Source organism: Rhinolophus sinicus, linkage group LG06 (genome assembly GCF_036562045.2).
Source record: "Rhinolophus sinicus isolate RSC01 linkage group LG06, ASM3656204v1, whole genome shotgun sequence".
NCBI classification, from domain to species: domain Eukaryota; kingdom Metazoa; phylum Chordata; class Mammalia; order Chiroptera; family Rhinolophidae; genus Rhinolophus; species Rhinolophus sinicus.
Window position 1 is genome coordinate 53,007,907 of NC_133756.1, and position 70,094 is coordinate 53,078,000.

The 70,094-nt window shown below is 40.6% G+C and overlaps 2 long non-coding RNA genes across 2 annotated transcripts in view; both read right to left on the reverse strand.

The window, feature by feature from the left end:
- Positions 1 to 30,588: 30,588 nt before the first annotated feature.
- Positions 30,589 to 58,139, reverse strand: LOC141572129 (uncharacterized). The gene is made up of 3 exons (XR_012497298.1): positions 57,986 to 58,139; positions 40,938 to 40,995; positions 30,589 to 32,421 (listed from the first exon to the last, which is right to left on the reverse strand). It is a non-coding gene; the product is annotated as an uncharacterized LOC141572129 (long non-coding RNA).
- An 11,401-nt stretch (positions 58,140 to 69,540) lies between these two features.
- LOC109459035 (uncharacterized) overlaps positions 69,541 to 70,094 on the reverse strand; it is a 19,184-nt gene continuing 18,630 nt past the window's right edge. The window contains exon 2 of the long non-coding RNA XR_002139324.2: positions 69,541 to 70,094. This exon is cut by the window's right edge and continues 175 nt beyond it. This is a non-coding gene — a long non-coding RNA (uncharacterized LOC109459035).

Below are 70,094 nucleotides of genomic sequence, written 5' to 3' on the forward strand. Positions count from 1 at the left end.
TAAGCTAACCAGCTACTCCAATAGGCCACATCTTAAGCCTGCCTGGTGTTCATCAGATAAATGAGTTCATCAGCTTGCAAATGCCAACTGCATTACTAATATCCCTTCAAATCCATTTGTTAACTTACTTTTGGAGGTATGAGCAATGATTCTGAGCTTTACTCTGCTCATTAGTGTGTCATTTGGTCAGACACAACAGGCGTGCTGTGGAAGAAATCTGTACACGGCACTCCATTCTGGAGGCACAGACCTTTCCTAGTGGGAAATGTAACCCCTCCTTGTAGCTTTTGCACCTGCTGTTCCCTCTTCCTCCAGGCTTCAGGCCTGCGCTCATACATCCCACCTTCAAACTTTCTCAGCCGCTGTACGTAAAATAGCCACCTGCCATCCTTCCCCATTCCTTGCCCCGCTTAATCTCTACTGATATGATAGTACATATTTATGTGCTTATTTTATATCTCCACAGTAGACTTCGAGCTCTATAAAGACTGGGTCATGGTTTGTCTTGTTCATCTCTATATCCCCAGTGCCTGGCATATATTATGCTCAGTAAATATGAGTGAATGAACATCTTGTCCTCGAGCCACTAAGAATGTAACCCGTAGGCTGCCATAAAGACAAGCCACCACACTCTCACCAGAGGCACTCCCAGGTAAAATGTGCCTGTCAGATAACCAGGGTAGTTCAAGAGCAGCTCTAGTATGATTTCATGGCTGTGCTCATCACCCTTCTCAACATCCATGGATCCCTCAAGGCCCCGTCACTCCTGGAAACCTTCTTTACTGCTCCTGTCTTTCATCTCTCTGGCTCATCCCCACCCCATCCTCTTTCTCCAGCCGCTATCTCTCTTTTGACTTTCATCATTTTCTCTCTCATTCTCCTTAATAGTTTCATGTCCCCATATCATTCCCCCAAATCGTTTGTAAGCTCGTTAAAGGCAAGAAATAGGCTCCAGCTCACTTCTCGTAATTCTCGTTGTTTCAATCCCATACAAGGTAAATGATAAGTATATGTAAAATTGGAAATATTTTCAAGTAGAAATTTGCACAGCAAAAACAGCTCACATTTGCCTATAGCCTAACACTGCCAGGCAACGTGTATTCCATTTATGGAATGGAACGATGTCATTTATTTCTCCCGGCCACCACAGAGGTAGTTTCTGTTGTTCAGTTACATCTTACAAATGAGGACACAAGGCCTAGAGGAATGAAGTCCTTGGATGAGGTGCCAGAAAGACTGGACGTACCTGAATTCAAAGCCAGGTCTTTCTGTCCGAGAGCCTGAGCTCATAAGGCATCTGTGACTTAGAGCCTTCTGACTTCTCTGTGAATCCTTTTTTACCGAGGCCCCAAATCTTCCAAGGACAAAATGAAAGTCAAACATATCTGCAAGTATATATTTTAAATTGTCTTGTTTTTATCATGGCCAACAACTCGGTCCGACTAATGAGAAAGCAAGTCGTTTTCAACGCAGCAGCTTATAAATCAACATCTCCTTATGCAACCTCAATCTGCATTGATTTTCTGAAGAGGAGACTTGTACCTCCACACCACCAATCTCCTGCTTCTAAAATATATATATATATATGGAATAATCTTAAAGAAAAATAAGGCAGGGGCTGGGGGATCACCTTCACAAGCTTTCTGATGACCACTGTTGTTCCATTAGCTGTTTGAAATGGAAATCACTTTCCAGGTGGCAGAACAAAGTGGGGGTTATAATTTCCTCCCCCATCATTTATTCCAAGAGTATTTCAGTGAAGAGTTAAATCAGGGAGACTGGACTGGTGCACACATTTTTCTCCCACCCTAAGATCCTTTGGGTGAAAGGGCAACACCGAATTAAGCATTCAGTGTATTCAAAATCTGTGACCCGGAGCTGGTGCCTGAAAGCATCATTGATAATAGGGTTGGAAGCACATTATACTTTCCTGGTATTTATCTCATCTTGCCTCGGACAATCTTCTCCAGGAGTCATAATTATCTCACTAGGAAAACTGTCCCATTGTCTGCTAGTCTTTACTGTCAGGAAGTTTTTCTTGCTCTCTCTGACTGTATCCTTCTTCAGCAGGGCCCATTATTTCTCATTTAATTAGTAGCACTTGATATAAATAGCCCCTTCTCTTTACTTACATTGTTTTCATTTAAGTAATTACACAGTACAATGTTCCCATTCCCTGTAGGCACTTGTTTCGGAGGCTGAGAAAAAGGACTGTAAACCACAAGTTGCACTCTATCTTTCAAGCATGATTCCACCTTTTACAAATGAAAAGGAAAATACCTTTGAGCTGGTGGTGGACCTTTAGGAACATGGAAAATTATTCTGTTTCCTCTAGAAAGAGATAGAGATACTAACTGGCTGACAGATCAAACTACCCAATGATACAGTCGTTGATGCGTCTAATGGAAATCCTACTGTGGTCCAGGCACTGTGCACGTGCTGAGGATATGATGATGGACAAGCCAGATGCAGGCCATGCCCTCATGGGGCTTACAGTCTAGACTCTAGAGGAGAGAGATTTGGGTCGAGGCTCTCAGACAGTGCTTCTCAAACATATGTGCACACAAATTTATGGGGACTTTGTTACGAGACAGATTCTGATTCAGTACATAGATCTGGGTGGGGCCTGAGAGTTTTCATTTCTAACAAACTCCCCCGTGATGCTCATACTGCCAGCACCAGGACCACACTTTGAGTAGCGAGGGGTCTAGAGAATGGGGATCCAGACTCATCTCTACTGCCAAGTGAATGTTTGGCATTTGGACAGGTTCCTTAAAGAAGTGGAGTCTTATCATCTGGAAAACGGGACTCTCATATCCACTCCACCAAGTTATTATGAAATCAAATAAGTGTAAAAGCACCTGATAAAATTTTATATGCTATATACATCTATAGCATTATAAGGAGTAATATTCTTGTACTCAATGTATGTTTGAACATGCAGTGAAATTGACCAAAATCTGATGTGACATTGTTTTGAACAATGATTACTTCCACGTCTCTTAAACTGGGCTCTCAAAGCACACGTCTTTAATTTTACAACCATGAAAGTTGTGCTTTCAAGTTATGATATTATGGGCAAAGCAAGGCCTCTATTCATTAAAACACCAGGACATTTTGACTTCACTGTGAAATGTTATTAGCAGCAGGCACCATCATAAAATGGATTTTGGATGGAACTTGAATTTTTGGATACTTTCCATAAAAAGGAATAGGCCATCTAATTGGGTGGGAAATATTGGTATATTGCGGGTAGTTTTAAATATACTTTCAAGCCTTATCTGCTGTGTTATTAAGTGTGGTTAAAGGCAAGGGTTTTGGTTTGAAGCTTATTAGCTGAATAATCTAGGGCAAGTTACTTAACCTCTCTGAACCTAAGTTTCCTCAGTTGTAAAATGGGCATAAGAACCATACCTGATTAAGAATGCAATGAGAATTAAATAAATTAATCCATTAAAGGCTCCAGGTACCTAGCAAATAATATCATTGTCTACTTCTCCTTACCAGTGTTTGAAAGAACCAAATGTGGCCTTGACGTAGGTCACCTGGGGTTTTAGGCATCTCTGGGTCTTCCTTTAACCAGGGGCTCCGTGCTGGGCCTGTACCACCTTCCTCTATAGGCTCCCATTTAGATTCATGCTGAACTCCATGAGAACCAGGGCTGTTCTAAACCTCAATCTTGAAAAAACTGGTCTGCCTGATAGGGAATATTATTTTCAGTATCTCCATGTGAATAATGGTATGAAAATGGAGAAGGGGAAAAACGAGCTATCAAATCTATTGAGCATTACTACATATTGGGCACTGGACAAGACGCCATACAAATATTACTGATGCCATTAACTCCACTTTCCAGATGAGAAAACTGAGGTTCAATGATATTAAATAACTTGTCCACACACAATAACCAATATGTGAAGTCACCCATTTAACCCCAAGGTTTGTGATTTTAGAAACATTTTCATATACCTTAGCTCATGTCATGCTTACTCAATGTGAGAGCAATATATCCGTACCCTGCTCCTGGCATTATCCTGGGGGTCAAGCTCTGTGCCCAGAACACCCTAAGTGAACATCAAGGTCAGAGAAGCCCAGGAGTATCTGCTGCCACAGTGCCCACCAGATAGCATGGGGACAGGCCAGCTGATCACTGTAGCTTACCTGTCTGTTGTGGGCCAGGGTCCCTGGGAAATAGACTGAAATTTGTGCATAGGAGTCTCATCAGGGAGCATTCTCTAGAGCAACATCTGTGAGGAGGGATGAGGGATGCAGGCCAAAGGCTTCAGTCAACCCCCCAGGGCATCTGATATCAGATGGCCCTCTGAATTATCCCACCTTGGGGTAAAGGGGGACAGACTTTAAAATTCCCCTATGGACCAGTCATTGGATGCAGGATGCTGGGGCGTTGGGGTCCAGGAGTGACCTTGATGACCCAAGGAAAGTGACTCAGCTGAGCAGTCAGCCATCGAGGGCTGGAGGGTTGAGTATGTCAGTCTAAGGGGGTTCTTATCTTAGGACTGTTGCAGTCAATACAACAGTCCTTTGCTTCTTGCGCCCTCCTCTTCCTACCTGGGAATTCTCTTCCATACCAAGATGTTAATGCTAGAGATTGGGAATAGGGGTGTAACCACATCTCCTGGGATGTTGCAAGCTGCATTCGTTCCTTGTCCTACCTGATAAATTATGTGATAGAGACGAGGGCAGGGGAAGAGAAAGGAAATAGTACCCAGACTCTGCCAGTTTGAGGACAGCATCACAGAAGCACATCTAATTCCAAAGCAGGAATTTTATCTGCATCTCTGGGATTTTCAGTTGAAAAAAGAAAAAAGAAAAAACTTTCCCCAATGTAAGAAAAAAAAATTTTTTTAAGAAGCCAGAAAATAGTCTAAAAGCACATTACCAGGAAATTGTTTCTACTGTGTTTATGACTGTTCTTAATGTTTTATGAATATGCTAAAAAAAAAATGCTCAGGCATATTTCCTTGGGCACTCTAGTTAATTACTTATTCCGAGTGCTTCTACTCCATTCCTTGCAAAATGTGTTGTGCATTAATTCTGATTATGTACAAAAACCCACCTGCAAGGAAAAACTCTGAATCAGTAATGCTGATAAAATGAGCAGCCCTCCTGGGGCTCCACCGAGAAAGAGGATACTGGACAGAATTAGAATCTTGTAGCTAAGGCTATTCATAATGTCATTAACATAAAGGCAATTAAATGAGTTTTTAACCTACAACCCTTTATTGTTATTAATGAACATTAGAAAAACACAGGAGATAAAATTGGTAATTATCTCTGCACCAAGCTATGCAATAATGTGTTTAAATATAAAAACAAAACAAATGATTATTGTTAGTATTTTCAGTAGCAGAAACCCCAGGAGCAGCTCCGTCATATTTAATCACATGGGCCTACACCAAGAGGGTTAATTAAAAGAGGGCTCTCCCTTCTATGTGCCTGGATATTCAGTTTAATATGGAATCAACAAATGTAAATTTGCAAAATATCCTGAGCAGCTGTTTCTGCCTGTGGGTTAACCACCTTTACAGAAACACTGACTGATTACTTTTCCTTCAGGACAATGGTCTATGGCTCCATAACCAAGTTTTTCCTTTTTGAAAAAATTACCACATGATGCTTTCAAAGCCCATTCCAAGAACAACTATATAAATCCAGGCTCATAGCCTAAGCTTACAGTTCAGTAAAAATAATTTAAGCATTTGAAAAAGACATGTAGATTTAAACAATAATGGCGAATGAGATTTTCAGCACTATGCTATATTCAAAGAGCCTCCAGTTCAATTTTTTCTTTCTTTACGCGAGCTGTAAAAGCCTATAAATAAGCCATCCAAGACAGGGCTTGTTTATGAGGATATAGTTAATGTTTGGTGAAATACCCTGCATCTAATAATAGTTTTCCACTAATTAATTCAGTTTATATATCTCACAATTTAAAATGTTAGTCTCACATTTCCTTATAATTTGTTCCAAACTGGTTTTGCTTCTGATACCCATTCTTAAGAGGATGCATACCTCTAATTTGCCTTTACAGTGGATTTCAGGGCAAGCAATACCTCACAAGTGTGACCCTTAGAAAAAGATTTTGAACAACTAGCATGCGGCAAAGCTAGCGCTTTTTGTGCTCTGATTTTTCTCATACAACCGATTCTACAAGAGAGATCACTTTTGCATGTTAAAAAAAAAGAGAGGCATTTTCTAAAATAAAATAACCATAGCAACAACTGCTTACATTTGTATATTACTTTACAGTTTACAAAACACTTTTGATAACTTTGGGAGATACCAAGATCAAAATGATGACAGTCTGCATTTGCTTTCATACACCTACTCCGTCTTATACATTTTATTATACACAGAGCTTCCCTGCATACATGCAAACCCCTTAGAGGTCCAGGAAATTTAGCTATGCGCCAGGAGCAGAATTTAGACATGGGAAATAAGGGGAAGCAAGTTTCTTTTCTTAAATATCAATTATGCCACCCAAAAGTACTGGGGTTGAGATTTCAAGACCAAGAATGAATCTGACAAGATCATGTACCTGACAGAGATGGAGGTTTAATCAAGTTATCCAGGAAGAGGCGCATGGAATGCCCCTTGATTCTCTCACTAGCTGCATTTTGGAAGGAAAGAGGTACCTGTGTGAGGCGGAGCCACAGGCAATCCTGGAATGTGTCCCTGCCTTCCACCCCAGCTTCATACCCTGTTCTAGCTGGATGGGAGAACAACGCTACAAACTAGCCCCAGGAGCACACACAGCTGTCCAGTTCTCTTATACACAGGCCCAATGCCAGTGCCAGGTAAGATCATGGTTGGGCCTTCACCTTCTAAGTACCAGATAATCATTCTCATAAAAGCTCTTTGTCTCTAGTCTCCTTTAGCTATTTCCCCGAGCTGGGATCAAGTCACAGCACATGGCACATGGTGCTTCCCTATGATCCAGGAAAGGCAAACGTGTAAGGTTCAGACAATAGACACAGGCCCCAGCGGATGGGTCTCCACTACACTTTTAGACTTAGAGAAAGTAGTGACTTTCCCCTATGAGCTGAGAAACGTTTCTTCTTCTACAAGGAATTATGGGGTAGGTGGTGGGAAGGGAGAAGTATTCATTAAAATCATTTGCATTTTCAAGTTCCATTATTCCTGAGCCCTCAGAACATGCTGCCCGGCTGGTGCCTCTGCCATGTGGCAGACGCAAGCTCAAGGTCAACCTCCGGCTGTTAGCCAAACAATTGGGAACCACAGCACACTAAACTTCTCCGTTTCTTGTCACCCTCCCTGGCTATTAACCACCCCTAGGGCACCCTCAGGGGCCGCAAATTTTCCTCCGGTGCCTCCTCTGACTTGTGAAAACTTCTGGAGGCCTGTGAGGTGAATGATGAGCAAGCACAAGGCCATATGCAGGGCCTTTGATGGTCTGACATCAGACAGCTGAGAGAGGAGGGCCCGTGGCTGGACGGCTGCTGGCTGCTATAGTGTCGACCCTTTGATTTGACTCATTCTGGCTGCCCTGCGTGGCTGCTGCCAGTGGGCCAGCCAGAGAGAAGGTGGCTGAACAGCAGAACAATGGCGCAGCCTTTCACAGCTGGAAAATCATTTTTTAAAGACCTCCAGGAGGCACCAGTTGGTCCTGGCAGCTGACATTTGATCTGGGGAGTGTGGAGCAGCTGATGCCAAAGTAAGACTCTCCAAACCACTCCAACTGCAGGCCGGCTAAGGAACTGCTTGTTTGTTCACTTTCCTGTCCACACCTTGGAAAAAAGGCCTGGGGGAGAGCTCCTTGCTAAATTTTCTGTATGCAGAGTGAGTCACCTGGACTTCTGCAGCCCCCACTCATTTTTCACTAGGTTCTCGGAGGGATTGATGGTAGTGCTATTTATAAAACAGATTCCTGTAGGAAAGAAGGTGTCAATTTCACATTCTAGATACTCAGGGAAATTGGAAAATTCTTTGCAAAGGGTCCCGTTTGGACAGTGTTGATGTGCTATTTATCTAGGCCCACAAGAGTGACACACAGTCACTTAAAAGTGACAGTTACTTTTCAAAAAATACTAATTGAATACAGTTTGGAGTCTGTACAATTTGGTCTAAGTTTAAATGACTACAATGAAAAGTGGTGAGTGTTATGTTTAGAGTGACCATAGGGTTTGTTATCCAAACTATGACCATTTTGAGAGTGAAAAGATTAATAATTAACCCCCCAAACTGGCATAAACTGGCAGTATGCTAGGTAAACTGGGATTTCCAAGCCTCCCTATTGTTTTTCCATCATCCTCGCAATATTCTTCTCTGAGAAAAGAGTGTAAAAGCTAGAGAGGTCAAATCTTCTTTGTAAAAGTCAGGGTATTAGTCTGATCTCCTCATTCTTAAAAAGGAGAAGCACTTGTAAGTCTTTAGCCACATCTCTAATCACCACAAAGCAAAATGAGGATAAACATAAAAATCACATTGCTGGGTTTTGGAAAGAGCACTGGACTAGGAGTCAGGGTATGTGTTTTAAGTCCTGGTTTAGCTACTACTACTACCATTACTACTACTACTATTGATGTTACTATTTCTACTAAGAGTTAGCATTTATCGAACATTTGCTGTGCAGCAGGTATTGTGTTAATTAAGAACCTGGGCAGAATCTGTGTAGAGCCCAATAATAGTCTTGTTGAGGCTGAGCAGGAGTTTACTATATGCCAGCACTAAACAAAGCAACTTACAGACACAATAATCAATGAGGCATTATCACCCCCATTTTACAGAGGAGGAAACTGAGGCTGTCAAAGTTAAGGAGGTCTGACACCAAGTTCATGCTCTTACCCACTACAGCGCACTGCAGTAAGAAGCTTGCCAGGAGCTGACAGAAAGATACCTCCTCTTCCTGCTCCCCAGTGGCATTCTCTCAGTTTTCATTTTAGCTCTTAAATGTATATATATATATGTATATATAATTTTATTTTGTGGTTTCACAGGTTCTCAAAAATGTAGGAGGCATGGCCAATGACAGATAGTAGTACAAGGTGATGCAGGGCAAAGTAATTGGGATGAGGATTGACCACAATTCCATATAAACTGGAATCATCAAAATATAAGAATTTGAGGGCCAAAGAAACCACAAATGCAGAGGAGCTTCTGGCAATGGTAGACCTCAGCGGACATCTGTTGAGTGGTTTGCCCCTCTGATGCCCAAAACCCACGTCAACATCCCTGTGCAGCTTCTGCTTGAGCATTTCCAGGAACAGGTTGCTCGCTGCTCACTAAGGGAGGCCATTTCCTTTTACAGCAGAATGGCTACTATAAAATATTTTCTTATGTTGAACCAAAATTCCAACTCCCTGTCATTGCCACTTTTTGCTCTTGGTTTGTTTGGCTCTTTAAGCCCCTACATGATGTTTTCTGCTGTACATAATAGAGAAGCTCCTCTATTTACCAAGTAAGGACCATCTGTCCTTAAGTCCATTGGTTTCTAAGTCCACAGTAATTAAGAAGGGCTGATGCGTGCCGTCCCTGGAGACATCTTCCCAAAATAGAAGTATAAGGTGCTGCTTCAAACTTTGCAACCAGGCAGACTCTTTCCTTTGATGCTATAGTTTTGTGGGGCTTCCTTTCCCATTTATAATCTAGCTTTAATTACACTGATCATCTGTTGAGTCACAGAAGCCTCCTTTCCTGTTGACCTCTGTCAGGGTCATGGAAACCCGTTAGCAGAAGTACCGTAGCTTTATTTAATGAGTAATATGTCTGGGCTCCTTGCAAATCAATTGATGCTGTAGAGATTCAAGTGCCCTCCAACCTAGGAACTCTCTGTGGCCTGTGACAAACCTTCAATGCCCATGTGTGTTCATCAAACTGAGATTCCAAGTTCTCAAACTAAATCTTTGGCTCCTACATCACAGCCTGTGGAACCCATCTTCTTTTTCTTTTGAAAACTAGAATTATATTTGCTCATCTCCAATTTTCCTAGGACAGAGTAGTTTCCTTAAAAATACTCAATATTAGGTAATATTCTCCTTTCCCTTCTCTTACCGAGACTTCAACGAACACCTGAGGGTAAAGCTTTTCTTGATCTTCCAAAAAATGAAAAAGAAGCAGAGAGGAATGAGATCCAGCATAAAAGAAACCACAGGTAATGACTTAAAAATCAGTGACTCCCTGGAGTAACATATTTCTGACTCTGCTAGATCTCCATTGTGTAAGCTATATACTTGTATATAAATGTTCTGGATTATCTCTGGATTGGGTCCTGTACATGATCTATTTTCCTATGACCTTATGAGGTACAAAAGCATAGGAATGACTGTTCTCATTTTATGGATGGGAAAAACTGGACCAAGGGACTCTTGCCCCACAACTCACAAGCTTGTGTATCAGGGCTCACACGTGGCTTGTTCATCTAGTGATTTGATAAACAGGTTGAGACAAATGACCAGTGGACATAGAATTCAGATTTTCATAGATTACTCTCCAAGTATTCTTCTTATGTGTTTGCAAGAATACACGCTTCCTGGTGCCTCAGCATTCCCAGCTCTCAGCTGGTGAGCGGATTCAATGGTGACTTCTCAGGCCTGGTCACTCTCTGGGAAAAACACGGGCAGCGTGGGCAACCTAGGCTGTACTTTGGATGACATGGCATTCCACGTGCAATCGTGGAATGTGTTACTTCAGCTGGATGGTCTCCTTTGTCTGGAAGATGTACTGTGGTGCACTGGCAATCTACTTTCGGGATTTGAATGCTTATGTCTACATAGGTGTTTTTCAGTTTGGTCCTTTGAATCTTAATTTAGATTCTTATCATAGGAACACCATGCAAGTGTCTGGGAGGGGTAATCTTACATAGCAATGGTGAGGAAATTTCTGTCATCCTTTGTCAAATGTATGTGTGCGTGTGTGTGCCTTGTGTATACACATATGAACACTTACATATATACACTTGAAAGATAATTTTTGAGCACTTACTATGTGTCAGACCCAGTGCTGACTGCTGTCAATTCAAATTAATATAAAAATACTTTAAAACTCACAATGCGGCAGGAGAAGTAGACAAATAAACAAGTACTATACAAAAAAATAGGAACAGCCTCTCTGAGAGGCAGGTATGCATAAGAGAGGGTGCCGGGGAAGGCTTTGTCTGAGCTGTGTCTTTTAATAAACTGGTGACGAAGAAGAGAGGGTAGTCTAGCCAGAGAAGAATCCATACAAAGATGTAAAAGGGTATGACATTTCAGGGAACCGTGGGGAGTTTCATGTAGTGTAGCATAACACCCAGCGATAAGTGAAGGGAGATAAAGCTGGTGAGAGCAGGAACAAATGTGGAAGTGTCCTGAACATCGTGTCAGAATCTGAACTTTATTCTGTAGCTATATTAGAGGCTGCCTCAAATTGGCCGTGATTTGTGGTCGCAAAAGGCTGTGTAAGTGATACCCTATTGAGTTACTCAGGAAAGGTGTATAAAGAAAGTATTACATATATTACTAAAGCTACGCTGTGTACTTCAGCGTTTCTCAGCCTCGGCACTATTCACATTTTGGGCCAGGCAATTCTTTGTCATGTGCACCGAACAGTGTTTAGCCACGTCCTTGGCGTCTGCCTTCTACATGCTAGTAGCACCCGCCCCGCCAGATGTGACAACCAAAAATGCCTCTACATGTTGCCAAATGTCTCCTAGAGGACAAAACTGCTCCAAACTGAGAAGCACTAGTGTACCCATTGTGGCAGGTACTATACCAGGAAATTCTTCCAGAGACAAAGTAAAAATATAGAGTTGGAGAGAAGGACAGAAAAGAAAAAAAAAAGATTTCTAGCATAATCTGCAACAGCTGGGTCAGTCTACTTTCCCAGATCACTTTGAAGAACTCAAACACTGTTTTCTGTCGAGTAGCCTACACCTCCCAGGTAGACTCAGGCTTTTGACTTTATAATTAGGCCACCTTATTCCTGGCTGTCAGTCTGAGGCCCCATGAGACCAGGGTATCTACTCTGAAGAGCTTCCTTTAGACAACTGCATTAGGTAAGTAAGATCTGGTATGATGTGGCACCCAGCTGAGGAAAATTGGTTGTCATAGGTGATTTTACAGAGATAATGACAAGACCAAATACTTTTGCAGAAAAATAACTCTAGTGATGTGTGGCATACGTACCGGAAGAGAAGAGATGAAGGGTGAGGACGAGAGAGCCCAGTAAGGAGGCTACTCCTACACTCCCGATAAAAAGTGATGGCGGCTTGACTGGGGTAGTGACAGTACTAATGGTTAGATGTAAAGTGAAGTAAGTAATCAGGGTCACTCCATGTTTCTGGCCTTGGACACTGGGGGCACTCATGTTATTGACCATCAGGAACAGAAAGAGATCAGATTCAGTTTGATCCCTTTTGTTTTATTGATCTGTGATAAAATGATTTTCCAAACCATTTTAAGAGTAGCCACTACAGTTAAAAGTCATTTATAAATTCAAAGCCATTATAACCACTATTAATTATTGCTGACTTCAGAGTACCGCCTATTATTTCCTTTGGGGAAAAGGAATGAAAATATTTGTGTCTTGCCCTACAGAACTTCTGATTAAATTGAGGGGAAAAGACACATCTATAAAAAAATCAAATTATAATACAAAGCAAGACTATCAAAGATGTCAAGTGTGTTTCTGGCAATGAGCTCTGTGAGCTCAAAAAAGGGCAAGAGCAGAAACACACATCTAGAGCCTAGTCAGATGGAGGTGGACCTTTAAGGATACATACGAAGGTCTGACAATTAAGTTTGTGAATTTGTTGCAACTATGTTTCTAACCTTTTTTTGATATCAGAGGGATTATTCATTATGAATTTGTACCAACTGGACAGTTAACCAAGTTTACTATTTGGAAGTGCTGAAAAGGCTGCATGAAAAAGACAACTTTTCGCCAACAATTCATGGTTCTTGCATCATGACAATGCACCAGCTCACACAGCACTGTCTGTGAGGCAGTTTTTAGCCAGTAAACAAATAACTGTATTGGAACACCCTCCCTACTCACCTGACCTGGCCCCGAATGACTTCTTTCTTTACCTGAAGATAAAGGAAATATTGAAAGGAAGACATTTTGATGACATTCAGGACATCAAGGGTGATACGATGACAGCTCTGATGGCCATTCCAGAAAAAGAGTCCCAAAATTGCTTTGAAGGCTGGACGAGGCGCTGGCGCTGGTACATAGCTTCCCAAAGGGAGTACTTTGAAGGTGACCATAGTGATATTCAGCAATGAGCTATGTAGCACTTTTTCTAGGATGAGTTCGTGAACTTAATTGTCTGACCTCGCACAAGTTGGCATTAAAAGAGTGCGTGGTTTGCATTCTATCTTTTCAATAATATCAAGACTTAATTTACACTTTTCTCTCTCACACGTTTTCAGAATTTTTTAGAGGTTACATGATAAGTGCTGGTGTCATTACTCTGACAGCTAATGGAATGTGTCGTTGTATATTACTGAGTTTAAAATTTTTCTCTGTTTTAACTTCTAACATGGTATACAATCAATCTATATATAACCCACACAAACAAAAGCTCTTTGGAGCATCAAAATTTTTAAAAATGCAAATGGGTCTCGGGACCAAAAAGTTTGAGAACCGCTGCCCTGGATAGTCTACTAAAAGTCATGTGTGCCTCTGACTGACCTAAGCTGCAACATGTCATCTTAGTAACCCACAATGCCTTGCTCTAGGCCTTTTCATACTGTTGGCTCATAAATCTGCTCTGTCACTGGTAATTCAGCTTCACGGTAGATCTGAAGTCACTGTTCTGTCTCTTCCTTTTACTGTTTGTTGCTGATGGAAAATGACTCTGCTCCATGTTTCCTCAATTTTATGTCTCCGTAATGTGAGCTGGTCTCACAGGCTTGAAGACCTCAGTCAGAAACAAAGCCTGTATTTTCAAAAATTCTACATATGTATTTATATTTTTAAAGTATCTAAATTAAATTAGATCCTTTATCTAATCATAGGATCTAATTATTCCAAACAAGACAAAAACTTTAGAACAATGCAACTTTCCTCAAAACTACCCACTTTCCACCTCAACTAATGCTCCTGTTACCGTCTAGAATCTTAGTTCCCACTTGTTTTAAGGACCAAAAGTAGTAGTACAGTTATATTACTGCACTACAGATTGGCATTTGCAGAGAGAATCTGATGCTCGTTTCCAGAGTGCTTGTCTGTCTGAAAGTATTATTTCACCCTTACTCTCGAATAATAATCTGGTTGGGTACAGCAAATAGTACATACCTGGTTGCACCCCTGGGTAATGGGCAAAGTGATTTTCGTCCCTGTTCACAAGCCAGCAAACAGGTTTTGGCTTCCTGCTTCATGTGGGGAGCCCTGTCCCAGCCTCCTGCCACATGCAGGGGGTGTTGGGTCCCACCCAGTTCCCAACTGGTGTTAAGACCTTAGCCCTGGTGGCCTATCCACTCTTAGCTCCCTGTGGGCTGTGCATCTTTTAGTTCTTGACAACCACTGGGTTTTCCTTTCTATTTCTAATTCGCCAACATTTTCCTTTTTTGTTTTCGATTATGGTTATATATATTTTTATATTAAACATACATTTACTACTTAATATGTTTGCATAATTTTTATGCATTTGGAGAATAGTGATGTGTCTGCATGTGCTTCATCCACCATCTTGACCTAGAGGTCTGAGCCCATATTCTCATAATGGAGCTGAGGGATACATGTGCCAAGGTCCAGAAAAACTAAATCTTTTTGACATACCAAAGCAGGTGTAAAATGCAAAGCGCCAATTCAGATTTTGTTAAAGATCCTAAATTAGAGCTAAGTGATGCTATATTTGGATTGCTTACTGCAAATTAAACAGAACTATTTCATTCAAGTTTATGGTCATGTAGGTTAATGAAAAATTTCTCTTCAGAAATGCAGACCCCAAGACTCTATGTAATTTAAATAGATTCTAGATTCATGCAGAGTGAGAATGGCAGTTTCAATATTTAATTCTTATTTCATAAACTTTGAAGGCTAAAAACACACCCTCCCCAAGTTGTGAATACTCCTTCTGTTGGAAACAACTCGCTCAAGGACACTTGGAGTTGCTAGGTAACTTGCTGCCTGTAAAAGGCTTCTGATAAAATGTACTTAAATCAGACTTCCTGGAGCAGATGGGCAAACTGAAGTGGAAAATAAATTCAAATGACCTGATACTGGCTTTTCCTACTAAGACTACAATCTCCTTGCAGCTAAACCTCACACAGATGTTTTTACTTGGGCAGAGTTAAGGTGGTCTTGCTATGGAAAGCATCATATTTCATTCCCTGGAACATGAAGCCATCTGAGCTTCATGAGCTGAATTCTTTGCAGACACTGGGGAAGATCCCTGAAGAATGCACATTACGTGGAAAAGGGTCTTTGAATAGGTCTGTTTTCCTCACCTCTTCACTAGGTATACTTCTTTACTATAATATTAAAGGACCTAGTTGGGGTGATCTTCTCTTTAGTTATTCTAGATCTTAAGAAAATTAAATGGTCAAAGTGCGGCTGAGCTGCTGGGTAGTGGATGAGCTAAATTAGAATCCCCTAGTCTGAAATGGTTAGAAATCAGAAGAAACTATGAATTTATGCAGGGAAAATGTATATACTACAATGTAGCTATGAGTGTCACTCAAGAATTGAATTGTCACTACTTGAGGTTACATAGGTCAAGAATGAAATTTCTCAATATTTTTATATATTAGAGTTATTTGGGGGCAAACAATGGAAACAGTGAGGGTTATACGTAATCCTCTATGAGGAATACTTCGGAAATCTTTTTCTGAAAAAGAAACTTCAGTCACCATATAAGCCATAAGAGTCGCATCATTACTCAATTCTCTATAACCTTTTTTTTTAGTTAAAGTCTATTGGGGTGACAGTTGTTAGTAACGTTACATAGATTTCAGGTGTACAATTCTGTAATACATCATCTATATCTCACATTGTGCGTTCACCACCAAATGTCAGTTCGCTTTCCATCACCATGTATTAGACCCCATTTACCCTCTTCTAGAGCCCCCCTCCCCTCTTTCCCTCTTCGAACCCCTAAACTATTGTCTGTGTCTATGAGTTTTTGTTCCTTCATTTGTTTGTCTTCTTGTTTTGTTGTTTTCAGTTTTATATACCACATATCAGTGAAATTACATGGTTCTCTACTTTTTCTGTCTGACTTATTTTGCTTAGCATTACAAGCTCAAGATCCATCCATGTTGTCACAAATGGTACTTTTTCATCTTTTCTTACTGCTGAATAGTATTCCATTGTGTATATATACCACAGCTTCTTTATTCATTCATCTATTGAAGGACATTTTGGTTGTTTCCATGTCTTGGCTGCCCTAACTAAAGCTGCAATGAACATTGGAGCACACATATCTTTATGGATAAATGTTTTCAGATTTTTTGGGTGGAGACCCAGGAGAGGGATTGTTGGGTCATATGGTAATTCTATTCTTAATTTTTTGAGGAACCTCCACACTGCCGTCCTTAGCAGCTGCACTAATCTGCATTCCCATCAGCAGTGTATGAGGGTTCCTTTTTCTCCACAGCCTCTCCAACACTTGTTATTATTTGTCTGGTTGATGATAGCCATTCTAACTGGGGTGAGGTGATATCTCATTGTGTTTGTCATTTGCATTTCTCTTATAATTAGTCTTATAGTTTTCAGCATGTAGGTCTTTCACATCCATGGTTAAGCTTATTCCTAGGTATTTATTATTTTTGTTGCATTTGCAAAAGGAATTGTTGCTGTTTTTATTATTATTATTTCTTTTTATGAGATTTCATTGTTAGTATGTAGGAATGCAATGGACTTTTGTACGTTGATTTTGTAGCCAGCAACTTGACTGTATTCGTTTATTGTTTCTAATAGCTTTTTGGTGGAGTCTGTAGGGTTTTCTATATATAGCATCATGTCATCTGCAAAGAGTGACAATTTAACTTCTTCATTCCCAATTTGGATGGCTTTTATTTCTTTCTGTTGCCTGGTTGCTCTGGCAAGCACTTCCAACACTATGTTGAAAAGCAGAGGTGACAGGGGACAGCCCTATCATGTTGCTGAACGTAGAGCAAAGGGCTTCAGTTTTTCACCGTTAATTATATTAGCTGAGGGTTTGTCATATGTGGCCTTTATTATGTTAAGGTATTTTCCTTCTATACATATTTTATTAAGTGTTTTAATCATAAATGGTTGTTGTATCTTGTCAAACGCTTTTTCTGCAAAATTGATATAATCATATGATTTTTGTCCTTTATTTTATGTGATGTATCACATTGATGGATTTGCATATGTTGAACCATTCATGTGCCCCCAGGATGAACCCCACTTGGTTGTGAGAATAATCTTTTTAATGCATTGTTGCATTCAATTTGCTAGAATTTTGTTTAGGATTTTTGCATTTGTGTTCATCAGAGATATTGGTCTGTAGTTTTCTTTATTTGTGTTATCCTTTCCAGGTTTTGGCATGAGGGTAATGTAGGCCTCATAAAATGTGTTAAGGTGTACTGTCTCTTCTTTAATTTTTGGAAGAGTTTGAGTAGGACAGGTATTACATCCTCTTTGAAGGTTTGGTAGAATTCACTAGTGAAGCCATCTGGTCCCAGTTTTTTGCTTTTGGGAAGGTTTCGGATGACTGATTCAATTTCCTTACTGGTGATCAGTCTTTTTTGATTTTCCAGTTCTTCATGATTCAGCCTAGGAAGCCTATATGTTTCTAAGAACTTGTCCATTTCTTCTAGGTTATTGAATTTGGTGGCATATAGTCCTTCATAGTATTCTTGGATGATCCTTTGTATTTCTGTGGCATCTGTGATAACTTCCCTTCTTTCATTTCTGATTTTGTTTATTAATGTCTTTTCTCTTTTTATCTTAGTGAATCTAGCCAAGGGTTTGTCAATTTTATTAATCTTGTCAAAGAACCAGCTCTTTGTCACATTAATTTTTTTCTGTTGTCTTTTTGTTCTCTATTTCATTTAGTTCTGCTCTGATTTTTATTATTCCACTCCCTCCTGGCTTCTGCTGACCTTGAGTTTCATTTGTTCTTCTTCTTCTAGTTCTTTAAGGTGTAATGTGAGGTTGTTTATCTGGGATTTTTCTTGTTTCTTGAGATAGGCCTGTAATTATACAAATTTCCCTCTTAAAACTGCTTTAGCTGCATCCCAAAAATTTTGGTAGGATGTATTTTCATTCTCATTTGTTTCATTTGATCTCTCCTCTTATTTTTTCTTTGACCCGGTCATTCCTTAAAAGTACATTGTTTAATCTCCACGTATTTGTGGTTTTTCCTGCTTTCTTTTTGCAATTGATATCCAATTTCAAAGCCTTGTGATCAGAGAATATGCTTGGTATGATTTGAATCTTCTTAAATTTGCTGAGGCTAGTTTTATGTCTCATTATATGGTCTATCCTTGAGAATATTCCATGTACACTAGAAAAAAATGCATAGTCTGATGTTCTAGGATGAAATGCTCTATAAATGTCACTTATGTCCATTTCATCTAATGTGTCATTTAGGGCTGTTATTTCTTTATTTATTTTCTGTTTGGATGATCTATCCATAACTGTCAGTGACGTATTTAAATCCCCTACTATAACTGTGTTTTGGTCAACTTCTCCCTTTAGTTTTGTTAGTAGTTGCTTGGTATGTTTTGGTGCTCCCTGATTAGGGGCCTAAATATTGATGACTGTTATGTCTTCTTGTTGTATAGTCCCCTTTACCATTATGAAGTACCCATCTTTGTCTCTTGTTACCTTTTTCATCCTGAAGTCTGTTTCATCTGACACCAGTATGGCTACACCTGATTTCCTCTGGATACTATTTGCTTAGAGTGTCAATTTCTACCCTTTCACTTTGAGTTTGTTTGTCCTCATAGCTGAGATGTGTCTCTTGGAGGCAGCATATGGTTGGGTTTAGCTTTTTGATCCAATCTGCTACTCTGTGCCTTTTTATTGGTGAGTTCAGTCTATTTACATTTAGGCTGATTATTAATATGTGAGGATTTCCTATCATTCCATCTTTAGTTTTCTGGTAAGACTGTGTCTCCGTTGTTTTTTTTGCTTTTGTGTTGTCTATTATTTCTGTGTGGTGGTAGTCTATGATTTTTCCCTGTGTTTCTTCTTTTTTTACGTTATATATTTCAGTTCTGGATTTTTTTGAGTGGTTATTATTAAATTTATGTAAAAGGCAGTTTCATATATTGAGTGTTCCTTTTTCTTCAGCATGCTTACTTTCTCCATTTCCATTTTCCAGTTCAGACCTTTACTCTTCCTCCTCTTACGTTCTGGTTGCCACAAATTCTCCCTATTTATGCTGGTCGAATAGCCTCCTTCAATATTTCTTATAGTGCAGGTCATGTGTTAGAAAATTCCCTCAGTTTCTGTATGTCTGGAAAGGTCTTTATTCCGCCTTCATATCTAAAGGATATCATTGCTGGATATATTATTCTTGGCTTATAATTTCTCTTTCAATAGTTTGAATATTTGATTCCACTCCCTCCTGGTTTGTAGAGTTTCTGCTGAAAATCTGATGATAATCTAATGGGCTTTCCTTGGTAGGTTACTGTCTTCTTTTCCCTGGCTGCCTTGAGGATTCTTTCTTTGTCGTTGATTTTAGACAGCTTCAATACAATGTGCCTTGGAGAAGGCCTGTTGGGATTGAGGTAACTAGGTGTTCTATTTGCTTCTTGGATTCAAGGATCCAGTTCTGTCCACAAGTTTGGGAAGTTCTCATCAACTGTCTGTTTGAATATACTCTCTGTTCCCTTCTCTCTTTCTTCTCCTTCTGGTATGCCCATTATTCTTATATTGCTATTTCTGATGGAGTGAGAAAGTTCTTGTAGAGTTCTTTCATTTCTTTTAAGTCTCAACTCTCTTTCTTCTTCCATCCATGTCATTTCCAGATTTCTACCTTCGATGTCACTGATTCTTTCCTCCATCTGGTCGATTCTAATACCTAAGCTGGCTATTTCATTCTTCATTTCTTTTATTGAGTTCTTAATCTACAGAAATTCTATTTGGTTCTTTTTTAAATTTCAATCTCTTCAGTAAAATGTTCATTTTGTTCTTTGATTATGTTTCTGAGTTCATTAAACTGCCTGTCTGTATTTTCTTGCATCTCGTTGAGTTTTTAAAGAACTGCAATCTTAAATTCTCTGTCATTTAAGTCACATATTTCCATGTCTTTAAGTTCATTTTCTGGAGACTTTTTATTTTCTTCCTGAACTGTCTTGTTACCTTGGTGATTCATGCCAATTAATGGTTTATTATTTCTCTTCCTAGACATCTACAGGAGTGGGTTCTGCAACAGGTTGATAGAAAGAGGTCTTTCTTTTGTTTTCCAGTAGGTGTTGGTTGAATGTTTTATTTTCTCTGACTGCAGCCTTTTATTCTCTCTCACACGTAGTGTTATATTTTCTCTGCACTATTCCAGCTTCTCACACAATGGGGGAATACCCTGGAAAGTGGGCTTCTCCTCTGTAAACAGTTCGCCTGGGCCATACAGTGCCACCTCTGTGTGGAGATGCGGAGAGCTTCTGAAGTTCCAAAGCTCTTCCTGCTCCAGATTTAGAGCCCGTATGTTTCAGCAGTTTTGTTTACTCCTGCAGGGATCCACCCAGATAGGTAGGGACAGGGACAGGGTGGGTTGTAAGAGGTGGCCCAGAGCAATGGTGGTAACCACCACCACAGCCAGTCCTGCTTCTCCAGCTCCCTTCCCTTTGCCGGAACTAGTTGGGCTGCGAGACTGTGTCTGCGAACCACAGTTCTCAGAACTGCAAATATTCTGTTCTTTTGATCTGACACTGCCACTGTTCCGCTTCTAGCACCAGGCAGGTGGGGGCAGAGCGAGCTCTGGGAGGGTGAGGAGGGGGCGGCTAGTCTCAGTGCCTAAGGCTTCTGTTCTCTGTGGCAGTGAGGGCTTAAACCACCGTTTTCAGCCTTCTTCCTTCAGTCCTTGCTCCGAGGTCTCTGCCGTGAGCATTGGGTTCAGTCGTGTTATATGCTGCCCCCTCAGCCCTGTGGGCCATAAACAGACCCCTAGCAGTCCAAGTTCTTCCCTCTCCTGCAGCTGCGGTAGTTCCGGGATGCAGCGAGCTCGGAGCACTGAGCTAGGTCTGTGTCCTGCGCCTATGCGGCTTCGTCTCCGCACTTCTCCCTTCCCTCCTCCCCTGCTCGCACATTTTGCCCACCTTTAGATCATTTCAGTAGTGAGCCTCCCAGTCTTGCCTGTCTGCTGTGCAGAGAGTACTTTGTGGAGTTATAGTTGTTCAATTTGTTGTAAATTCTAGGGGAGATTTCAAGAGGCTCACTTCACATGGCCATTTTTATGACATCATTTCTATAACCTTTTTGAGTTGCTAAATTTGCATCCAAAAAAATGATTCAAAAACAATCTGATAATTAACTTATCAGTTCTGGAACCAAGTCACTAAGGATACCCACATTCCTGGAAATGATGCCCCAGAGAAGTGCCATCACCTTTCTGATGGCTTGCATGGAAAGCACAAATGAAATAAGAAAAGCAAAGTGATTTTCAAACCCCAGCATGTGTGTCTCTTGTTACTCCACTGTGAGAATTTTCAACATGAGAATAAGAAAAGGGCCCTCCAGGGAGAGGAGACAGCAGTGGGAATGGCATGTTACAGAACAGCAGTTTTGAGAAATGGCTGGTGCTGAGTGGCTACTGCCTGGCAGGTAGTGTACTAGGTTTGTCATTTGCATTATTTAAATTAATTATCACAGCAAACCTACTCAGAAGACAATATTTTTTCCAATTTTATAGGTGATAAAACGGAGGCCCAGAGGGGCTTAGTGACTTAAAAAGAGGTCACACAGCTAATGAATGGCAGAGCCAGGTTCAGAAGAAAGCTTGCCTAATTTCAAAGCCAAGGCTACCTCCTCAGGAGAGTCAGGGCCCTTGGGAGAGAGGGGGGTAACAGGCACTCTCATATACTGCTAATGAGAGTGTGCATTGCTTCAACTTTTTAAAGAGAAATTTAGCAATGTCTATCAAAATGTTCAGTGCACACACAGGGAGATTCAGCAAAATCATCTGGGAATTTATCCTAGAGATACACTTTCACAAATACACAATGATATATATATATATATAACGGTGTTCATACCAGCATGGTTTGTAATAGAGAAATACTGGAGACATCTTAAGTATCCATTAATAGAGGATTGATTGGTTAGATAATTTCTGGTAAAACCACACAATAGAATACTCTGCACTCATTAAAAAAGAATGAAGTAAATCTATGCAGACATATGAAAAGATATTCTCAATATTGTTCAATTAAAAAAGTAAGTTGCACAAGAGCACATATTTGTGTGTCTGATGGGAGCACAATATTCCCTCTTTGGAAAAGGGAGAAAGTCTAGAAACAGACACTGTTTGCTGCTTGCTGTCAGTGGTGAGCGTGGAGGGAGTGGGGTGAGGGTGGTTCTTCGTAGAGCAGGAAGGGCAACTTTTACTTTTCACTTGTACCATCCTAAACATTTTTTTTCTAATAAGTATTACTTTCATAATAAAAGAAAAATTTTAAAGAAGGCCCTTTTTGAACTTAGAAAATAATGGAAGGTTTTTATAACACAAAAATGAAGTGGGTCAGGATCTGTTGGAGAATAAAGGGAAAGCAGATGATGATTAAGGAGCTAATGATTGCCAAAGGTCATTTATGTCTTCACGCTAATTGCCAAGGCAGATCCACATAGAACGTTAGCATTGGAGAGAGTGCACCTTGCAAGTAGAAGACCAAAAACGAAACTCTTCATGATATTTTGGATAACTTGTCAAACCAACCTCTAAACGCTTTGATATTCTCTCAAAAGGAAATTTGAACACCTTTTTCTGTTCATACAAAGCATGAACAGTATAAAAGAAGCTCAGTAGGCAGCTCAGGTAGAAAGAGAAGTCTTTCCCCCCACCCCTCAAACTTGGCTGCAGCAAACCATTCATTTCCCAGGAAGCATGAGGGGTCGTCATTGACAGCTGTAGCCCTTTCTGTATGGAAATATTCTTCCTCTGATGTGGAGGCAGATTGCATGTGCCTGGCTAATCCAGCCATACACTGGAGAAATGAGAAAAGGCCCAAGCTACCCATATGCGCTATAGATTCCAAAAGGAGATGAGCCTTTTTGCCACTGCTTTTTCTGATAATGTCAACATGGCCATTATTGTTTCATTAGTTTTCTTTGCTCTAAGGCTAAAAGGAATTTCTGCTGAGTGAATATCTCTGAGATGCTTCAGACATCTCAGTGCACTTTTTGCAGAAGACATGACTGAATACTTTTTTCTGAACTTTATTGCATGGAAATACGGTTTATCTGTTTTCTCCTAACCCCCAATGCTTCCTACTCCTATTATTTTGTTCTAGTTGGGTTCCTTTGGATGTTAAAGCCATTGTTTGTATTTTCCATAATAAAAATGATAGCTTATATTTATGAGGGCTTATTATGAGGGAGGCACTGTTTTAAATGTTTTACATAAATTAATTTAATCCTTATAAGTCTATGAAGTCTTCGAAGTAGACTTCATTTGACAGATGAGAAAACTGAAGATTGAGGAGGTTAAGGGACTTAGCCAAGCAGTAGAACTAGCTTTCAGAGCTGATCTACCTCACTCCAAAGGATGTTTATCTAACCACATGCTTTACTGCTTCACAACAAAGGTGACAGTCTATCAGGTAGGAGGCAGCAAGACAGAAAATTTATCTAAACCAAGAGAATCCCTATACTCTCAGCAATCTGGGTATCTCTTTCCTGTTCTTGACTCCCACTCCTCTCCAGGGAATTCTCAATTCAGCTTCCTTGGAGGGACATTTACCCAGAATCCTCAGCTTCCCCATCAGCCATGCCTCAAGGCTCTAGTTCCTTTCCTACCAACTTGAGCCCACACTGATGTCTTCTTTCTTCCTCTACTGACAACTTTTGCCTCTGTTGGTAGCACCGCACAGTTAGCACATATTTAAAAATATCCTATCATCTATTTATCTGAAATACACAATTTAACACATTCTTACAATCATGCTTGTCTCCCCAGGTTTTAAGGGTATATGAGATACCTTTTAGGCTTTGCCTCATATTCTTTCAGCCCATCTTTTATTCCAACTTTTGCTGCAGCAACCAGATGTATCCAGGAATAACCAGACAGGGATTCTCTCTCTGCTGGACTATGAATCTTTCATGCTTTCTAGCATGAGCTTATCACATGACCTGTCTGGATATCTGCAGGAATCTGCTTAGTACTCACACATATACAAACCTAGACATTCAGAGGGATTCGTGTCCTTTGGCACAACCCTTGACTAATAAGGATAGAAACTGGTAAGTAGAGCTGCTTCTCTCCTGCCCCTTGGGCAGCCAATTCTGAGACACACTCTAAACGGGCCACAGTGATGACCAGCTTGATAATGTCCGTTTTTGCAGGCTTTCTCTGCAAGGAAGTTTGGGGAAGAGGCAGATGGAGGGACTTACGAGGAAAGGCATAAAGGGTGAAAATTATTCATTCTCATGCTAATGCCCATGAGCATCCTTCACAGTGAATCAATAGAGTGTCAACAATCAGGTAGAAATGATGACCTGTCTTCTGGATGTCAGTGAGCCTCTCTCCATGGCCACACCAGTACATGTGCAATGGGTTCATGAATGGCCTGGCCATGGTGACAGGGGTGGAGATGAGGTGTGGACACAACAGTATCAACTCGCTTTCACTGAGGCTGAATATCCATCCTGCCAGCAGTGCAGACTGGCACACAGAAGTCACCATCCTTAAGGAGAATAGCGAGTCAATTGGTGACAAGTTGATTACATCAGATCCAATTCCATTACTGGAACTGACACCCATTTCAGGTGTGGCTTTGCCTTCCTTGACCTCAATGCTGTTACCAACATCTGAGGACTTAGAGAATGCATTACTGATATTGGATTCCACACAATATTGCCTGAGACTAAGGGACCCACGTGATGATAAGGAAGGGTGTGACAATGGGCACTTGACCATGGGATTGATTGGTATTACAATGTACTTCATCACCCAGGGGTAGCTAGCCTATTAGGATATTGCAATGGCCCATTAAATCTCAGTCAAGGTGCTAGTTTGGGCATAATATCCTATGCAGTTGGATTGCATCCTTCAGCATGCAGTATGTGCACAGAACCAACAATGCTGATTCTCTAGTAGCAAGAATATGTGGGTCCAGGAATCAATGGGTAGAAGTAGGACTGGTGGCTTTCACCATCATTCTCAGTGACTCACTTGTGAAATTTTTATTAACGGCAGTTTACTCTGATTACTAGGAGGCACTAGGGTTGTACTACATAGAGGAGGTAATAGGGAAGACGGGAATATTTCTAGGATCCACAGATTCAATGGGGCATCTCTTGGTGATAACTTCATGCCTGATTATAACTGTAAATGGGAACTGTAGCAACCTTAGTCCAAAGGGGCAAAAGCAACTCAGACCCTTTGGGATGCAGGTCTGAACCATCCTACTCATAAAGCAACCTAGACCAGCTGAGATGTTGGCAAAGAGTGAGGGAAATCTTGAATGAATGGCAGAAGATGAAGATGATAAATATCAATTACGGCTTTGGGACCAGTTGTAGGGGTGGGGAACAGAGCCCATTACATTAACCTTCCTATAGTCTCTCAAAGGCTCTGTAAAGACAAAGTAGAGTCAGGGGATAAAAAATAGCAAGGTGGGATGACTATTTAAAAAGAATTATCAGGGAACCTTTCTCTGATTATGTGACATTTGGGCAGAAACCTAAATGAAGTAAAGGAACAAGCCATGTGGGTTCATAAGGAAGAACATTGCAGACAGAGAAAGTAGCAAGTCCAAGAATCTGCTTGTTGTGTTTGAGGAGGCTAGTATGGCTGGAGGGGAGTGAGCAAAGGAGAGTGGAAATAGATGTAATCAGGAGCCCAGACCATGAAGGCCTTTGGAGTGAGGACCTTGGATTTCATTCTGTGAGTCAGACAGCCATCAGCATATTTTGAGAAGATGACCTGCTCTGTGAGTTGGCTGTAGGGGCTCAAGAATGGATGCAGGGAGACTGGTTAAAGACTACTGCAACAGAGTGTTTGAACCTCATTGAAGATGGGTTTTCTGGGTACATAGAACAAAGGCGTGGGGTTGCTGAACATTGGAACTTGGATTAAGAGTGTTGTTACCATTCTTCAGGGCTGACTTTAAGCTACTTCTCAGCAAAAAAAACCAACTCTTCTACTTCCTACATTTTTTTAAAAATAACATATAATACAGTCCAATGGGTCTAGTGGTGAAGGAGGAGAAGAGGCCTATGATTTTGTGATTAAAACATCTATTTAGTCCTTGTTAAAAATTCATGGAATTCATGTCTTGCCATTGGAAAACGTGAGCGATATGTAGTTCCAAAAATCAAACCTATCATTTTAATATATATATATATATATATCCCCTGACCACATGCCAGAAAGTATGCTCCTTGCTACTTACCTATCTTCTCTTTTAATTCTCATAACAACCCTGGAAGATGAGGTTACTCTGTGCAGGTTTGGAGATGAAGAAACAGAGACTTGGGGTGGAGGTGGGGGATTGAGTAAGGTGCAAAGGTCATTAATGAGTAAGGAACAGAGCTCTGAATTTGAATCAAGGGCTGATTCTAGAGCCCATACTCAGCAATGACAACTCTGAAGTACTCACCGTAGAGAACTCTGGGGAATGCCCATATTCTTTGGTGGCCTAATCTTATTTTTATGATCTTTCAATTCTTCTGATTATGAAAAATAACTAACATTGCCAGGAAGATCTTAAAATTTTTCTTTGCCTGGAAGAACATAATTAAGGTAGTAATTCTGTTTGTTTATTAGGGTCCCCTAAGTTAGAATGATCCTTTTGCTCCTGGAAAACCATTTGGTCCAAAGACAAGAAGGGTGGGCATTTCATTCTGAGCTCTATTTATAATGTCTGTTGCAGTTATGTTGCTCTGTGACATTTCCCCCCCCAAAAAGGCATTGTACTGCCTTTTTCTTACTTTAAAAAATCATTAGCATAGTTGCATCACAGAAGAAGGAAAAAAAGAAGATTCAAGATGGCGGAGTATATAAACACTGTGCTTGCCTCATCCCATGAACACATCAAAATACAGCTAAATTATAGAACAGTCAACCTGGAGAACCATCAGAAGTCTAGCTGAACAGAAGTTTATAACTGAGGCTATAAAGAAGAAACTACGTTGAGACTGATAGAAGGGGCAGAGACGTGAAATGGGCTGGCTCCAAATCTCTGTGTGGCAGATGAAAATTGGGAGGGATATCTCAGCCACAGAGGTTCCCCTCAGAGGAGCAAGGGACCGCAGCCCCACACCAGCCTCCTCAGCCTAGAGTACTGGTGCTGGGAAGAGGAGCCCCTATGACAACTGGGTGTGAAAAACAGTGGGGATTCCGACCATCTTCGTGGGATGGAAGGCTGCAGGAAACCCAGACATCCTCTTAAAGGGCCTGTACAAGCACTCACCCTGGGTTCCAGTGGAGGGACGATGACTCCAGGGGGCGTCAGAGACATATGGGGAGAGACTGAGTTGTATAACTTCAGGGTGAGGACCGGAGGAACAGTCACCATCTTCCCTGTGTGGGGCCTTGCTCCCAAGCAGCCAGCAGACAGGCGCCATCTTTCCTGTGTTGAGCCCGCCCCCACAGGCCAAATCTGAATCTGATTGGCTTGGTGAGTTCTGAGGCTCCACCCTACTGACTCAGCTGGTACCCAACTTGCTTATTGAGGCTTCATCAATGGCTGAACCTTACCGGAGCCAGCAGGTGGCAGCAAGCCTTGGAGTATCTCCCCTTTTTGCAGAGCTAACCCAGACCCAGTACTGGTGGTAATTGTTTTTGGTTCACAGAGTGGCTTCTCCCACACACCTCCAGATACAGTAGAGCAGCAACCATGGATGGATTGCTTTGTAGCTCCTACCAGGTACTCCCACGCCAGTAACAGGCAGTGGCTGACCTGGGCCTGCACCAGAGCCCCTCCCAAGAGGCCCCAGAACCAACATACTTAGAGGTTGGCTTCAGGCCACAGCAGAACACCACCCAATTAGCCCCATAAGCAGCAGACACAAAGGGTGGTTTTAACAGGCACCAAAGCCCACTGGGGTGAATCGCAGCCCATAAGCTGTGGACCTGGCCAAACCCCACAGCCAATCAGCCTGAGGTCAATCCCACCGACTGACATGCCAAGGGCAATCCCATCTCAACTATAACAAAATGACACACACAATTCACACAAGGGACAGTCTTGGAGCACCTGAAGCAGGTGACCAGGGAGAATGTTCCAGGGGGCTCCACAGGACACCTACTACATAGAGCCACCTGGCCAAGACTTGAGGGCATAGAAACAAACAGACAGGCAGACAAAATGAGGAAACAAAAAAATACATCCCAAATGAAAGAACAGGAGAAAACTCCAGAAAAAGAACTAAACAAAATAGAGGCAAGCAACCTACCAGAGACAGAGTTCAAGACAATGGTTATAAGGATGCTCAAGGAACTTAGTGAGAACTTCAACAGAGAGATAGCAAGCATATAAAAGGACATAGAAACCACAAAGAAGAACCAGTCAGAAGTAAAGAATAGAATAACTGAAATGAAGAATGCACTAGAAGGAATCACCAGCAGACTAGATGAAGCAGAGGATCAAATTAGTGATTTTGAAGACAAGGTAGCAGAAAACACCCAATCAGAACAGCAAAAAGAAAAAAGAAACAAAACAAAAAAAAAAGGAGGATAGTTTAAGAGACCTTTGGGACAACATCAAGCATAACAACATTCACATGATAGGGGTACAGAAGAAGAAAGGAGATATCAAGGGATTGAGAATCTATTTGAAGAAATGATTACTGAAAACTTTCCTAACCTGGTGACGGAAATACACATATAAGCCCAGGAAGTGCAGAGACTCCCAAACAAGAGGAACCCAAACAGGCCCACACCAAGACACATTGTAATTAGAATGGCAAAGTTTAAAGACAAAGAGAGAATCCTAAAAGCAGCAAGAGAAAAGCAGTTAGTTACATACTATCAGCTGATTTCTCAACAGAAACTTTGCAGGCCAGAAGGAATTGGCACAAAATGTTCAATGTGATGAAAAGCAAGGACTTACAACCAAGATTACTCTATCCAACGAGGCTGTCATTTAGAATCAAAGGACAGATAAAGAGCTTCCCAGACAAGAAAAACTAAAGGAGTTCATCACCACCAAACCACAATTACAGGGAATGTTAAAGGGACTTCTTTAAGATGGGGGGGGGGGAGATAAAAAATATGAATAATAGAATGGCAATAATTACTTGTCTATCAACATTTGCTTTCAATGTAAGTAGATTAAATGCTCCAATCAAAAGATATAGGGTGGCTGAATGGATAAGAAAACAAAACCCGTACATGTGTTGCCTGTAAGAGACTCACTTCAGATTGAAAGACACACAGAGACTGAAAGTAAAGGGATGGAAAAAGATATTTCATGAAAATGGAAACAGAAAAAATCTGGAATAGCAACACTTATACCAGACAAAATAGACTTTAAAACAAAGGCTATAACAAGAGACAAAGAAGGACCCAGTAATCCCACTTCCTAGTATTTATCCGAAGAAACACAAAACGTTACTTCCAGGGGACATGTGCATCTGTATGTTCATTGCAGCATTGTTTACAGTGGCCAAGATGTGGAGGCAGCCTGGGTGTCCTTTGATGGAAGAATGGATAAAGAGAAGGTGGTACATATGTACAATGGAATATTGCTCGGCCATGGAAGGGAATGTGTTCTTGCCATGTGTGGCAGCATAGATAGACCTGGAGGGTATTGTGCTGAACGGAGTATATCAGATAGTGACAGACATATGCAATGTGATTTCACTTATATGTGGAATCTAAAGAACAAAATAAACAAACAAAACAGAAACAGAATCATAGATAGATACAGAGAACATTTTGTCGGTTGCAGATAGGAGGGGAGTTGGGAGTGGGTGAAAAAGGGGAAGGGATTGAGAAGTGCAAATTGGTTGTTACACAGTAGTCATGGGGATGTAGGGTATAACATAAGGATTATAGTTAATAATATTGTAATAACTACTTATGGTTTCAGATGGGTACTAGATTTATTGGGGTGATAAATGGGTGGGGGTTGGAGGGCAGGGTGAAAAAGGTGAAGAGATTAAGAAGTACAAATTAGTATGGTAGTTACAAAATAGTCATGGGGATGTAAATTAAAGCACAGGGAGTATAGTCAATAATATGGTAATAACTGTATAGTGCCAGGTGGGTACTAGACTAGTCAGGGGGATCATTTGTTAAATTACATAAATGTCTAACCACTATGCTGTACACCTGAAATTAAAACAAAATAATATTGAATGTTAACTGTAACTGAAAAATTAAAAAGGGTGGGGGGAAGGTGAAGGACAATAAGAGGTCCAAATTTCCAGGTATTAAACAAATATGTCATGGGGATGTAATGTACAGCATTGGGAATATAGTCAATAATATTGTGATAGTGTGGTATGGTGTCAGATGGTTGCTGGACTTATCATGGTGATCACGTCTTTTTTTTTTTTTTAATTTCTTTTATTGGGGAATGTTAAGGAACAGCGTGTTTCTCCAGGGTCCATCAGCTCCAAGTCGCTGTCCTTCAATCTAGTTGTAGAGGGCGCAGCTCACCTCCAAGTCCAGTTGCCGTTTTCAATCTTTATCTGCAGGGGACACAGCCCACCATCCCATGTGGGAATTGAACTGGCAACCTTGTTGAGAGTTTGCGCTCTAACCGACAGCCATCCAGCTGCCCCAGTGGTCACTTCTTTAGGTATACAAATGTTGAACGACTATTGTGTACACCTGAAACTAATACAATATTGTATGCTAACTATATTTTTAATAAAAATCTTTTTTAAAAAGAGATGTGTGATCTGCCCATGAAATAGAGTAGTTGCCCCATCGGAGCTCAGCCTTTTTCCTGTGCTGGCTGTGAGCCTGTCCTCATGCTGGGGTAGAGAGGCTCATTACTGCTCATAGTAACTAAGAAACAGGGCTGGGCCTAGGGGAGAGGGAGACAAAAGGCCCCGAGTGCTCCCACCAGATTGGATGTTGGAAAGTCTGACACTAGGGCATGTAGTCGAGTTGCCCAGCAGCCACTGGCTTTTTCCCGTGAAACTGCAGGGATAACGGAGGGCAGTCTGGTGGCCTGGAGCATCTCCCAGGCTTTGCCAACGGACAGAAGAGTCATGGGGGAGGTGGCCACAGAATGCCATGCGTGCAAAAGTCACAGACCCTCGTTTGCCTAGCCTCTGAATACCTAGTTTTGATGTTTTGTTAAATCTGGAGCTCTCTTAGAAGCACAATGAGAAAAACCTTTCAAGGCTTAGGCACTGCCCCTCCCTTTCATTCCTGCTTTCCACTTCTCTCTTCTTGGCCACCCTCACTGTTTGCGCTGATGAACTTCTGCCACTGGAGTTGGTGTGCCCTGCCTAAGTGGCATTTCAGCACAGATGTCCCCAGGTGCCTACCATCCTTGCCTAGATCAACATATCGGTGGCATATGGCACAAATAGCCTGTCATTTGTGCTTTAAAAATGTCTGCCAGGCTGCTGACTTCTTTGGCGTAATGCCGTGTGGCCCTGGTGCTTGAGGGAGGAGAGTAACAGTGTCTGAAAATTATTTAGAGTGACTTTTCTTGTATAAGAGCCAGAATCTGACGTCCTGCCTTTCCCCATTTCTCGCTCACTCTTTTTCCCCTAGTATGTGAGTTAGAGAAACAAGCACACATTCTGAGGCTCAGTGCCCAGCTGTTGGAGAACAGTTTTCGTTGTACTGGTTCCTGTTTTGGCCCCCCACCTTGCTCTTCTTCAATCAAGACAAGTACCTAGCTTGTGCTTTCCTAACCCTGTTGCATTTGATCCCTTTAAAAGCCTATGAGTAGGCATTAGCTCCATTTTGCAAACAAGAAAACAGAGGCTCAGAGGCTTTAAAATGTTGCCAGGGCATACTACAGAGAAATGACAGAATAACAATTCCAACCCAAGTCTATGTGGCCTCCACAGTCCAAATTCTTTTCGCTCTGTTAAGTCCATGCTTAGGCCGTGGTCTGAACTGTAGCCACATCTAAGCATCGCTGTGGAGGGGGAGAGTTTTTACTGCAGTTCAATGGGCAGAGCTCACAGTGGTCATGTCTCCATAGGCTCTGTCAGCAAGAGCTCCCGGATTCTTCTTGTACAAACTCCTCATCGCGCTCTTCTCTCGGTGTGTTTAATGGTGGGTCATTGTTTCTGTTTAGTTGCCCGATGAGTTTCTCGCTCCTAAATCCAAGTGATGAAGCAGATCCTGCTGTCCTTGGGATTATCCCTTGTTGATGAGCGGTGACCTCAGGACCGGAGACAGCTGACCTGCAGGCAGAGAGAGGGGCATGTTAAAGCTTCCTCCACTCAATTTGGATTGATGAACCGGAATAACTCTGGCAGCAGGGCTCATGGAATTAGCCTCAACCAGCAGTCTTTGTCAATTTTTGTGTTTGAGGTGGAGTGTTTTGGCAAAAGGTCACTTATACCGTCTCTTTGCTACTGTACATACTTGAAAAGCACTCTCTCTGTTACCTGGGATAGCTCTCGCCACAACACCAAACAGTTAGCATTGAACAGACTGGACTGCATTCCCTGGCCCCTCTTTCCTGCCTTTATGCTCAACTTTGCAAGGATCTTTCACTTAAAATGCCTCCCAGTTCTTTGTTCTGTCACCAAAATTCTGTACTTGCTCCAAGACCCTGCTCAATTTAATCAATTTATCTCCTCCAAGAAAACTCTAAATCCTTCTACCCCACTGATAGCTTCTTTATCCCAAATTCCTCACAATTAGAATAATAACAGCATTTCTTTAAAAGTATCTAATTGTTTACTTGAGTAAGTAATGTCATATAGCCCAACAATTAAATATATACAGAGTGTACAAATAATCGAAATATATATATAACTCTTCTTGTTCCAGCTCCCCGGTTCCTGAACCTTCCAGAGATATCTTAACATACATATGTGCTTTAAAAAAAAAAATCCATCAACAATATATGAGCATACTTGTTAACATGTATTAGTGATATAAGAGAGACTATGCTAAACATTTTATATGAATTACTTCATTGAATCCTCTCAACAACTTTACGAGATACGTACTTATTCATATTTTACAAATGAGGAAATGAAGGCTCGGAAAAGTTAAGTAACTTGCCCAGGATCACACACTCATAACGTGGTAGAACTGGGATTTGACCTCAGGCTGTCTGATGAGATTAAGGGTACTTAGAAAGAAAAGCAGCCCCCTGGTATGGCTGGGAATTAAATTCTGGCTAGGGAACTTGCTAGCTATGTGACTATTGGTAAAGCTTCCTAAACAATCTGAACCTCTGTTTCCTTATCTGTAAAATGGGAAGAGGCTCACTTCAGAGAGAGGTGGAGGTGTTGTGAGGATTAGGGGAAATAAAGAATGTACAGCACCTGGCACATAAGAGCATTCAGAAGTGACAGGTATTCTCAAGAACCACGTCTTTTTTTTTTTTTTTTTATGCTGATGATTTTATTTCTTTTTTGTATTGTGGTAAATACTTTTTTAAAATTTTGATTAGAGTTGACATACAATATTACATTACTTTCAGGTGTACAATATGGTGATTAGATAATTATATAATTTATCTTAAGAAGTAATCACCCTGTCTGACACCATACATAGTCTTTTTAATACACATTTTTTGGCTTCAACTGTCTTGTGCATAGAAGGAAGGATATACCCATGCTATGCTTGGCATAATACAGAGCTAGCCTTTTGGATGGCAGGAAAATACCACCCAGAGGCCCCTGAAAGTAAATGCAAGGCAACAGGTCAAAGGGAAGAGCTGGTCACTTGTTGGCTGTTCAAAGAAACTTATGGAATAGTATGGGGGCTGCATTATAACCTTCAGTGTGGTCAACAAGCAGCAATAAAGTGTGGAAGAAAAGAAAGCCTGAGGAAACGCCCTTAGGGACTTTGCCTGGACCATTCTTCCCAGACATCCTCATGGAAACCCCTTATTCCAGTCACCTCCTCAGGGGTTTCTCCTGACTTGCAACCTGCCTCCACCCCCACTTTATTTAAAAATTTTCCCATAACACTTTTCACCATCTATCATATGATATAATGATCCTGCTTATTGCATTTGTTTCCATTGTCTGACTCCTCCAGAATGCAAGCTCCCTGAGGGCAGGGTTCTTTGTTTTTTTACTGATGCAGCCTAAGCATTTACAAAAGTGCTTGTTACATAGTAAGCACTCAATAAATATTTGTTGGTGGAATACATTTTTCAGATAAGGAAACTGAGGTGAAGTGACTTAGATTAGGTAACTTTGCTGGTTTACAGCAGAGTCAAGACTAGAACTCAGTTTTTCTGCCTCCCAAACTAGTTGTCTTTCCACTAAATTAATTTTCAGGATAGAGGAGCATCTATCTAGGATTAAGGAATGATTTGACTATTGACGGATCCAGACAAAACTGGAAACGAGTGCATATAGACAAAATAATTGAACCATAAAAATGACAGCAAGAAAAAATCCATAGATGTGGGTGGTTGTGTTGATTTTTTTCAAAATTTTAAGTACCTGAGACTCTGCTGTCAGTTTATCTAGTGAAATAAGATTCATGATCAATGTGTGGAGACGGAAATTTCAGACCTCATTATACACAAACTGAAGATGATGTCTTTGCTGTCACTGCGGCATTTGACACGCCAGTGAAAACAAAAGGAAATCTGTCTCAGACGCCCCTTTTAGCTTTGACAGATGTAGAAATGCATGAGTTTGGGGCATTAATTTTTGGTTAAATATTAAATGTGAGCATGACCGGAGATGCAGCTGGAGAAGCTACCCCCTAGCTCACAGTTCAGGGCTGAAGCCCCAGGGGTACACTGAATTTCAGCCCAGGACACCCTGCTCCTTCCCTACTTCCTTCTTTCCTCTCCAATGCAAAGGAGGCCCTCTGCCTTTTCCCAGGCTAATCTTCCACCTGGACTTTTGGTGACATTCACTCGGCCATCACCTATTCTCTCTTTACTGAATGTTAAATCTATCTTTTCCCTACAATGTACAGATATGCTCACATCTCCTCCATGCCAAAGCAAGATAAAGAAAACCTTCCAATAATCTCTTGAATCAGTTAACTAATTATTGTATCTACTAAGCTTTGGGGTAATTGGGTCCACAGACTTAATTCCTGGAACATACCTACTGTCATAAGTTTTAGTTTCAATTTCAAGATAAGGTGCCAATCCCCTCACCCCCACCCCGTTTTTTAAACCGCTATTGAAGTTGGGAAACCCAGGTTTGAGCAGATTTACTTTCAGTAAAATTTTTCTAGCATCAAGTTTCCTGCAATATTTTGCAGGGAAGCCTGTCTCTGGTGCCTGTCGCTCTGTGCCCCAGGGTAGATCCTTGGCCCCAATGCTAGGAAGCCTGGGAAGGCGGGGGAGCAGAGGTGGGCCTCGGTTATCTGCAGCAGGCCTAGAACTCAGCCTTGCATGGGTCCACACTGGTGTTGTTGAAAGAGGACAGCATTTGGTGCTAGATGGTCCTAGGTTCTAAATCCATGCAATAGCTGCATGATATTGGGCAAATTGCTCAGGTTTTCTGACCCTCAGTTTCCTCACCTGTATTATGGGGCTACTCATCTTACAGTACTGGCCTATCATTATAAGGCTTACAGAAGATAATCTATGTAAAGTAGCTACCAGTGTTAGTTTCCAACTGAGGATGTCACGCCAACCATGAGGTCCACTTTCTATTAACGTAAAAAGAATTACAAATTTTTTTAAAAAATCATTAAAAAATGAGAAGAAGCAATGCTCAGGTTTCACAGTTTCCCTCTTTAGTTTCTTCTTCAGATCCTTTACCTTCTCGTTTTACTCCTCTACATGTGCCATTCCTTTTTTTATATACCTTTGCTTGACATGATAAATAGGTTTCATTTTCAGTATCATTTCCAGTGAACTGCTTGGAACCTTAAGAAGAAATCTGATACTGAATCCAGGCTCATCACAAAATGGTGCCATGATCAACTGGTAATGTCTGCTTGGGAAAGGTGGGTGGCATCATTATTGCCCATTTTTTATCAACTGCTATGTTTTTTTCCTAAACACACTCATTGTATTCTCACTTTCCACTTCCTAAAATTGTCACCTTTCTAGAAACACAGAGACTGAGTACAATCCAGGGTTCATATATCCCCAATGATTTGTTTTCAGCTCTTTCTATGTTAAATACGGTGCTGGGTAGTTGAAGTTCAGAGAGGTTAAGCTATTTGGCCTCAGTCACACAGCTAGTATGTATGAGAACCAAGGCTGAAAATCAGATCTCTCTGACCTAGAGCTCTTTCCTTAACAGGCTCTCTCCTCTTCAAGGGCAACAATTTCTCAAAGGAAGTCTGGATCATAGCAACCCAGGGCTAATTCCAGGGGTAGGGATGGAGCACCCTTTCCTACCACCTACAGGACACTAACAACTCATACCGGGAGGGGCTCAAGCACGGAGCTTCATCAGCCCAGAAGGTATAGAGCACAGCAGTCAAGGAGCAGAGCTTTGTATATAGACAGACCAGGTCAGAATCCACTTACAAACTGGATAATCTGAAGCAAGTGATTCAATCTTCCTCTTAGTCAATTTCCCTGTAAATTAGGAATAAAATGAACACGACCAACTTCACAGGGTTGTGTGGGGATCCGGGGGAGATAAGGTTTATAAAGAGCTCAGTACAAGGTACAGAACATAAGTCCTCAATACACACCAGTCCTAATTCATCCTAAAGAGAGAGCTGGAAGCTCGGCTCTTCACCTGCACATGGGGAATGTCTGCTAGAATACATAACCGAGGAAAAACACATCTGGAAGACATACAGGCCGATGCAGTAAAACAAGCAAATGAAACATTTGCATATGCTTATTCTTTTCACTTGACCAGGGAAATTCAGGCAATTAATATTTAGGAAGGAATCTGAAGCAAATAGGATGGAGTTTAGCTTTCACTCATATTAATGCCATGTGACCCCACAGCCTCCAGAGCCATTTTAGTTGTGCTAAGACCATGCCCAGAGTGCCTCATTAAAACTTTCTTAACAAGAACGCTATCACCCATGAAATCTGTTTTCTTCTTCCTTCCTGTGACATCACCGCAGTTGCTTCCCAAACACCACTGAAGTATAATTAAGAATGTTCCTTCCTCAGTTTCCTACATTGTTGTATACCTTCATGATATTCCACCATGCTGAGAATTCACTGGATGGGAACACCCGCCCCTTGCCCCAGGCTTTATTTGTGTATTCCATTTCCTCCTTCCTCAGAGGCAGCCACAGAAACTTTCTAGAAAGTAGAATTAGTTTGAAAGCCATCAAGCTTCCCTCCAGCACTCTGACCTCCCTAATGTCATTTTAATGTGGATTGTTTTAGCGTGGGTGCCTCTGTCCAAGAAACCAGAAGAGAAATATTTCTTTTTGAAGAGAATTGGAATCAATTGACCTAAAAGCCTTAGTCTTAGAAGAACTGAGAGATAGTGATATGGGGACTACACAGCCACGCAGTGACTTAGTAATTCAAGAGGATTTTTTCTCTTCTAACTGGCATATCAGTTGTCACAGGCTTTCTGCATTGTGACATCTTGTTTTCTTAGTAAAATAAACATTTTTTTCATTTGGAATTCTCATTTCCCTGTTATTGGTGACAGTGCTATCAGAGCCTCCTTCACAATCATACCCCTATATCTGTATTGATTTTTAGTGCATTGTCCTGACTGCAAGCCACCAAGAAAGTCGGAATCTGCGCCAAGTCTGTCTCCAGGGTACTTGTGAAAATACACTTAGCCTGCCCTACTTCTTCGCTACCTGTCTCTGATATGGGTCTCTCTTCTAGCAAGCTTTGTGTAAGGCAAAGATTCTTTCTGGGGGGTATTCTCTGCATTAAAAAAGAAAGAAAAAGTGTATTATCAGTGAGTATCAATTATAATGAGGCATTCTTAGTGGGGCTTGATAATGTCAGAACCAGGGAACTGTGGCCTCTGTGCTGAGATCCTGGCAGTTGCATTTTATTAACCGGAGTCAGGGTGCTAAGCTGATTTTCAGACTTGATTGACAGAATCCTTTCAGCGTAAACCCTGGAAAACTATAAGGAGGAAAGAATCTCATGCCTATAATAGTTTTAATGTAGAAATGCATTTGATCAGCAGCGTGCTGAGCTCATATTATTTTCAGAGTGAGTGGCAATGTGGTTCCAGTGTCATTTACCACAACCAATTATGGTACATCCTGACAACATTTAACACAGAATTGGATTAATAAAAATGCACTCTCAAAATTGTGTTCTGGGAGGTAAAATACCAGAATTTTCAGTGGATTTCATTTCACCTCTCTTTTATTATAAGGAGGAAAAGGAGGAAGGGGGAAAGGAGAGGAGACAAACACTTTTAGGGTCAACAGGTTGAAAGAAATCATTAAAAGCAGGATATAACTGCAGTTCGATAACGCATCCTTTTTTTTTTTTTTCAGTATGCTTTTCCATTGCTGCAAATCTTTTCCTATATAGAACAGTGGGACAGTCTTCCTTTAAGCACCAGATTCACTTCCCCAAATCAGAGAATGCGTTTCTCAGCCCTCCTCACCATTCTTAACCTCCACAGAAGGCACTAGTTCTAATGACTAAAAATTCCTATGCTATGGACACCAGCCATAAAGGCATTGTTGTGTTCAGAAGGTTCTACTCTAGTGCCAATATTGAATGATCTGTGGACCAACAGAGAGATGTCTTATAGATAATTCACATCTTAAACGGATCAAAGAGCCATTGCTATCTTCTGAATTAACCAGCCACAAATTTCACTGAGATGGTACACTTGAAATACCTGTCCAGGAAATCAAATACTTTTCCTTTTCTGTATTTAAATAGCTTTACTCATTTATTAGAATAGTAAAGTAATACATGTTCATTGCAAAAAAAAATCAGGAACTCTAAAGGAAAGTAATGAAAAATAAGGATATCATCCAGGATAAACATTGTTGATATTCTGGCATCACCCACACACATATTTAGAAACAAAAATTTTATCAGATAATATACACTGTAGTGTAATCTGCTTTTTGTCATTCAGCAATATGGTGTGAACATTTTCCATGTCAATAAATATAGATCAATACCACATCTTCAAAGCGGCAGAATATTACTGTATCATCATTACTTTAATTAATCCTCTTCTGGTAAACATTTAGCCTCCCCTCCTTTCACTCCTCTTTTAAATAATATTGCAACAATATCCCTGTACATCGATGATCCTCAAACTTGAATGTGACCAAGAATCATCTGGGTTATTTTAAATATATAGATGCATAGGCCCCACATCTAGAGATTCTGCTTCAGTAAGAAAGGCATAAAATCCAGCCATGTGCCCTTTACCAAGCACTACAGGTGATATCGAGGCTGGTAGTTCTCGAACCACACTTTGAGAAATATACCTCTTTGCAACCTTGTCTGTTGATTTCCTTAGGATAAAGCTCTAGAAGTGAGGCTGTTATTTTGGCAAAGGCTACGTCATGCAGTGTTTCAACAATCTACCTCATTTGTAGTTATCTTATTGATTAAAAAAAAAAAGGGCAATGAAGGTAAGTGTATGCTCTAAGGTAGGAAGTATGTCTGAGGTCCCGGTGAATAGAATGTCTGTCCAAGAGGCCTGAGAATCAGCCCTTCAGCTGCCTGTGAGATGTGTAACTCCTCCTCAAGCAACCCCTTGGTTCTTCCACGGGAACCTGGCAGTGAGGATTGTTGAGGAGGAATGGGGAGAAGACACAAGGTAAGAGTGAGTTCAACATCTTGGCTGGAGAAGTTGGTTCCTGAAAGGGGAAGGTGACCGCCACTGCTATTTGCACAGGACACTGTGCAACAAGGGGTTACCAAACATGATAGCTCCACCTCCAAACTCCACTTACATACAATCCACATTCGACTAGTGTTCTGTTTCCACCCCAGGTTTTCCAGGAGTTGGAGAGATGAGAATCAGGAAGAATACAGGTATTTCTCCATTTTCAGGATATGAATGTACTTAAGGGTACACACTCACATGACAAAGGCAGATACATATTCCCCTGCTCATAATCTCCAAACTCCAGAAGGAGAAGATTTCCAACTACAAGCTTCACATAAAGAACAATTTTGCGCTAGGCCACAAACTATGGAAATTGAAAAGTAGGTATCCAATTTGAATCATGTAAGGAAAAATATGCTATTTTCTATTTTTGGGGGGTAAATGTTACTGCACTATGATATACATACAGGAAAGTGTTCAAATACAAGTTTACGAACTCGACACATTTTCACAAAATGAACACACTGGTAAAAGCAGCTAACAAATCAAGGAACAGAGGGATACCTGAAACCCAGACATTCCAGGGTACCTGCCTGCAGTCATTATGTACCCCAAAGGTAAGCCACCATCCTGATTTCTAACAGTTTTAATTGGTTTTCCCTGTTGTTGAGCATTACACAAATACAATCAGATAATATATGTACTCTTTCAGACTATTTTTGACTAAATTGTATAGCTCATTAGTTTAACTTTTCATGTCACGTGCAGACATGTCTCAATAGTGAAGCACAGATATCCTCCAAAAAGAAATTTTGAAGTATATACTTTAAATAAATCAGTGTCCATTTGTGCCATTGAAATTGGATGTCTTCATCTAAGCTGAGCCCAGCTGAATCTCTGGGGCCCTTGTATCTGTCCAAAGTAATAAGGATCCTAACAGGCTACTCCCAGTGTGCACAACAGACAACTTGAGAGGCAATATAATGCTATGGGGAAAAGATTAGTTTTGGAACCACACAGAACTGAGTTCAAATACAGTCATCTCCACTTACCGGCCATGTTATCCTCATGAAGTCACATGATCTCTCTGGTGCTCAGTTACCTCTACACCTGTAAAATGGGAGAAATATCTCATTGGGTAGTTGAGAAAATTAAATAAAATCACAAATGTAAAGCACTTGGCATATAACTGGTGCTCTATAAATGTTCATTCTCTTTCTCTCTTCAGAGACCAAATCTTGATTATCCATCAAATACACACAACCTAAATATATTTTTTTCTTTTTTTAAATAAATATATTTTCAATGACAACTAATTGAGCTACTAACTAGCAAGCACAAAATTATTTGGAAACCAGGTTTGCCATCCAAGGGAATTTAAAATTGTTGAAGTAGTCTTTTTTCAGAACTGAGAAATGTCACTGTTCATTCTTTAGAAATCCATATGGCTTCATGTTCCTCACATTTCCCACTATGCTGGCCTAGCTATTTATTTATTAATGATTTCCATCCTGAAACCATTGTTATCTCAGCTTCCTGTGATGGCCTAAGAGCACACAAAATCATCATTTTCCAGCAAAACTACAAAGCATCAAGTGCCCGTGCTTTCTATGACATTATCATTTTATGAATGGCCATTATGCCAACCCATCTATGATGGCCTTTTCAGTTAGACATGTGCACGACTGTGTAACAATCGGATGGTTTCTGCATTTTCACCAGGATACATATTAAAATCCCTGACAGATTGCTAATGAGCTGGTGTTGGAATTACAGAGTAGTCTGTTATCGTTTGTCCATTCACAGTTTCCTCACCAGCCCATCTGTGCTCAGAACAGAGCCACCATGGAGCATGCAGGCTGGGACAGTTTCTCCATTTACACCTTTTGCCTTCAGAGGCCTCTGGGAAAGCGTGTCCCTAATTAAAGATTTTAACAAACATATTGCCAGTTTTCTAACACTGTTATTAAACTGTTCTCTTTTCTTAGAAAAGGTGCTGTTTGTCAGCAGTTTGTAGATTTAGATATTTAGTATGTGTTTCTGTAGCCCTGCAAAATATTTGTGGTTTTAGAATAATTCAATTAGTATGTTATGCATGTATGTACTTGCAAGCACCATAAACACACATGGCACCCATGTTAACAAAATCCTGTATAATTGTTCAGACTCACAAGGACAAAGAAACACGGTGTATTTTTGTGGACACACAGACATCTCTACAGAACAGGGTGGAACTGAATACTCTCTATGGTGGGGACTGTTAAAACAAAGTGATCAGATTGAGATCATGGCTCAGATAATTTGGGGCAAGGACACAGCACCTTTTACCTGATGTGTTTGTATAATTAAGGTACATTGAAAAAGAATCTGATTTCCCTGGTAGAATATCCCTAGCTGGGAGGACAATTATTCTAAAGGTTTTACTTTAGAGCAGTGGTTCTCCATCAGGGTGGCTGAGGTTGGGGCTGGGTAGGGAAGGTGAGGCATGGAGTCAACTGGGAAGCTTCGGCAAAATACCCTCTCGCAACACCACCATCAAATGTGGACACTGCCGCTTGCACCCAGCTGAGAATCGCTGCTCTAGAGCTCTGAGGGAACAAGAGAGATGCCAGAAGGGCTGAGAGCTTGCGGCCCCAGGAAAAGGCTCTCAGATCATTAGTCTTGGAAATGGGTCCATTTTCACTCTGCTCTGAAATTTTGATGTAGATTTGGATACTTTGATTTAATCCTTGAATTACATACAAGTGAGTTTGAGGAAGATGCCACAAAGCATAAGGCAAGGTCCACGTCCTGAAAGAATCTGCGCACTAGAGAGCTAATATATATACTGGAGGTGCCAAAAAAATGTATACACATGACTTGTATTCATCTTTTGTTATCAGTATATATTGAGTACTACAATTTTAATACAGTTTTCTCCTTTCTTAAAATGTGTATACATATTTTTTGCACCCCCAGTATATATACCATACGCGCTACCTAACACCACAAGGTAGCCAATGCTCAGAAACAGACGATTGGCACAGATGCAGGGGCATTCAGAGACCAGAGACATCCCCCCTGGAAAGAATGAATTAGGGAGGTGTAGGACCCAGTGCTTGAGAGAGGGGAGAAGACACTGCGAGCTGGGGAGAGAGTGGGAAAGCGCAGTCATATTTGGGGAATCTTGAACAGACTGCTTGGCTAGAGCAGAATTTTGCAGTGGGACACTGAGAAAGCAAGGTTTCAAGGATAAAGGGCTACTCTGTCAAGGCTAAGACCTGTACTTTATTTATTTATTTATTTTCTAGTTAGGTATTTAGTTATTTTCCCCTTTTAAATGGACTTTATCTTTAGAGCAGTTTTAAGTTCACAGCAAATTTGAGCAGGAAGTACAGAGAGTGCGCGTATACTCCTTGTCCCCCGACACACACAGCCCCCACCCCACCCCACCCACGCCACTATCCACTTCTCTCACCTGAGTGGTACGTTTGTTACAGTTGATGAACCTACCACATTATAATGTCAATGGATGAACCTACACTGACACGTCATTATCGCCCCAAGTCCATAGTTTACATTAAGGTTCATCCTTAGTATTGTATATTTTATGGGTTTCGACAAATGCGTAACGACATGGATCCACCATTATAGCAATACGCGGAGTAGTTTCACTGCCCCAAAAATCCTCTGTGCTTCACTTATTCATCCCTCCCTCCCATCCAACACCTGGCAACCACTGATCTTTTTATCACTGTCTTCAAAGTTTTGTCTTTTCCAGAATGCCATATAGTTGGAATCATATAGCATAAAAGCCTTTTCAGTTTGGCTTACTTCATTTAGTAATATTAGGTTAGTGATATTTTAGGTTATTTAAGATTACTCTATGTCTCTTCACTGCTTGATAACTCATTTATTTTTAATGCTGAATGATATTCCATTGTCTGGACATACCATGGTTTATTTATCCATTAACCAATGAAGGACATTTTGGTTACTCCCAAGTTTTGGCAATTACGAATAAAGCTGCTATAAATACCCATGAGCAGATTTTCGTGTGGACATAAGTTTTCAATTCCTTAGGATAAATACCAACAAGGGTGTTTGTTGGATTGTATGATATGAGTATCCTTGGTTTTATAAAAAAATTGCCAAACTATCTTCCAAACTAGCTGCACCATTTTGCATTCCCACGAGCAATGAATGAGAGCTCCTTTGCGCCACATCGTCTCCAGCACAGGGTGTTATCAGTGTTCTGGATTTCGGCCATTCTAATCGGTGTGTAGTGGTATCACATTGTTGTTTTAATTTGCATTTCCCTAATGATATGTGATGTGGAGAATCTTTTCATGTAGTTATTTTCTATCTTTGTCTTCTTTGGTGAGGTATTGTTCAAGTCTTTTGTCCATTTTTAAATTGGGTTGTTTGAAAAAAATTAAGTTGTATGTTTTCTTATTGTTGAATTTTATGAATTCTTTACATATTTTGGATAACAATCCTTTATCAATTATGTCTATTGCAAATATTTTCTCCCAGTGTGAGGCTTGTCTTTCATTCTCTTGAAATTGTGTTTCATAGAGCAAAAGTTTTAGATTTTTTTTTTAATTTCAATGAAATCCAGCTTATCAATTATTTTTTTCATGTATCATGCCTTTGGTGTCGTATCAAAAGAGTCATTACCAAATCCCAGATCACCTAGATTGTCTCCTACGTTATCTTCTGGGAGTTTTATAGTTTTGAGTTTTACATTTAGATCTATGATCGAATTTGAATGTGTGTGTGTGTGTGTGTGTGTGTGTGTGTGTGTGTGAGAGAGAGAGAGAGAGAGAGAGAGAGAGAGAGGGGTAATGTCTGTATCTAGATTATTATTACCTTTTTTTGCATGTGAATATACAGTTGTCCAGCACTATTTGTTGAAAAAACGATTTCTCTATTGTATCGCCTTAAATCCTTTGCTAAAGATCTGTTGACTATATATGGTTTGCATCTATTTCTGAGCTCTCTATGTTGTTCCATTGATTTATTTGTCTATTTTTCACCAGTACCACCCTGTCTTGATTACTGTAGCTTTACCATAAGTCTTGAAGTCTGTCAGTCCTCCAACTTCATTCTTCTCCTTTAATATTGTGATAGCTACCTTGTATCCTTTGCCTCTCCATATCAACTTTAGAATCAGTTTATCAATACCCACAAGATAACTTGCTAGGATTTTTACTGGGATTGTGTTGAGTCTACAGATCAAGTTGAAAAGAACTGACATCTTGACAATACTGAATCTTCCTATCCATGAACATGGAATATTTGTCCATTTATTGAGTTCTTCTTTGATATCTTTCTTCACAGTTTTGTAGTTTTCCTCATATAGATCTTGTACATATTTTGATAGATTTATACTAAGTATTTCATTTCATTTTTGGAGGTGCTATTAATGTAAATAATATTGTATTTTTAATTTCAAATTCCATTTGTTCATTGCTGCTATCTAGAAAAGTGATTAACTTTTATATATTAACCTTATATCCTGCAACCTTGCTATAAGCACTTAGTAGTTCCAGGAGGTTTTCTGTCAATTCTTTCAGAATTTCTATATAGATGATCACGTTTTCTGCAAACAAAGAGTTTTATTTCTTCCTTCCCAAACTGTATAATTTTTATTTCCTTCTCTTGTCTTGTTGCATCAGCTAGGACTTTCAGTACCATGTTGAGAAGGAGTGATGAGAGGAAACATCCTTGCCTTGTTCCTCATCTTCACAGGAAAGCTTCAAGTTTCTCATTGTTAAGTATGATGTTAGCTGTATGTTTTTTGTAAATGTTCTTTATCCAGTTGAGGAAACTCCCTTTATTCTTATTTTCTGAAAGTTTTTAATCATGATAGAATGTTGGATTTTATCACATACTTTTGCTGCATCTATTCATACGATCATGTAATTTTTCTTATTTAGTCTACTGATGTGATGGATTAGTTGATGTTTGAATGTTGAGACAGCCTTATATACCTGCGATAAATCCCACTGGGTCATGCCGTATAATTCTTTTTATACATTGTTGAATTTGATTTGCTAATATTTTGCTGAGGATTTTTTTCATCTGTGTTCATGAGTGATGTTGGCCTGTAGTTTTCTTATTATGTTTTTGTCTGGTTTTGGTATTAGGGTAACACTGGCCTCCTAGAGTGAGTTTGGAAGTATTCCCTCTACTTCTACCTTGTGAGAGAGATTGTAGAGAATTGGTATAATTTCTTTAAATGTTTGATAGAATTCACCACTGAACCCATCTGGGCCTAGTTCCTTCTGTTTTGGAAGGTTATTCGTTGTTGATACAATTTCTCTAACCAATATATGCCAATTCAAATGGTCTATTTCTTCTTGTGTGAGTTTTGGCAGATTGTGTCTTTTAAGACATTAGTCCATTTCATCTAGGTTATTAAATTTATGGGCAAAGAGCTGTTCATAGTGTTTCTTTATTACCCTTTTTATGTCCATGGGATATGTAGTGATGTCCCCTCTTTCATTTCTAATATTAGTAATTTGTGTCTTTTCTCTTTTTTTTCTTAGTCAATCTGCTAGAGGTTTGTTGATGGTTTTGATCATTTCAGAGAACCAGCTTTTGGTTTTGTTGATTTTCTGTTTCAATTTCATTGATTTCTGATCTAATTTTTCTATTTCTTTTCTTCTGCCTACTTTGGATTTAATTTGCTCTTCTTCTAGTGTCTTAAGTTGGAAGTTTAGGTTATTGTTTTTAAATCATTCTTCTTTTCTAACCTGTGCACTCAATGCCATATATTTCCCTCTTAGCATTGCTTTCGCTGCATCTCACAAATTTTGATAAGTTGTATTTCCATTTTCACTTAGTTCAAAATATTTTTAAATTTCTCTTGGGATTTCTTCTTTAACTCGTGTGTTATTTTAAAGTGTCCTACGTAATCTCCAAGTATTTTGTGATTTTTCCAGCTACCTGTTATTGATTTTTAGTTTAGTTGCATTATAGTCTGAGAGGATACAAGGTTGGACAATTAAGTTTGTGAACTTGTTGCAATGATGTTGTTAACCTTTTTTGATATCAGAGGGATTATTCATTATGAATTTGTACCAACTGGACAAACAGTTAACCAAGTTTACTATTTGGAAGTGCTGAAAAGGCTGTGTAAAAATGTTAGACGAGGGGCTGGCCCAGTGGTTCAGGCAGTTAGAGCTCCACGCTCCTAACTCCGAAGGCTGCCAGTTTGATTCCCACATGGGCCAGTGGGCTCTCAACCACAAGGTTGCCAGTTCAACTCCTCGAGTCCCGCAAGGGATGGTGGGCTCCGCCCCCTGCAACTAAGTTTGAACACGGCACCTTGAGCTGAGCTGCATCCCTGATGGCTCAGTTGGTTGGAGCACAGGCTCTCAACCACAAGGTTGCGAGTTCGATTCCTCGAGTCCCACAAGGGATGGTGGACTGCACCCCCTGCAACTAAGATTGAACACAGCACCTTGAGCTGAGCTGCCACTAAGCTCCCAGATGGCTCAGTTGGTTGGAGCACGTCCTCTCAACCACAAGGTTGCCGGTTCAACTCCAGCAAGGGATGGTGGGCTGTGCCCCCTGCAACTAGCAATGGCAACTGGATCTGGAGCTGAGCTGCGCCCTCCACAATTAAGACTGAAAGGACAACTTGAAGCTGAACAGCATCCTCCACAACTAAGATTGAAAGGACAACAACTTGACTTGGGAAAAAAAAAAGTCCTGGAAGTACACACTGTTCCCTAATAAAGTCCTGCTCCCCTTCCCCAATAAAATCTTTAAAAAAAAAAAAAAAAGTTAGATGACTTGAACTGTTAGCCAGCAATTCATGGCTCTTGCATCACGACAATGCACCAGCTCACACGGCACTGTCTGAGAGAGAGTTTTTAGCCAGTGAACAAATAACTATATTGGAACACCCTCCCTACTCACCTGATCTGGCCCCCAATGACTTCTTTCTTTACCTGAAAATAAAGGAAATATTGAAAGGAAGACATTTTGATGACATTCAGGACATCAAGGGTAATACGACGACAGCTCTGGTGGCCATTCCAGAAAAAGAGTTCCAAAATTGCTTTGAAAGGTGGACTAGGTGCTGGCATCAGTGCATAGCTTCCCAAGGGGAGTACTTCGAAGGTGACCATAATGATATTCAGCAATGAGGTACGCAGCCCGTTTTCTAGGATGAGTTTGGAACTTCATTGTCTGACCTCGTACATTGTATGATTTCTAGTCTTTTTAATTTTTAAGGTGTGTTTTATTTTGCAGAATGGAAGCTGATCTTGGTGTATGTTCTATTTGAACTTGGAAAGAATGTGTATTCTGTTGTTGTTGGATGAACTATTCTATAGATGTCAATCATATTCAGTTGATTGATCGTATTGTTGAGTTCAACTATGTCCTTACTGAATTTATGCCTGCTGGGTCTGTCCACTTCTGACAGAGGAATGTTAAAGTCTCACCTACAATAGTGGATTGATTGATTTTACCTTGTAATTCTATCAGTTTTTGCTTTACACATTTTGATGCTCTGTTGCTAGGCATATACAAATTAAGGGTTGCATGTCTTGTTAGAGTATTGACTCCTTTATCATTATGTAATGCCCATCTTTATCACTATAATTTTCCTTGCTCTGAAGTTTGCTCTGTGTGAAGTTAATATAGCCACTCCTTTTTTTAAAATTTAATGTTAACATGATATATCTTTTTCCATATCTTTACTTCAAATTTATTTATATTTAAAGTGGGTTTCTTGTAGATGGCATATATTGGGACTTGTTTCTTGAATCACTCTGACAATCTCTGCTTTTAATAAGTGTATTTAGACTACTGATGCTTAAAGTGATTACTGGTATAGTTGAATTAATCTCTACCATATTTGTTACTGTTTTCTATCGTTGCCCTTGTTCTTTGCTCTTATATTTGTCTTCCACTCTTTTACTGCTTTTGTGATTTTAGTTGAAATTTTTATGATTCCGTTGTATCTCCTTTCTTAACATATCAGTTATACTTCTTTTTAAAAACTTTTTAAGTGGTTGGCTGGAATTGGCAATATATATTTACAACTAATCCAGATCCACTTTTAAATAACACTATACATTTTCATAAACTATATACTTAGTTTCTCTCTCCCATCTCTCATATCATTGCTGTCATTCATTATATATATATATATATATATATATATATATATATACACACATATATATATATTCAAATACATTGTTGCTGTTCTTATTTTGAACAAACTGTTGTCAGTTAGATTAATTAAGAATAAGAAAAATAAACTTTTTATTTACCTTCACTTATTTCTTCTCTAATACTCTTCATTTCTTTAGATTCAAGGTATTGACCTAGTATGTGAATTTCCTTCCCTCTAAATAACTTCTTTTAACATTTCTAGCAAGACAGGTCTACTGGCAACAAATTCCTTCAGTGTTTGTCTGAGATGGTCGTTACTCTTGCTTCCCTTTTGAAGGATAATTTCACAAGCACTAGATTGGTGGGGTTTTCTCTCTCTCTCAACATTCCAGTCTCTTCTTGCTTGCTTGGTTTTCGAGAAGTCAGATGTAATTTTTTACTGCTCCTCTATAGGTAAGATGTTTTTCCCCCTTTGCCTTCTTTCAAGATTTTTATTTATCTTTAATTTTCTGCAGTTTGAATATACTATGCCTAAGTGTAGTTTTTCTTTTACACTTATTCTCTTTAGTGTTCGCTGAGCTTCCTGATGGTATAGTTTGATGTCTAACATTAATTTGAGGAAATTCTCAGTCATTATTGCTTGAAACAATTCTTCTGTTCCTTCCTTACTCGTTTTCTTTTCCTTTTAGTATTCTTATTATGCCTTTTGTAGTTTTCCCACAGTTCTTGGATATTCTGTTCCATTTTTTTTCTGTCTTTTTTCTTTTGCTTTTAGTTTTGAGTTTCATTTGACATACCCCCAAACTCAGAGATTATTTCTTCAGTCATGTCCAGTCTCTAATGAGCCCATCAAAGACATTCTTCACTTCTGATACAGTGTTTTTGAACTCTAACATTTCTCTTTTTATTCTTAGCATTTTCATGTCTTTTCTCACATTATCCATCTGTTCTTGCATGTTGTCTACGTTTTTCATTAGAGTCCTCAGTATATTAGTCATAGGTGTTTTAAATTCACAGTCTTATCATTCCAACATCCCAGCCATATCTGAGTCTCATTCTAATGCCTGCCCTGTCTCTTCAAACTGTTTTTGTTTTTCATTTATAGTGCCTTGTAAATTTTTGGTGAAATCTGAACTGATGTGCTGAGCAAGAGAAACTGTAGTAGATAGGCCTTTAGCTATGTTGTGCTAAGGTGCAGAGGAGGGGAAGCATCCTGTAGTCCTATGATTAGGTCTCAGTCTTTTAGGGAGCTTGTGTCCCTAAGCTGTGAGCTTCACAAACACCTCTCAGTCCCCCCCCCCCCATCTGTGGTGGGATAGGACAGCTGGAAAAGCTGGAGTTGGGTATTGCCCTCCCCTCAGGTTGGTTAGGCTCTGTCAAAACCCCAGTAGGTTAGGCTCTGGGAAACAGTTTCTCTTATGGGCAGGCCTTGTTAAGGAGAACAGAATGCTCTGTGTATTTCAATATGGCCACTTTCCCCCCTCCCCCTGTCAGAAGCACAAGGGAAATTTTAATTTTTCTACAGTTTTCTCTGTGACAACCTGACAGAGCTCCAGCAGGTAAAACTCCCAAAAGTATAAGCTTTCAGCAATTTGTCAATTACAGTTCAAATTTTCCTATTCCAGCACTGGTTTCCACTCATAAGCTTCTGCTCAGGTAAATTGTGATTCTCTGTATCTGCTCATCTGTTTCTCTAATTTTGGAGACTGTGGTTTGCCCTGTGACCTCATTTCTCTGATGGATCTAAGAAGAATTATTGATTTCTTAGCTTTTTTGTTGTTGCTCAGCTTTTCACTTGTTGTTTGGACAAAGTCGGGACTTCCGTGCTCCTTACATGCTGGACTGGAATCCAAACGTCTATACTTTATCTTTTAGGTGGCATGGAGTTATTGAAAAAGAATGGGTATGTTGATTAACTGGTTGGTAGGTTGGTTTTTAACAAGATCATCAAAAGTTATTGTGTAATGCATTTTGGAGGCTCGGCAGCTGGGCAGCTTTGCTATCTTCACTGGCTGTAATCTGATTGAAGGTGACCAAGGCTGGGACAACTGGGGTGACCTGGACCTGCTCAATGGGTTTTTAATTCTCCAGAAGGCTGACCTGGATGTTTTTCATCATGGCCATGGCAGAAAACAAGAGTGCAAACAAAAATGTGCAACCATTTCTTTAAGATTCGGCTTGTATCACATCTGCTGTCATCCCATTCACCAAAGCAAGTCCCATCGTTGAGCTCAGCCTCAAGGAATGGGGGAATGGATTCCGCCTCTTGATAAAAAGAACTGCAAAGTCACATGGTAAAGGACGAGGACACAGGAAGCGGTGAAGAATTTCGGCCATAAATGCAATCAGTTTACAACACCTGGATTCAAATCCCAGCTCTCCACGTGACCATGAGTAAAGCACCTGACAACTGGCATAAAGAGTACTTACCTCCTGGCATGGTTGTTTGCATTGAATCAAATGACCCATGTAAAACACTTAGAATGTCCATCCCATGTAAGTAAAAAAATAAGAAGGCACTGTACTGCCTGCATTCTGGTGGCAGAGAGATGAGTTGGGATACATATGGTCATTGGGGGTTGTGGGTCCGTACTAGGGTGATATTGAATGAAGTGAAAAGGCCCAGTCATATTTGGGAGGGACAATAAAGGATGAATCTTTAGGAACAGGTGTCCATAGGGCAGTGTCAATGCCATTGACAGAATCAGGAAGGTTGCTGTCTTGGGCACAGACGGCTCCTCTCCACCTGTATCTCTAGCCTAGTCTCTGGGAGTTTCAGGAAAGGGATGTGGAGACAGTATTCAGTGGCTTTGCTCAGCATGGCACAAAAATCGGTATTTAACAATCAACTAAACAGTAGTTTTCATTTGGAAAACCTGCTATTATTTTCCATTAAGAAATGGAGACGTCCTATTAGGGATGATCACTCTGAAAAACACTTGGAAAGAAGACTCCCCATTCGTCTGATTTCCAAGAGAGACAGACATTCATTCAGGACTGTGTGTCACACTTGACCACAGCCCAAGGGGAGTGGGATTGTCCTTACATTCACAATAGAACCTGCGTTTCCAGATGCCAGAGGTCACGGCAACAGAGGATTTTTTTTTTTTACCCAATATCATGGCTTTAGTTTCTATAATAACTTTTAGTCTAACGAGTGTTCACTGCACTAGAATAATTCCAAGTGCTAACTCCAAGGAAGACTCTCATAGCCTATTAGCTTAAGCAATTGCCAGCCAAACAAAATATTTCCCATGTAAAATGATTTAGTGCAGCATGACTGGGATAAATAATGAAGGCATTTGTTTATGCTTACTTACAACATTCCTCGTAGGCAAAAAAGGGGACGAAAACATCATTCTAAGCCTAAGAAGGCAGCCGGTGCAGGCTCATCAAAAATATGCATTTTCTTTTGTAGTCAAAGAGTGTGAGCTTGCTCTACTTCACCTTCTGGCTTGGGCTCCTCTGATATCCATGTAATTTAAATGAGAAAGTCATTCTAGGGAGTCGTCACATTTCAAAGAAGTGACCCTTTTTGGATGTTGAAAGGATCCCCAGTGTTTGGGTTCCCTCCCAGGTGAGGTGGTGTCACAGAGTTCTTGCAATGTCACCCGGAGAAACAGACCTTGGAAAGCCTAAATAGAAGTTGTTTACCTTGTCTTTTATGCTTGTTGTGCAAATGGGCTTCAGCTTTGGAGAGGAAAGAAGCACATTTCAAGCTCAGTCTAAGTCAAAATTCACCACTGCTGTCAGTCAAACCCAGGCAAAAAAGGAGTTTTCATTAATTCTTGCCGTTGCCTGACTTCCACCGTGAACTTTGTGGCTAAGACTTCGGTAGCATCCTCCAAACTGACCCCCAGCTAGGTGGGCTTAGCTTCGAAGGGTGACCCCGTCGAGGCACTTTACTCCTTGTTCTCTCTCCTGAGGAACAGGTTCCTCTGAGTTCCCCCATTTACACCTGCTCCCACCTCCCCCAGGAAGGAATCCCTCGTCCTCCTGGGAACAGAATCACTCAGGCAGCCATGCTGGTCACAGCATCGTATTTCAGGCCGCATCCAGACATGGATTTGCATCCTGTCCTGAACTCCATACTCTTTACCCTGTCCCAGAGCCATTACTTTCCTAACATCCCGTCTGGCCCACACTGGATGAGATGTGTCGGGAAAAGTCCCACCAAAGTCACTCTCCAGACAACCCAATTAAAGAAGCCCCCTTCTCCATTTAGGGGTCTTCCTGTGATAACTGGCTTCTGTCTGTGACACAGAACTTCCTGTACTTTCTCCACTGCTCCACTGGAAATGCTCTCTCTCCCTTTTACCTGCCAAATTAGGTTTAAAGAGAAAGTGTCTGGGTCCTGGATCCTAGGAAGGTGTTAAATATCTCTGCTGCCAGGAATCCAGCTAGAGATATTAACACCTACCTCCTGGCTCAAGAGTGGGTGTTAATGTTCTCGCTGCCAGAACTCTTTCATCCGGGGCTTCTCCTCTAGCCAGCGCTCAGCCTGTGCCAGGGCTGAGGAAAGCAAGTCAAACCAGACTGGCCTCTTGACAGTGAGAAGGAGCCTCTTTTGGTGAGCACTAAAACCACAATTCCACCTTTTTAATCACTGCTAAAGCACCTTGAAGTGGAAGACGGTTTCAAAAACTGGGAATATAAAGGACATGGAAAACATTACTTTAATAATAACGTTTGCATAGTATTCTAATTTACCAAAGCAATTTCACATAGAAACAACACAAACCTTTTCCTCAAGGTTTACTTAACATAGTGATTCTTAGCACAACCCTGAGAGGCAGGTATTGTTATTGTCACGTACAGATGACTTCACAGGCTCAGAGAAGGCAAATGGTGGGGACTCTGCAGGTGGATCCCTGTCTGGCTGCCAAATCCTTGCGTTAATCCCAGCTCCCTATTGGATTGCTGATCCTGACAATGACCTTGTGAGAGCACAGGGCAGGTGGTGTTATAGACCAGAAACGGAGTGCATTTTGACCAAGAACAAAATGTAGAAGACTTCTGATATCAGTCCAAGTCCAACTGAGTCCAGACTAATGTACTTTCTTTCTACCAGACCACAGTCAGTGGTCACCCCAATGAACAGCTCTTTACTCAACCTGTCACCATTCATTCACTTACTCAGATAACATATATTTGCTGCTATTAAAGAATTGTAAAAAATTTTAGGTGTCACAATAGTATTGTGATTATGTTTCTTTTTTAATTGTCCTTATTTTTTAAAGCTACGTATTGAAAAAAAACTATAGATTGACTTGCCCAGGTATTTATGGGCTCTGAGCCCTTGGACATCATACATATCTAAACATCCTGCCAACACCTGGTCATTTAGAATGATCTATCCATAGTCACTAAAAAAATCTCAATAAACCAAGCAAAACTTTAAACTTGTTTTTCTGCCATGCCTTAGATTTAAAAATATGGGGGAGGGAGAAGAGTTGGGGTGAAGTTACATCTTTCTTAGAACATTTTTATAGTTGTATGCAACCTTTCAAATTGTAATTGCATATGTGTAATTTCCAGTAAGCTAATAAAATAACTATTTTCTGAAAAGCAAATAAAACAAAAACAGTCATATATTGTGTGCTTCAGGAAAACTTAGTAAGTTGGGGAAGTCACTTTAAATTATTTTTAATAGTGAAAAATCCCTTTATGAAGTAGGGAGTTGGAGTGGGAGTTTGCCTACGGTTTCCGTTTAGAATCTTGTGTATTGTATTTCCTTCAAGTGGGGCTCACCTGTCGCCTCCTCAGGGACCAAATCCATCCACCTTTCCCACCTGCTCTCCCACACTAGGAGGCCAGAGGGTTCTTCAGCTCATTCTCAGTTCCTGCAGATGTATCCCTGGAATGTTTGAATTGGAAACCTTCCAATCTCTTCCTTTTGCCCAGTGGCCCTGATACAGGCCCTGCCAGGACTGGGTTTTTAGAGACGGCCCCTTGACTTGGAATGACCCCCACCCCCACCCACACCCCCAACCAACAGCAAGTGCTCACAAGACAATAGAACCATAGTACTTCACTGAAATGCACTCTGCATCCTTGAGCACTCAAGGGGGTAACCTTAATGAGCACAAAATATTCCTCTCTAATAAGAACATGCTGTCATAATCACCCTCTATGTGATAAATATCCTAGAGGTTTTCTCTTTGTTAGGTTAATGCTTTTCCACAAGATAATTTAACCAATTCTCTAAAAAATAATCGCATGTTATCAGGCCCCAATATAGTAATGTGGTATGGTTTTTTGTTTTAATGTTTTGAATGTTGCCTTAAACAAATCCCATCCAAATAAATGCTCGCTTTTTCAGCTGGCACCAAAGCTTGTGTTGTTCATGGTAATCAAGCTCCCAGTTGGCTAACTCCTCATCGAACAGTATGTCTTCTGATTTCATTTGAGCAAAATTTATCATCCACAAGCAAAGACAGAAAATGTGTGAATGTCTAAAGCTTATGTAAATTAAGAGGCCATGCACACTGGTCCTAAAAATAGTAGATAATTATAGGCATTTCTTCCCTATACAATAATTATAGGCCTCCTGTCATCTTTCCTGTTCTGTATAAGGTCACAGTAGTATTATACAAAATTTACAGTATATTACAAGTTAAAAACACAATAATTAGCAACTGTGCATCTTCAGCACCAGTGATGAATGTTCACAGTAAAAGTTAGAAAAAAAAGAGCTGTATTTGTTTTATGTGGACAGTACACACTTAAATTTAATCATCAACTCCTGCTACCCAATAGGCAATATTCTCTATTATAATGCTATTTACCAAGTTCACAGTACACCCTTGGGCTGAATTCATCCTTAACGAAGAGACAGGAAGCCAAATCTCTCACCATCATCTCAACCAGATGTACCATATTATTTTAAATTTAATAATTCTGTTGAACATATTGAATGATAATGAGCAAGCTTAGAGAAAGTGCCAAGGATTATTTTGACTATTATGATCAACGTCTGATTCGGGGGGAAAAAATCTTCTCACTAAATAATGTGGGAAGTTCAGAGGTTTGCTTATTTAATGCATGGGTTGGGGTTGCTTTCCCGTGCTTGTTTATATCATTCACAGATGGGAGGAAGGCACTATAGATATTATGTTTCAGTGGAAAAGAAGTATTTTAACAAAAAAGAGGGTTTACCCTCAGCTCTTAATTATCCATACTAATGGGAACAAAGAGGCACAGATAATACAAAATGACAGAATAGAACTATCATTTCTATTTTGCTTAAGGAGAAAGTCAGAGAACCATACACCCTCACTTCAGCGTTCCCCAGCTCTGTCATGCTGTCAAAAGCGGTTTAGGAAGGATGAGGATTTAGCAAGAATGGGGCAAGAAAAGGTTCTAGAGGCCCAAAGTCCCCTATCATAAAACCCACGCATGGATACTTGTGTCATTTGTTTTGCTCGGTTGTATCACGTCTCTGACTATGATCCTTCTGTCCCCACCTTGCCGTGCTGGTGACCCAGGTGGTCACTCTCTAGGGCTGTGCTGCCTCAGAAGCAGTTCAGACCCAAAGACCAGCATTCCAGGGGGAACTGAGAATTAACCAGAGCAACCATTCTGCTTTGTGTAAGAACCTGATTTATCGGGTGACTATCTTTGCCATTCCCCTTCTGTTTCCATAGCTGAGAGCAGAACAGTATGTGCAGAGATTATGAATAAGGACTCTGGAGTCAGACCTTCTGGGTTCAAATCCCAGTGCCACTCTTCATTAGCTCTATGAACTTAGATGTATGCCTCAGTTTTCACATCTATAAAATGGGAAAGTAATAGTTGTGAGCATTAAAAGGATATGTGTTATAAGTGAGATATAAATATCTCACTTATATAAATATCTGATTAAATGCTCCCTGGCAATGGCAAGTTGCTATGGCAATTGAACAGACTTAGAACTAATGTAAAATATGCCTTCTGATTAAGAGAACAAGTTTTGGGATCAGGTAAGTCAATAACATGCAAACCTCTGTTCTTGGATTCAGGCTGGCCCATCCAACTGTCTAGTTGTCTTCTCCCCTTGGATGTCTCTCAGGCCCTGCAAACACAGCAGAACTCATTGCCTTCCTCCATAAACCCGCTTCTCTTGCTCCCCACCTCAGTGAGCAACACCACGAGAACAATACATCCTTGGCCATCATCTCCCCAACCACTGACTTCCAATCCATTAACAGAGAAGACCTGCCAAGTCCCAGCATACATTCCTCCCTTCTCCTTTCTCAGCAGTTTCCATTTCCATTTGGGGAACCACCTGCTTTGGGGAAAGCTTGATCTCCCCACCCCCACTCCCCTTGACTTGCACTAATTCAGTCAGAGCATTCCATCTTGCTAGCCTCAATAACTGGTTCAGGAATGGGCATGAGACTTAAGTTGGTCCAATCAGCGTGAGGCTTGACACATGTGCTGGGAATGTTGGAGCAAAGACATGGCACTCTCTTTTTCAAACAGGATGTATAAGAAGAAGCATGTAGCCTTGGAGCCGCTGGCAGCCACCTTGGGATTATGAGGGTAGTCCCCTTACAATAAACCGTATATGGCTGAAGGTAAAACAGGGAGTCAAACAGAACCAGTCCCCTAGAGACTTCATGGAGCTTTGCCTGGGCCCAGCACTACCTCCACATATTATACTTACATAAACCAATAAATTCCTTTCACTCATTAAGTCAGCTTTTATTACTTGCAATTGAAAGCATTCTAAATAATTCAATCAAAAATTTTACCTCCTAAGGGCAGCTGGATGGCTCAATTGGTTAGAGCATGAGCTCTTAATAACAAGGTTGCCGGTTCAATTCCCGCATGGGATGGTGGGCTGTGCCTCCTGCAACTATGATTGAAAACAGCAACTGGACTTGGAGCTGAGCTGCGCCCTCCACAACTAGATTGAAGGACAAGTTGGAGCTGATGGGCCCTGGAGAAACCCACTGTTTCCCAATATTCCCCAATAAAAAATAAAAAAAAAGTTTACCTCCTAAATATTTCTGGAATCCATTCACTTCTGTCGGTCTCCTCCACCACCACCCTGGTTCAAACTACCATTATTTCCTATCTGGACTATAGCAATAGCCTTCAATTAGTCTGCCTGCTCCATTAGTTGTCCACCTTCCCACTTCACTCTCCACAAGTAGTCAGCAGGATCTTAAAAAAAAAAAAAAATCAAACGTGATTTAATCATTTCCCAGCTTAACTTCCTTTAATGACTTCTTATAGAGATTAGGATAAAGTCCATATCCCTAACAAAGCCAGCTAGGCCCTGTGTGATTTGGTCCCTAACCTTCCCCAATATCCTCATCTTACTCATATATCAGTCCCTTTGGTCTTTAAAATCCAGGCACTATTACCTTTTTGCAGTTCATTAAAGACATACCGTGCTCTCCTCTGTCTCAGGTCTTTGTACATGCTGCCTAGAACACCCTCTTCCCCAGCTAATGACTACACCCCCAAATACCCTTTGCTTACCTCACCCTTCGGATCTCAATGGTATTCCACACAGAAGCATCCAGTTTGCAGGTGCCCCCGTCACATGTTCCCTCTCCCCTGTGTGTCTCTCCTTCACTGCACCCTCCTATTTCTGATTACTTATATAACTGCCTGCTTCCCCCACACCTGTCTCCTGTATTGATATTTCATCACCACCTACTCCTGGAACATAGCTGGCCCTCAAAAAATGGGCTAATAAAATAACTGAGATAAGTACAAATTCGATGTCACTTTTCAGCTTTCTAACCCTGGGCAAGCTATTTAACCTCCTTCAGCTTCTGTTTCTTCACCTTTTAAAAATGCAAACGGTTATACCCACCTCACATGGATTAAATTAAATCTGGACACATAGCAAGTGGTTACTAAATGTCTGGTAAGTAGGATAGCCCAAGTCAAGGATCTCTCTAGGTCTCAGGAGGTGAAAAAGAACCCTAAGAATCAGGTGCTTTATAAAAGAATCTAAACTTTCAATAAAACTGGAGTGCGAGCGTGAGTATCCATTGTGAGATGTTCTTTGAAAAGGTCCCAAGGATGATTGTGCCATTCAAAGATTGGTAAGATTTGTAAGCAAAATACCAGGTGCATACTTCAGGAGAAACTAATTGGTAAATAGTCGCATTTATGCTTCTCAATAAATGACAAGAATGACTAGTCCCTGTTCTCTGAGACTTCACTTCAAAATATGAAGGCTGAATTTCAGCCCTGAGGACGCTTACGCAATTTTAAAGTCACCAGTCAATACATCATGGGTCCTCCCTATGTATTCAATTGTACGACTGATCTCTTACCGCATAGTGCACACTGCATTACGAAATGTATCTGTAATACATTGTCTTGTTTCATTTAATCCTCACACTCTGTAAAGGTCTCATTATTTACATTTCATCATGAGGAAACTGAAGGCTCAGTTCTCTCGAACTCCAACACTAAATCTTTCTTCAGAGCATTTCTGATTTGAGATTAGATTTTCTGCACCTTGTTCATTTATTGTCCTCACCAGACTGTAAATTTCTTGAGGGTAGGCATCTTGCTTTTTTGTACACTTTTTTTGCAAGGGCCCAGATCAGTGCCTGCTGCGTGTTTGCTGTTTAGCTCTCCTTTGTTGGATAAATGGGTGAATGCATGGATGCTTCAATTTGATAAAGCCAAGAGATGAGAATTTGGTATTGGAAATAAAAGACTACACAAGTTAAACTAAACATTCAGAAAGACTTAGCCTTCTCTGTAGCCCACTTGGTGTTTCAGTATCTGGGAACTGATAGGGAGTATGGTGACAGCCCCTTGAAGAGTTGGCATTCGAAGTGTAAAGACCTGCTTCGCCCCACCCCCCTCCCCCAATCCTGAACGGCTGTTTGGTTTCTGCAACACATGCTCTGTTAGCCTTAGGGCCCCTCATTTGTATTAGAAGTGAGAACTGGTTTTCTAAACTCAAGTTGGATGGGACAAATATGTTCTTTTGACTTAATGATATAACATTTTACCAGCCACATAAAAAATGAAATATATGTGTTCATTTGCTGTTTGAAGAGCTTTTTCGACATGTATGCAAGAGCTATGTCAGCTGCTAACTGGTGATCCTTTTTTGACACCTGTTCCCAAGAGCATTGCATAGATAAACATACTCTATTTGAACAAGACCAATGACAGCAAAATTGCTTGCTTGTCTCTAAAAAGACTCTAATAATGTGCACCAAGGGAGAGGCCCATGGTCTGACAGAATTTTTTCCCCCCAGTGTAAACCATAAAATCCATTTCAGTAGCCAGAATAAAGCAGTTTAAAGTGCATCCCTAGTTAATTATATCCAAAGAGTAATAATAAAATCAACTATTAAATTTTAGAACTTCCTCTTTAAAGTATTAAATATTTGGCAACTGCAACGCAGTTAAATTTCTCTCACAACAATGCCTTCCCTTGCTCGGCTAGCCTCTAAGAAGAACACTTATGCAAAGTCTTTCAGTGTGCCAGAAAGAGAATGTATTTTTCCTGACATGAAATATTTCAAATAAACCCTTTATTTCTGCCAGATGTCTATGGTTTGTTAGATAACCAATAGCTAGCTCAATAGAAACATTCACTTAAAAAGATATAACTGAGTCACAAATCCTCTATAATAATTGATAGGACATGACCAGAAAAGTTGTAAAACCAAAATCAAAATGTTGATTGAGCCCTAATCCAGTGTGTGGAGGCTTGACTCAGTTGCCTCAGCAGTTTTGAAGATTCAAGTATTTTTTGGCCTTGGATAATGTCAGTTCACACCAATCGCTGTTCCCTGAAGCACATGTCTGTACTAGATCAGGATGAAAGAACTGGGTTCTGTAGAAATCACCCAGGAAGCAGTGGCTTTGGTTCCAAGCATATGTGATTAAGTAGCAAGGAATCTGCCCCCTTCAATAACTTCACTCTCAGATATAAAGAGAATCAAGCTGCCCAATGGAAGAGAATTCAGAATATGATCTTCCAAGGCTGAGGGCAGTGGAAGGAGCATGGAAAACGTACAGCTGTCTTTAAGGATAGAGGTTCTATTTTAAGGATACCTTGCTGGGCAACTTTAGAAAATAGTCGTGTCCGTAAACTCACTGGATTGTGGACCAGATAATAGACCGAACTTAACCTCACAAGGAAGCCCACCTGGAAAACTGTCAGGCAAACAGCAAACAGAAGCGTCCAAGACAAGAGCAAGCAGAAATGACGTCATGGGTAGGATTGTCACAGCTACTGTGCATCCTTGCAGGGGGCCTCACTTGCCTACCCCTCCAAAGCCAGATAGAAATGAGTGTCAGAGCACACTTATGAGAGAAACAAAGGTTGCCTCCTGACCAACAGCCCCTGCAGGCGGAGGGTGCAGGTGCCTGCTGCACCCTCCCAGGCACTATGCATGGCATTGAAGGGCGTATCCAGAGGCAGAGAGTGGAAGTGGATGGCCCTTTGTAAGGTTTCACTCTGGGGCCAGATGTTTAGTTAGGAAATCCAAAAAAGACTTGTATTTATAATGATGTACTTGTTTTAGAAAGAAAGTAACTGAGATGATGCTACACTAGGACAATTCTTGGAAAAGGGTAGGAGGAAGGGAATTGGGCTTTAAGCAGTCTTAATTAAACATTAAGAGAAAACGGATGTGTGATGTGAAGATATAATAACAAATAAGATATAAGTGGTCCTGCTTTCCAGGGATATGATCGTCCGGTGGAGAGATAGTCACGTCCACAGGTAAATGTCCTTCAGTTGTTAAAGGTGCTATAACAGAGCTAGATACAGGGAGGTCCGTTACAAGAGACTGGTGCCCCAGTTTAGGAGCTCATGAAGGCTTCATTGAGGAGTCATTTCAACTGACCTTGAAAGGACATGTAGACATTTCCCAGGTAGACACAGGATGGGGTAGAGAGTGCTCCAGGAAGTACAACTCGGGCAACGTAGAGTGTACAACATCTCAGGTGATCACAGGCCTAGAAGTTACTTGATATGGTTGGATTGAGTCTGGGGTGTGTCGTTGTGTACCTGCACGTGGGGCTTTCTGTGAGATGCCAGAGTGGAAAGGGGACAAGCTGCAGGCGTTGGATCATGAAGGGCCTTGTATTCCAAGCTAAGTAGTTTGGATCGGATCCTGTAAGTAACGAGGTGCCATGAAGGACTTTAAATAGATTAAACTGGGCTTTAGAAGAATCACGAGGGAGGCAGCGTGCTGACAAATGGGCTGCAGGGGAGCAAACCTGGAGGCAGACAGCAGTTGGGAGGTTGTTCGTTCACTCGTCCTTATATTTACGGAACACTGATGATGTATCAGGCACCTTGCAGAGGCTCCTTGAGAGAGTAGTTGAGTGATTATGCTGGTGGGGTCGGGGGGGAATTGATGCAGGAGAGATTTAGGAGCACGCACAGAACTTCTTGCATGAGCAGCAAGACGTGAGGTGTGTAGTAAGCTTAGGTGATTTCTGTTCTCTTCCTATATTCTGTTGGTATCCAGAGGCAAGTTCGTCTCCCCCGTCCTCGTCCTCATCACGTAACAAAACTTGCTCTCAGGAAGTGTAGTAAACCCTACGATTTAGTGGGTTACTCCTCCCAGAGGCACCTTTCCTAAAGGTGTGAGTCACTGGAAGGAAATCCCGAGGGTAAATTTCCAGGAACTGGGTGAGAAGGTACTTTTTAATCAGGATCTCCTCTGTATAAGAGCGCATCTGCTCCACCTCTCAGGACAACCCTGGATCCCAGGCAAAGCAGTGAATAACTCGTTTGATTTTTGTGCCCTTCACTCCCTGGGCCCAGTCTCACAGGTCTAGACTTCTTTCTTGCCCAGAGAACCTCTTCCGCTTAGTTCACACATGGACACACACACACACACACACACACACACACACACACACACTCATGCAGGGAGAGTCCTAAGCAACTTTTTTCCATCACAACATGAAATATCTCTGCCCAGGAAGGACAATATGCTTTGTGAAGGCAGTTCCAGAAACCTTTCAGTGGTCTCACAGAGGCAGTTCCACGGCAGCTGTTCCCTGAGATGGCAGCCTGCTCTTCTTGGAGTGAAAATGGGTCAGGATTTGAAGATTCTGATATGAACTGATTTCCTTTCCCTCCTCTCTGCCTCAGCCTCTTACTGTCATTTTCTTCCTTCTCCCTCCCCACCCGTTTCTCAGCGCCTCCTAAATCTAAGCTCTTTCTTCACTTGTGCTCTAGATACTGGCAACTATTCCTTCAGGAATTTTTACATTTTTTTCTGTTATTTTCTCTTTATTTTTTTATTCTATTTTTATTCTTTTTATGTCCCCTTTTATTTCCTCCCGTTTTCACGTTCCACTTTTCCCTCTCCACTCATCCTTCGCCTTGTCTACTCACTTGCTTTGGTCACCTGTACTCTCCTTGCAAACCTGGCGTCCCCTCTCGAGTTTCTATCAAGTTGCTCTCCTTCCACACAACCGCGTTCTGCTTACCTCCCATATCCTGTGTATTCCATGCACTCTTTTTCCTATCCAGCTACCATCCTCCCCTCCCCAGCTCTCCTGAAACTGCTTCTTTAAAGGCTGCCGATGACTTTCCTCTTGCCAGATTCAACTACAGGTCTAGTGGTGTGTTACGGGTGAAAAGAATGCATTTTAAGTCAGTTGAAATTTGCCATCTTACTGCATGGATAATATGTGTAAAGCACTTCATGGCTCTACCTGTTTTGTCATCTACAAAATGGGCATAATAACGATCCTGACTCTATGCCGCTAGATTGAAATGAGATTATGCAAATGGCCTTTGTAAACTATAAACTGCACTTCAGCTAGTAGTCATTACTGTTGTCATGCTTGCCCTTTCTAGCGATCGGCTCTGCTGACCACCTCATCCTTCCTGCAGTTCTCCCCAACCTGAGCTTCCGCTACAGGATCCTGAGCTTCCTGCCTCTCTGTCCCTCCTCCATCTCTGACTCCTTTGCCTCTTTTCCAACAAGCCACTAAAAGTAGGAATCCCACCGAGTTTAGTTCCCGGTCTTTCTTTCTCTGCCTTCTCATCTCATCCCACAACTGCAGCCATCCCTGATATACAGAGCCTCAGCTCCAGCCTAATACCTGCCTAGAAGTCCTGACTCGAACTTTGATCTGTACCAACCCAAAATGACAAAACCGAATCCATGTTTCTTATTTTCCAAGATGGAGAAGGCTTCTCTGCTTCCCTGGTTCTCTTAAAGATACTATCACTTTCCTGCTTCTATGTCTCCTAAAATTAGAGGCCAAACATCCTACGTCCTCTGGATTTCTTCTAAATTTAAGCAGTGCAATAGATAGCTTACACTGCTACTTATTTATGAGTTACCCATTGCTATGTATTGAATGACCCCAAAACTTAAGGTTTAATTCAATAACTATTTAGCTCAATTCCATGTATGTCTACTGGTCTCCTCTGGACTCACATGTGCTTCTGTGGTCAGCTGCTGGTCAGCTAGGCCACTTGACTTCTAGGGTTGGTTGACTGTTGGCTGGGGAAAGGGGGCTACTGGACCACAAGTCTCTCACAATCTAGTAGGTTAGCCTGGGCTCATTCACAGGGCTGCTCAACGTTCCCAGAGCAGCTTGAGAGCAAGTTCTGATACCCAAGCATTTTTTAAGTCTGTCTGTCATGTTTGCTACTGCCTCATTGGCCAAGGCAAACCACACAACCAAGCTCAGAGTCAGTGTTGGGACAGTGCTACCAAGGGGCATAGATATAATAAGGAAAGAAATTGTGGACATTTTTGCATCAACCACAATCAGGCAACCTGGACATCGAATGCATACAAATTTCAATTTCTCTGGCATGCATTCTCCATGAAAAACATTCTATACAGTACATTCACCAAGAGGCTCCATTAAAGGTCTCTAATGAATGCTAATTCAGCCCATGTTGGCTCAGCCCTTTCTGAAATGTGTGCTGGGGAAGTAGTATCATTGCTTGCTAGACATACCGATTGTCAAGAAATTCTAATGGTCACTTCCTGGGAGTCTCTCATGGCGTGTGATAAAAGCCAAATACCGCACAAGCCAGACAGAAAGCCTCAGGGACACAGAGCAGGCCTCTCACCAAGGTAATTTTGTCTCCAAACATGAAGGCTGAACCCACCCATAGTGGGCAAAGAGCGCCAGGGTTACTACAAAAATCTTGTCAACCCCACAGCCAAGGACCAGACCAAGCCACACCTCACAGATCAATTACACATATGTATTGCATTGTTCTGAGTGCCCTGGAGGGCCACACTGTGAAGGCTAGGGCTTAGAGAAGGAGGGGGGTGAGCAAGGTTTGCCTCGCACACAAGGAGAATAGGATACGGTTCCTGAGCTCGCACACCTCCCTCAGTGTGGCGCCATTGAGAGCTGCTGTGAGCCTTCAGAGATGAAGATGGTCTTGGTAGGCCAGAGTTGTCAAGGCAGGCCTCAGGGGGATGCAGGATTTGAAATAAGTCTTAAAAGAAGACAGACGGTTTCAGGTAGGTACAAGAGCACAAAAGGAGAGATGAGTGTGGTGAAGAACAGTGCAGCTAGCTTGCCTGGGATACAAGGATCCATTGACAGAAGAGAGGAGACGTCTGAATAAATAATATGGACCAGATACAGATGCTTTGACTGCCTGCGTGATAGTCTTAGTTTAACAGGGAATATCGTTATGATCTTGACGAGAGAGAGAATGAGGAATATGTTCTGTGAGGAAGATAAAATTAACAACACTGCATTAAAGAAATGAAAGCAAGGATATTAGTTAGGACACTATTAGAGCAAACTAAGAGTAGTCTAGGTAAGTTAGGACAGAGACCAGATAAAGGAAGGGGCACATCCCAGAGAAATTACAGAAGGAAGATTCAAATGTCCACTTCATATTAAAGCTACACCCCCGAGTTAAATTCTGGGGCCAATTGTACGTTCCTTGTGGACTGTGGAACAACTTGCCAAAAGGGCTAATTATATCAGTGTGGAAGAACCAAGCACATAAATTCAGATTTTCCAAGTAAAGACTTTGGGGATTTTCTTTTCCTGATTTGAATATTTGGGAGAAAATGCTTAATCTCTCTCTTGCATGTACACATGTACTGTATACATGTAGCCCAAAGATTATCACATGATTGAGATGAAAATGTAACTTTTTGTACTTAATCTTAAAGTCAATTGAGATATGATGCTAGGTTATGTTTTCAACCCCAGCCTAACAGGTTAATAATAAACAACCTTTACACAATTACTTTACTCAATGTTCCTGACAACCATGTAAAGTTAGTATCGTATTATTTCTATTTTACAATCAAAGGAACTCAGAGAGGTTAAGCATCTTTCTAAGATCATTCATTTAGCAAGAAAGAGAGCAGAAATTTGAATTCAGGTCTTCTGACTTCAAAGCCCGTGCTCTTTCCCCCACATCACTGAATTTTCAGTCTAACACTGCAAAGCAGAGGTTTGTTCTCTTTAAAGAATCAGCATTAAAGGATCAGAATTTTAGGTGTTTGTTCTCTTTAAAGGATCAGAATTTTAGGATATAGGTTGATGAGTCTTGACATTTCCTTAATGTAACAAGTTAAGTCTTCATTTAAGAGAGAACAACTTGTGATTTTCTTCTATTGGTGGACTAGACAGATAATAAAAATGATAGCAAAGGTTATTAAAATTTATATGGAGACCAGCACAGGTTGGAATAACTACAAAGTGAATTCCTTAAACTGCAATAGAAAGATGGTGAAATAGCACAATCTGAAAGAATTCTCCTTTAGCTTCAGATGCCTAAATATGCCATCAAAAGACTGCTCAATTCTCAAACGCCAATATTTTCTGACTCTTCTAGAACCTATTCTTAATGCAAAATATCAAAGTCAGCGGGATAGTAGGTGTCCCAAAATGTCTTAATTCAGAGAATTAGTGTTAACTGAGCCTGATTAGCTCCATTTATCTCTAATTAATTACCTTTATCTAATTAGACACTTTGTTTCCAGTAGACGTGGAGTCAAGTAGACTAGATTATTAGCGTAGTCATTGTGCCTTTACAAAATCCTGAAATTAATGAAACGTGCAAAAGAATCTGTGGTTCTAATTGCACAGGTGTTGCCTTATGGCAAAGCTTTATCATCTGATTACACCAAGGGGTTATTAGTGACTTTTTATATAGAGGATGAGCCTATGAAATGTACCTTAGCAACAGCTCATTAGTTTAGGGTTGTTACTGTATTATTTATTACATTCAGCCTTCCCTATTATCTAGATTGATTCATGGACCTATATATTTTTCCTCTTCTCTGAGCAGAAAAAAATAAAATAAAATAAACCATCATTATGAAGAGCCCTGATGCATTGTGGAAAAATGCAAAATGTGTTTATCAGCTACAACTTGGCTCTTTAAGACAGAAAGCTCTAAAGTTAGATGAGATCAGAATCAAATTTATCGGGGTTTTTTCTACGGAAAAAAAAAACCAGTTTAAATTACTGAGGAGTATGGAATGATTCATATATGTGATAAAAAACAAAACATGTGGCTGTCCTAATGTTTTCACATAACTGAACTGGCATATCAAGGTATGTGGCAGAAAAAAAGCAAAATGTTTTTGCAATAAAATATATTTGTATATACTTATTTTCACTTCACATCTTTCCAAGATGGGTTGAGGAGACATCTCTATACATGTTCATCCACAACATTAATAAAAGTCCATTTCTTGTTTTACTTTTTGCTTTTTTTTAAAAGAATTTGTTATCAGATGGGGAAAACTAGCAAATTATATAATCAAGCCTAGCTGAAAAAGCAAGATTTCAATGGCTGCTTACAAAAATGTAAAGTGCTTTTTCATAGTAAGGTTAGGTGTCTGCAAAAGACAAAAATATCCCAACCTTTGTATTTTCAATCTTTTTTCCTCATAACCATTTGAAGAAGCGCTGTTTTTCACAATCAAAGAGTAATTAAACAGCTAGAAGTAAATCCAGCCACAATCCTACTCCAAGCATGTTTACTGACAAAGCAGTAACTCCTTTAAATACTTTGTCAATATAAATATGTCAAATGGGTTTTAAAATCATCTCTCTCTGTTCCCCAACAAAAATTCCTCTACAGATATGAGCTATATATTGCTGTTCACTTACTGCTGAATCTAAACTAGCGAAATGATAATGGGTAACTGCTATATAGAGCATGACAACTAATTTGAGTGGTAATAATGAATATTTAATGATCCTACTTTCAAGCATGAACATATAACTTTTCATGTATTCTTTACCAAAATCATAACCATTAATCTAAAAATTGTATTTGCAACTGAAATAATAGCCAGGAATTATAGATTATAGCCAAGTCAGAATATTGCATAAATAATCCGTATGAACACAAACACAGGGGCATGGAGGAAGGTCCAGCCTTCTATTTTCATTCAATCCAAATCCTCTCTTTGAAATGTATAGAAGTTACGTGATTAATAGAGAAGATATTTGAATCCAGGTATAAAAAGGCTATTATTTCTATCAGTAAGTAAGTATATAAGCCAAGGTCATTTTCACTCTTCACTGGCTCATAATCTCTAAACAAAAATATCATGTATATAAAAATGTGCCCCCTATAGGGGTAATTATTTTTAGAATCCTCAATTTAAATCAAGGAAAGAGTGAACATTTATCAGAAATGAAGAATTTTTATACCTTAATTTTTTTTCATGTGCAGGTAATTTTCCCAATTGTGTCCTGCGATCAGAAACTACAAACATGACTTTGGGAAAAGAAAGAAAAAGATCTGAAAAATACATAGAGTGAGTTAAAATGGGCTTTGTTCACTGATGGAAAGTATTTCTGGTTAAATTTCCAAGTTTTATCATTCCTAGTATTCAATAAGATCTACATAATTTCATATGCCTCCAATGTTGCAAAAGAAACACATCTGCCTCCTTTCCTGGTTGGGTTTGCTTTTGTTGTTACAGGGTAGATGAAACCCAGCGCCACTGCAGTCACAAATATGCAATTCTACATCAAATCCCAGGGCTTTATGTTATTTTTTTGTTTTAAAAGGCACATTGTACTTACAAAATTCAAGGGGAGAAAACCTACTAATGTAGAAAAGAGTAGCCAGTAAAATCTGCAGTTTTTCCCCATTATGACCCTCTTTATCAGAAATTAAGAGGCCAGTTGAATGGTACACCATACCTGCCCCAGCTCAACACGGTTCTGCCTCTTTAAGATTCCAGCTTATAGGCCAAGGTGGCATGTGTTGGTTGGGTCACAGTCTTCAAATGTGTACGTACTCATCAAACACATTTCTAACTGAGCAGGTGTTCTCGACTAAAGCCAAGGCAAAATCAAATGAGAAAAGGAATTCCAAACGTCCTCCACAATCTGTAAAGTGCTTCAGAAATATAAGATGGCAGCATTCTAAGGTAACCCTACCTAAGGACACTAAGCTTCTGATAAAGCCTCATTGGTTCACCTCAGCCGCCTTGCTGTTGCCCCTACACAGACATGGCATTTAGTCAATAAAGTCTGTCTTTCCTTGGTTCTTTCCCAGCCTTCCATTCTTGGTTTCTTCTGATGGAGAAGAATTCCTATTAAAGAATGCACACCAATTAATTCTATTTCAGTAGGTTTATTTTGCCATGTACATATACATAGGCACTGCATATAGTATGTTAAAGAACATGTTAACAAATATTGGCAAGTTTATGTATCTTTTTCATTTTTCCTGTTTTACAGCCTCCTGCATCACCTCCCGTACCAGCTCACCAAACTTCCCTGGAGGAGCTGCAGACCAAATTCCTTAGCACCCAGCGGCTCAGAGCAAATACAGAACATGGTAGCGAGATGCAAAAATTAATGAGGCAGGCCGAGGCACACATCAGGGGGACAATTGGGGAGTGGGGAAAGGTTTCTTTGTTTATCTTGTTTTTTAAGGGATGGGGGAAAACCGACTTTGGCTAGTGGGAGAGAAAAAAGCTGCAGGTGGAGTCTTTTTAACACACACAGCACAGGTTAATATTGTGCTAAAATATGTTCAATGTATTAGGTTGGTTGAATAATGTGAAGGGTGGGCACCCAGAATGAAGACATGGAACCTAATGTACTCGAATATCCTCTCTTGTTGTATAAAAAGTTGTCTGGAGAGCAGCGCAAAGCCTCTTCTTCCT